The sequence below is a fragment of the Tachyglossus aculeatus genome, chromosome 3, assembly GCF_015852505.1.
Source record: "Tachyglossus aculeatus isolate mTacAcu1 chromosome 3, mTacAcu1.pri, whole genome shotgun sequence".
In the NCBI taxonomy this organism is placed as follows: domain Eukaryota; kingdom Metazoa; phylum Chordata; class Mammalia; order Monotremata; family Tachyglossidae; genus Tachyglossus; species Tachyglossus aculeatus.
The window spans coordinates 104,657,493-104,729,581 of record NC_052068.1 but is presented as its reverse complement, the minus strand read 5'-3'; the positions used below and the strand labels follow the sequence as shown (position 1 = coordinate 104,729,581).

The window sequence follows — 72,089 nt, the reverse complement described above, 5'->3', positions numbered from 1 at the left end:
ACTTCAGGGATGTCAGCCGATTGTGAGCCGGCTGTTTTCCTGATTGCTCCACATTTTAGCTTCGGCCATTAGAGAATGATAAATCACATAATCTTAGAGGTGGAGGGAACTTCGAACCTGCACCAGAAAATAATTTGCTAACTAATCAGCTGATTCATCCCATACAAGTTGGATGAACTTTTTGGAGAGTACAGGAGGATTTGGGGTGCTACGTACTGTTCCCAGGCAGCTTCTGAGTGTCTTGGTACCAATTTGATTTCAGAATCTGTAAAACTTGGATAAGGAATACTCCCCCATTTGCATTTAAACAGATGCTGGCCATGTCTGAAAATCCAATTATGAGTTTGATTTTTGAAGCAAAACCGTAAGCGAAGTGACATCTAGTAATTATCTGTATCCAACGGAGCTCATGGAAGGTATTCTTCTAATTCCAAAATAAAAATAATAAGTCATTGAATACTAACATCTAGAGATCTACCATTTATTCAGTTCCTTTAATCAGACTTTTTTTTTAATGGTACTAAGCACCGGGGTTGATATGAGCTAATCAGGTTTTGCATAGTCCCTGTCCTACACACAGTCTTAATCCCAATTTTACAGCTGAGACAAGCTGAGGCACAGAGAAGTGAAGTGGATAGTCCAAGGTCACACATTAGAGAAGTGGTGGAGCTGAGATTAGAACCCAGGTCCTTCTAACTCCCAGGTCCATGGTTCTTCCACTAGGTCACACTGCTTCTCAATTCAGTTTAGTTAGACCAGGTTGTGCATATCCTGTTTTGGGTGGGGTTATCGTTTGCTAGACTGAAATAGAATTGAAGGTAAATTTGACCCTTTAGAAGGTGCTTCAGGAACAAGAGAAAGAAATTCAAGAGGGAATCAAGGAAGGTAACACACTTAAAGAAAGAGCTTGGACCAATAATCAAGTCTCACATGGGGCTCACAGTCAGAGGAGAGAGAACAGGTGTTGCAGATGCACAGAGAAGATCACAATAACTAAATGTGCAGTACTGAGATTAGAACCCAGGTTCCTTGTATCCAAGACCCATGCCCTTTGCACTTCGATATGCTGCGACCTATAATGAATATTCTTCTTTGGCTTGGGGGCTTGGCTTAGGAATCCACTTGTTGATGTATTAGTTTAAGAGTTGTGGTCCCCTCCTGTTTTTTTTGGGCTGAGTATCAGCGGGTTAAATGTACGAGTAGAGAAGGAGAGCAGCTTGTCCACATCACCTGAGTGGCTTGACGTGGCCAGAGAATACATGAGAATAGTAGATCCAAAGATCAAGGTGATGACAATGAGGTAGGAGGAGCAGGTGGGCCAGGCTTTGTGCTTTCCCATGGCCTGAAAGAAGGAGAGATGATTTTGACATAGTACCGGAGTATCAACAGGAAAGGAACCTTTGCAATCAGCATAGTCACATCTTATGGCAGATGCTTATTGGGGAAGGTGTCCACATAGGTCAGCTTCAGTACTGGTGCAAGTCACAGAAAAAAAATGGTCACTTTTATTCAAATCACAAAGGGCTGTGTGGAAACTCAATGTATTTACTCTATCTGGACTGGGAGGGCCCTTTCATGTAGCAGCCACCAGCTGGACACACACTTTGTAGTTCATGATAGGTGGGTAACTCAGGGTTTTACATATGGCCACATAACAAGAACATTCTCATAGCCTAGTGGAGGGAGTGTGGGCCTGGGAGTTTGAAGGACTTGGGTTCTAATCCCAGCTCTGCAACTCGTCTGCTTGTGTGATCTTGGGCTGGGTATTTCACTTCTAGAGATCTGAGTTCTTATGTCTGAAGCCCGTTGTTGGGTAGGGATTGTCTCTATTTTTTGCTGAATTGTACTTTCCAAGTGCTTAGTACAGTGCTCTGCACACAGTAAGCACTCAATAAATATGACTGAATGAAGTAATTAATGATTGAATGAAAAAGATGGTGATGAAAGCTCAATGTGGGACATTAATTGTGTCTGACCTGATTAGTTTGTATCTACTACTATGCTTAGTACAGTGCCTGGAACATAGTAAATGCTTACTATGACACAGAAATTTAATATACCATCACTGCCAGGAGAACACAGTCTGTAGCACCTAGAAAAATCAAAGTATACAGCAAAGAAGCACAAACAGGGAAAGCAACAGTTCTGTCCTTTGTCCAGAGGTCCAGCAGCATTCTGGGTAGAGTAACTGGGTAACAGATTTCTAATTGTTAACCTCCTGCTGTACTGTCACTCGCCCTGCTGACCTCACCACGCACTTTCAATGCCCTTGCTCCCAACTGCCATTCCCATTCCTCACCTTCCCCTTCCCCTCTCCCACCCAGCTTTTTCCCTCCCTCTCCCCCACCAAGAACACTCTCCCTCACCCCTTACCAAGGAACCCTCTGTACCAGCGCCAGTCCTCCACTCCTACCTCCCAGCCCCCTCCCTCCACTTCTCCCCGACCCCACCCCATCCCAGTTCTCCTTTCCCATCGCCACCCCTCTTCCCACTCTCCCCGCCTAGGCCCCCGCCAACTCAACCCAATCCAAACCCTCCCCACCCAGCGCAACCTTCCCCCTCCCTCCCTTCCCTCGACAGCTGCTGCCAAGTGTGGCCTCTGGAACCCCCGCTCCGTTTTAAGTAAGATCCCTTTCATCCTGGACCTATTCCTTTCCAGCTCTCTACTTCTCCTCGCCCTAACTGAAACATGGTTGTCTCCGGACGACCCGGTCTCTTCTGCTGCTATCTCCAGTGGAGGCCTCTTCTTCTCCCACTCCCCTAGACTCACCGGAGAAGGAGGAGGTGTCAGTTTCCTTCTCGCCCCCCAATGTTGCTTTCGCACTATCCCTCCTCCCCCTTACCTTACCTTCCCTTCCTTTGAAGCCCACATTATTCGCCTCTACCACTCCTTCCAGATTATTGTAGCCGTCATCTACCGCCCCCCCCCCGGCCCCACCTCCAACTTCTTTAACGGATTTTGACCCCTTCCTCACCTTCCTTCTCTCCTTTTCCATGCTCACTCTGATTCTCGGAGACTTCAACATCCACATGGATATCCCTGATGACTCCTCTACCGCCCGCCTTCTATCTCTCCTTGACTCTACCAACCTCTTTCTCCACCTCACCTCACCCACTCACCAACTTGGTCATATTCGTGACCTCATCATCTCCTATCGCTGCACTGTGTCCACCCTCACCAACTCTGAATTCCCTCTCTCTGATCATAATCTTCTCACCTGCCTACTCACTCACACTCCTTTCCCCTGTAAATCCATATTACTCCCTCACAGAGATCTCCGCTCTCTTGACCCAATCCATCTTTCTGAGTGTCTCACAACCCACCTCGCCTCCCTCTCCTCTCTACCCAGTCTTGATGATCAGACTACTGCTCTCAACTCGACCCTTTCTACTCAGCTAGACTCACTCGCTCCCCTTTCCCTTCGCCACTCTCATACCACTAACCCACAGCCCTGGATCACTGCCACTGTCTGCCTCCTTCGCTCTTATGTTCGAGCTGCCGAATGATGATGGCAAAAGTCTAAACATCATGCCAACCTCGTTCACTTCAAGTTTATCATTTCCTGCCTAAAATCAGCCCTCTCCTCTGCCAGACAAAACTATTTCTCCTCCCTTATTGACACTCATGTCCATCATCCCCGCCAGCTCTTCCGTACATTTAACTCCCTTCTCAGGTTCCCGGTTCCTCCCCCTCCTCCTTCCCTCACCCCCAACGATCTGGCCTGCTACTTCATTAACAAAATGAAATCCATCAGGTCCGGCCTCCCCAAAGTCACCCCCACCTTCTCCAACCCCCCGGCTCTCAACACTCTCTGCTACTCTCCCATCCTTACCAGCAGTATCCTCAGAGGAGCTCTCCTCCCTCCTCTCAAGTGCTACTCCGGCCACCTGTGCTTCTGACCCCATTCCCTCTCATCTCATGAAATCTCTTGCTCCATCCCTTCTCCCCTCCTTAACTTCCATCTTTAACCGATCACTCTCCACTGGTTCCTTCCCCTCTGTCTTCAAACATGCCCATGTCTCTCCCATCCAAAAAAAACCCTCTCTTGACCCCACCTCACCTTCTAGTTATTGCCACGTATCCCTCCTACCATTCCTTTCCAAACTCCTTGAATGAGTTGTCTACACACGCTGCCTCGATTCCTCAACACCTACTCTCTCCTAGACCCCCTCCAGTCTGGCTTCTGCCCCCTACATTCCATGGAAACTGCCCTCTCAAAGGTCACCAATGACCTCCTGCTTGCCAAATCCAACGGCTCATACTCTATCCTAATCCTCCTCGACCTCTCAGCTGCCTTCGACACTGTGGACCACCCCCTTCTCCTCAACACGCTATCTGACCTTGGCTTCACAGACTCTGTCCTCTCCTGGTTCTCCTCTTATCTCCCCGGTCGTTCATTCTCAGTCTCTTTTGCAGGCTCCTCCTCCCCCTCCCATCCTCTTACTGTGGGGGTTCCCCAAGGTTCAATGCTTGGTCCCCTTCTGTTCTCGATCTACACTCACTCCCTTGGTGACCTCATTCGCTCCCACGGCTTCAACTATCATCTCTATGCTGATGACACCCAGATCTACATCTCTGCCCCTGCTCTCTCCCCCTCTCTCCAGGCTCTCATCTCCTCCTGCCTTCAGGACATCTCCATCTGGATGTCTTCCCACCACCTTACACTTAACATGTCCAAGACTGAACTCCTTGTCTTCCCTCCCAATCCCTGCCCTCTCCCTGACTTTCCCATCACTGTTGACGGCACTACCATCCTTCCCATCTCACAAGCCCGCAAACTTGGTGTCATCCTCGACTCCACTCTCTCATTCACCCCTCACATCCAAGTCGTCACCAAAACCTGCCAGTCTCAGCTCCGCAACATTGCCAAGATCCACCCTTTCCTCTCCATCCAAACCTCTACCCTGCTCATTCAAGCTCTCATCCTATCACGTCTGGACTACTGTACCAGCCTTCTCTCTGATCTCCCATCCTCGTGTCTCTCCCCACTTCAATCCGTACTTCATGCTGCTGCCCGGATTGTCTTTGTCCAGAAACGCTCTGGGCATATTACTCCCCTCCTCAAAAATCTCCAGTGGCTACCAATCAATCTGAGCATCAGGCAGAAACTCCTCACCCTCAGCTTCAAGGCTGTCCATCACCTCGCCCCCTCCTTCCTCACCTCCCTTCTCTCCTTCTACAGCCCACCCCACACCCTCCACTCCTCTGCCACTAATCTCCTCACCGTGCCTCATTCTCACCTGTCCCGCCATCGACCCCCGGCCCACGTCATTCCCCGGGCCTGGAATGCCCTCCCTCTGCCCATCCGCCAAGCTAGCTCTCTTCCTCTCTTCATGGCCCTACTGAGAGCTCACCTCCTCCAAGAGGCCTTCCCAGACTGAACCCCTTCCTTCCTCTCCCCCTCGTTCCCCTCTCCATCCCCCTCATCTTACCTCCTTCCCTTCCCCACAGCACCTGTATATATGTATATATGTTTGTACATATTTATTACCCTATTTATTGATTGATTGATTTTACTTGTACATATCTATTCTATCTATTTTATTTTGTTAGTATGTTTGGTTTTGTTCTCTGTCTCACCCTTTTAGACTGTGATCCCACTGTTGGGTAGGGACAGTCTCTATATGTTGCCAACTTGTACTTCCCAAGTGCCTTTGTACAGTGCTCTGCACACAGTAAGCGCTCAATAAATACGATTGATTGATTGATTGATTGATTGATAAGGAAAGGTATATGGGGATGTGGTGTTTGATTGGCCTTGGTTGTATTTCTGTCATAATAGTCATGTAAGTGACCAAGAATAACCGAAAAAGATGGCCCTGCAATTTGGGGACACTGGGAAAATCCTCATGAGAACAAATTCCATAACTTTGGTATGATTTCCCATCAACATAATAATAATAAAATTATGGTATTTGTTATGTGTTCACTATGTGCCAATCACTATTCTATGTGCTGAGGTAGTTACAAAATAATTGGGTTGGACACAGTCCCTTGTTCCACAAATTGCTCACAGGCTCAATCTCCATTTTACTGATGAGAGAACTAAGGCACAGCGAAATGAAGTGACTTGCCCAAGGTCACACAGCAGAGAAGTTGTATAGTCATGACCTCTGACTCCCAAGCCCATTCTCTATCTGTATTTTGTCTGCAAAATGGAATAGTCCAAGGTTGGTACTTTGGAAAAGAATGCTTGAATTGAGAATCAATGAGAACATAGATTTTCTTAATTCTATACTATTAGCCCTTAATGCATTTCTTATACTTTTTACCCCCAATTCAAGGTTTCTGTCATTAAATTTATTAATAAATGTCATGTAACGTACATATTCTTCAAGTCATCTTGGTTCATTGGAACGGTTTTACATGCCCCTGTAACAGTCATCCACTCCATCTTTTCCAAGATTTATGCAAATCCCCTTAGAATATTTAAGTTATTTCCACACAAATTCTATGTCAGTATTTATCCACACGTTCCCCAGAACATGGGTAAAAGTTTGTAAGCTCATTATGGGCAGGGAACTATTCTGCTAAGTCTGTTGTATTGTACTCTTCCCAGCACTTATCACAGTGCTCTGCACATAGTAAGGGCTCTATAAATACAAAGATTGATGTTACCTTAGTAACTTAGTAGGTGTTGAGTTTCATGTTCGACAAGAATTAGTGCCTGATTTTTATTAACACCTGTCTCCCCCTCTATTCTGCATGTTCGTTGTGGGCAGAGAATATGTTCACCAATTCTCCCATATGGTTAGCACCGTGGTCTGCACACAGTCAGTGCTCAATAAATAACACTGGTGGTGATGAGTTGGTCTACTTCAGTGCCTCCTTAATCTTAGTTTATGCTTTGACATACACCAATTGAATGCCATAATCAGTATCCATAGAGGTTGTCTGAAATAACTCCATGAAAACTTCCCCAGTGAAGCAATACTTAAAGCAGTGCAGTTGATGAGTGTTGATAATGAGGATCTTAGATGCCATATTCATATTGGCCAAATCATATACACTTTAAGCTCCTTATAATAACAATAATAATAAAAAATAATGATGATGATGCTATTTGCTAAGCACTTACTATGTGCAAAGCATAGTTTTAAGCACTGGGGGAATATAAGGTGATCAGGTTGTCCCACGAGGGGCTCACAATCTTAATCCCCATTGTACAGATGAGGTAACTGAGGCACAGAGAAGTGAAGTGACTTGCCCAAAGTCACACTGCTGACAAGTGGCAGAGCCGGTATTACAACCCACGACCTCTGACTTCCTAGTCCGGGCTCTTTCCACCAAGCCACACTGCTTCTATAGTTAGGGAATGTTCCTACCACCTCTGTTAAATTGTACTCTCCCAAGTGCTTAGTACTCTGCTTCGCAGAAATTAAGCACTCCATAAATATGATTGAGATTAATAATAAGAATTATAGTGAAAGCTCTCTTCTAGACCGTTGCTCCCCGGGGTTTCGGGGGCAACTCTAGGGTTCTTACCCTCTCCGGGTCTTCGGATGACTCCGGACACGGCCCGCACATTCATACCAGGAAGAGTCAGCCAGAGGTTCAAAGCTTGGTTGCCGTTTATTTGCTATCAGCGGTTACATGGTTGAAAGAGAGAGAGAGAGAGAGAGAGAGAGAAAGAGAGAGAGAGAGAGAGGCGAGATAGAGAGAGGAAGAGAGCACGCGCCCTCCCTTGTCTTGTTCGTCTCTTATACCCTCCGTTGCCCGGGGGCAGGGTTTTCTCAGGGGATGGCGTATCGAGGCTTTGCCATGTAGCACACACCGCCCTCCAGCCACTAGCCTAACAGCAGCTCTGTCCAGTCACGAAGCGTTTGCTCTGGCTCGCCCCCAGCCACCCGTTGCCAACCATCGCTGGCTGCGGATATGGCCTTGAGGTTGCCTCCGAGCCTTGCAGGTGCAAGCTTGTTTTTCTTGCCCTGGTCTCTTTATCTCCTGTTGTTGAGTCTGTTTGGCCTTGAGCCGTTGGGTACGGTTTGTGTGCACATACTGCCTGTCTCATCGCCTTCCCCCGCTCCCTACACTAGACTGTGAGCCCGTTGTTAGGTAGGGACCGTCTCTATATGTTGCCAACTTGTACTTCCCAAGAGCTTAGTACAGCGCTCAATAAATACGATTGAATGAATGAATGAATGAAAGTGGTATTTAACCACTTATTATGTGCCAGGCACTGTACTTAGTGGGGCAGATAGAAGATAATCATGTCAGACACAGTCCCTGTTGCACATGGGGCTCTCAGTCTGTCAGAGGGAGGATTATTGAACCCCCATTTTACAGATTCATTCACTCATTCATTCAATCATATTTATTGAGTGCTTACTGTGTGCAGAACACTGTACTAAGCACTTGGGAAGTACAAGTTGGCAACATATAGAGACAGCCCCTACCCAACAACGGGCTCACAGTCTAGAAGGGGGAGACAGACAACAAAACAAAACATGTGGACAGGTATCAAATCATCAGAATAAATAGAAATAAAGTTATATGCACATCATTAAAAAATAAATAGAATAGTAAATATGTTACAAGATAAATGAATATAATAATAAATCTGTACAATCATATATACAGGTGCTGTGGGAAGGGGAAGGAGTTAGGGCAGGGGGGATGGGGAGGAGGAGACAAAAAGGGGGCTCAGTCTGGGAAGGCCTCCTGGAGGAGGTGAGCTCTCAGTAGGGCTTTGAAGGAAGGAAGAGAGCTAGCTTCGCAGATGTGTGGAGGGAGGGCATTCCAGGCCAGGGGGAGGACGTGGGCCGGGTGTCGATGGCGGGACAGGCAAGAACGAGGCACAGTGAGGAGGTTAGTGGCAGAGGAGCAGAGGGTGCAGGCTGGGCTGTAGAAGGAGAGAATGGAGGTGAGGTAGGAGGGGGCGAGGTGATGGAGAGCCTTGAAGCCGAAAGTGAGGAGTTTTTGCTTGATGCTTAGGTTGACTGGCAGCCACTGGAGATTTTTGAGGAGATGAGGTAACTTACGCACTGAGACGTTGTGACTCGTCCAAGGCAACACTGAAGACGAGTGGCTGCATGAGGATTAGAACCCAGATCCTCTGACTACCAGCCTTGGGCTCTTTCCGTTAGACCATGCAACTTCCTGTGGCCCTTGGCTTCTGCTGTTGCTCCTGAAACACTTTTTGTCACATCTTGCGGTTCAGACTGCTTTCATTGTTTTCGGTCTTCCTTGGGTTCAGCACAGTTCACACCCCTGCTTCTTCAAAAGGGCAAAGGCCTCCGGTTTGTACTCTGCATTCTACATGTGGGGACCAGAGCAGCTTGACTCTTGACTTTTCTCTCTGTGGTCAGTATGCATTCAACATCTTTTCACATCATGTAGCGCTTAATATAAGCTCTCAGTACACTACTCTGCACATAGTAAGCACTTAATAAATGTGATTGAATGGTTGAATGAGTGAATCACACCTCATCCTGATAATCTCACCTCTCAGTCCAGTAAAATGAGGAATATCCAAGCACATCAACTGCCTTCTCAAAGTAACCTAAAAAACTTCATGAATGCTCAGAATATCAATTGATTAGAGGATGGGTGCTGTAACAGTGATCATGTATTTCCTCCTAAGATAATTGCTCGGCCCTCCAATTTGTCGTTATTATAACTCTTTATTTAGAAGAATCATTAATCATCATTAATATTCATTGTGCTGGTAATCAGTTGTATTTATTGAGCATTTACTGTGTGCGGAGCACTGTACTAAGTGCTTGGGAGAGTCCAATATAACAATGTGAAAGAGTTGGTAGCTACATTCCCAGCCCACAGTGAGTTTACAGTCTAGTGGGGAGAGAGACATTAATATAAATAAATGAATAAATCACAGATATGTACATAATGGCTGTGGGGCTGAGGGTCAGGGAGGGATTTATAGTGCTTTCTTAGGTGACTATGATTTACATAGGGGGATCTTCAAATTGCAATTCTACCTATTTAGACAGTACCTCAGAGAGGGGAGAAACAGGCTAAACTTCATGGTGACATAAAACTACACGAGGTAAATCTAAAGAAGAGAAGCTAATCAAATGGACCCATGGAGATGTATAAAAGAGGATTAGGACTAGCCATTATTCAGTTTTTACATTTTTCCTTTCCCATGCATGCAATCTTCAAAACTCTCAAACACAAGTAACAGCTGTTAGAACGTAGAACTGTTTGATACCTCGATTCTCCCAGAGTTCAAGGTGGCTCATTGGAATGAGGTGGGATGCAACACCTGAAATAGTTTACAACTTTAGAGAAGTAGTATAGCCTAGTGAAAAGAGCAGAGGCCTCAGAATCAGAGGACTGGTGTCCTAATCCCGGCTCTGCTATATGCCTGCCATGTGACCCTGGGTAAATCAGCATGGCAAGAAGCAGCATGGTGTAGTCGATAGAGCACAGGCCTGGGAGTCAGAAGGTCATGGGTTCTAATCCTAACTCAGCCACTTGTCAGCCATATGACCTAGGGAAAGTAACTTCACTGTGCCTCAGTTATCTCTTTTTAAAAATGGGGATTGATACTGTGAACCCCACATGGGACAGAGACTGTATCCAACATGATTTTCTTGTATCCACACAGCTGATAAGTGCTGGAGTCAGGATTAGAACCGACGGCCTCTGTCTCCCAAGCCCGTGCTCTTTCTGCTAAGCTGTGCTGCTTCTCTACTAACACCTACATTGGTCAGTTAGCAAATTATAAACATGTAGGCCTGAAGGGGAGGGCATCATAGAGAGACTATAGACCAAAAATTCAGAGAGATCATGAATGTAAGAATGAAAACACAAGCTAGTTGCTCAAGAGATTGAACCTTGCTTGTGACCATGTAGCAGGTTGATTGGAAAATGAGTGACACTGATAGGCAATCAAGTTTGCCTGTGTCCAACCTATCTTGTATTTTCCCTATCACTTAGTACGGTTCCTGGCACATAAGTAATGCATAACATATACTATAAAAAAAATATCAGAAAATCTCTTTATAATCAAATCACATTAATAAGGGTCCAAGTGTCTAGTCATTGTTAAATTGTTAAAGGTGGATTGAGTAGTAGGCTTTCAAATTATCATCAGTGGCAACATTCACATTCTTGTCAACATTAACCCCATGTTGCAACCTCAGAAATCTGAAGCAGTAACTCCCCATATTTCATTACAGGATTGCCTCCTCTCAGTTTAGTGTTGCCAGTTATTTTGAATTATCTGCGCAGCTGCTTGACACCACATGCATGGATGGTATAGAATTGACTAATTTTCTTTTTTAGATCAAACCTGAAGTTATGGGGGGAAAGCACCAAACAATCAAATTTAATTAGCATTTTCTGTGTGCAGAGCACTGTACTAAACACTTCAGGGGGGAACAATATAACAGTATAACAGACAAATTGCCCAACATGAGCTCCACGTTTGAGTAACTGGTGCCCAACCAGTTTTGGTTGGCAACACAGACTAACGTTGGCATCAGGGATTATGACTAGCCAATGGAATCATGATTGCTGTATTCCATGTTTAGATGTATTAACATCTTCAGGTTACAGAATTAAATCCACTGGGAGGAATTTAAAAGCAGAATAAACTAGGAATACGTTTCACTGGCCTAGAGGGGAGATTGGTTCTGGTGAAAAAGAAACACGGATTTCAGGGTTTAACTTTTGCACAGTGAGAGGTATAATTTCTTATGCCTTGGGAAGCAACACTGCTCATTAGAAGCCCACACTGAAACCTTTGAAAGGCTAAATGTGATGTTAATTAGGGGGAGTAGCATGGCATAATGGATAGAGCATGGACCTGGGAGTAAGAAGGTCATGGGTTCTATTCCCAGCTCTGCCACTTGTCTCCTGTTTCACTTTAGGCAAGTCACTTCACTTCTCTGTGCCTCAGTTGCCTCATCTGTAAAATGGGGAATAAGACTATGAGCCCTATAATAATAATAATGTAATAATTATAATTGTCTACCTATGGATTCCAGTCCTGCAGCCATTTTAATCCGAGTATTACTGGTGATTTCCATATCTGTTTTGCCTGTAAAAATTAAAATCCCCAAATCAATCAGTGGTTTTTATTGAGCACATACTCTGTGCAGAGCCCTGTACTGAGCACTCAGGGGAAAGAACAAATCAATAAAATTGGTAGAAATGATTCCTGCCCACAAGGAGCTTGCAATCTATAGGAAAGTCAAAGTCCTCCCTTAATCAACTAAAGGAAAGTTCAGTAGTGAATGAACAGCTAGTATAAAATGTAATATTCAGAAATCTACAATGCTTAACAAACTCTGAGCAATTTTTATTTCACCCAGTCACCAAACATTTAAACACAGATGTGAAAATAGCATCAGAAACAATTCTATCAAGGATTTAGCTTTATAATTTACAGGGTTCATCTAACATGAATACAATGAGGAATCCCAACAGTTATTTACCTGTCTTAAATTCAGGCAACAATTCAGATTATGTTTTTCTTTTAGGTGAGCAGACTTTGAAGGCAAGACTTTTGAAAAATCCAAATCCCTAAAAGTTCAGGCAAACACTGTTTATGCTTAACTCCCAATGTGCACAATTAAAAATTCAATGATTTTACAACATCTTTCAAGTGTAAAAAAATCAAGCATCTCAAGGTCATGATTTATCCTAATGAAGCCTTCCATATTTCTATAAAGAAAGGTAAACAAAAGAATAATGATCTATCCCATTGCTCCCTTTGTTGTAAGCAATGTCCTGGGGACCACATCTCAGGGGTCACCCCAAAATTTCAAAGAGGTCTTATCATCCAGAACATCAGCCTTTCAAATCAACCGAGGGAGAACAATCTACTTCAAGAGGCAGGTAATTTTCTCAATAAAGCGTTCACCATGTGTTAGTAAATAGTGGAGAAAGGACACCTGTCTAGAAAATGGTAGATCTGACTTCTAATCCTAGACCTCTCACTTCCCATTTTTCATCTTTCCTAGTTTTTGAAGTCTTGCATCTCTCAAGAAGGTTGGGAAGGTGGATGAGACAATACTTTTAAGTTCCTCTAGACTGTAAGCACCTTATGGGCAGGAGACATGCCTTCCAAGTCTGTTATATTTTACTCTCCCAAGTGCTTAGTGCTTAGTATAGCTCTCTGCATACAGTAAGTGCTCAATAAATATGATTGATTAGCAGCAGTGTTTGATGAGTTCCAACTCAGAGCAATGCCCTCTTCTAGGCACTGTATGTTGAATAACAAAGGAGGGATAAAATGTGGTTCTTTCCTTACAGGAGTTTGCAATCTAATAGAGGAGATAGATCCACTAGACAAGGATTAACGTCTTATAACACTAGATAGGTGAACTAGGTGTTTAAAATTACATATACAACTAACAGAAATACACATGTTGAGTGGACAGTGAGGGGAGGGGTATTATGTGAAGGGCTCATGAGGGGTTGGAATTTGTAGGGCTTGAATAAGTGGTGGAAATCTGGTTTCGGGAAAAAAATAAAGTGGGAAGGATTGGAACAGTGTACAGGCTTCCTTGGGTTGGGTAGAGAGAATGACCTAGGAAGAAGACAGTTGCCAGAGAGCTGTGAAGTCCAAAAGGAAAGGATTTTTCTTGAAAATCATTGACGTGTTCCTGCTGACTTACAGCGATTCATTCATTCATTGAATCATATTTATTGAGCGTTCACTCTGTTTAGAGCACTGTACTAAGCGATTGCAAAGTACAATTCGGCAACAGAGACAATCCCTACCCAACAACAGACTCACAGTCTAGAAGCAATGGAGTGCCACCATCCAATGTGTTGAAGGGAAGAGATTTTCTTTACTGTATAATATGTGATTGGACTGGGGACAGAGGGACAATAGGGGACGATTAATAAAGTTATTAAAATGATCTAGAGAAGCAGCGTGGCTCAGTGGCAAGAGCCCGGGTTTAGGAGCCAGAGGTCCTGTGTTCTAATCTCAGCTCTGCCACTTATTGGCTGCGTGACTTTGGAAAAGTCACATCACTTCTCTGTGCTTCAGTTCCCTCATCTGTAAAATGGGGATTAAGATTGTGAGCCCCATGTGGGACAAGCTGATCACCAGAGCTTAGAACAGTGCTTTGCACATAGTAAGTGCTTAACTAATGTCATCATTATTATTGTCTAGTAATTACATCATAAGGGCTCTTTCTAGGGCAAAGTGATGGCGAGAAGGAGGCAGTTATATGGAAATATTCTTTCTGAACCTATTTTATGCCCAATAAAATAAACTATTCTTCATGGCATGTGAACAGAAAGTATCCTAATAATTTTGCGAACTCCTTCATTTTGGAGGGACAGATAAAACTACCCACGGCTTTTAGTTTAGCTAGACTACCGCACAGTTGACCACGTGATTAGTGGTCTCATATTTCAGACCCATATAAACAGCTAAACTGATTCTAGAAAACAGAACTGATCCTTACACACTATACGGTTGCCATGAGAAGGAGTCTCAAGATACATTTCGGCTTTTGTTTTATTCTTCTCTTTCACTTCACTAAAGTTATTCAAAAATGAAATCCTACATTAAAAAAATCAAGACAACAATAAACCTTAGTTATGGAAAGAATAAGGCTCTGGGCAGTTTAAATAATTTTCTTGGTTCCCTGATTTTGAACTATTCCTCCTCTCCCCAAAATCCTGTTGATAACACCTGTCTCTTACAAAAGTGAAGAAAAGAGTTGTACAGAAGTATTTCCAGGTACCTGAGAAGGCAAAGACAAATATCTTTGTCTTTTGGGACCATGTAGTTCCAAACCATCTTCTAGTTGTCTGCTGTGTGATCTTGGGCAAATCACTTCACTTCTGTGTATCTCACTGACTTCATTCATAAAATGGGGATAAAGAAAGTGAACCCCGTTTGGGATATGGACTGTATCCAACCTCATTAGTTTGTAGCTACCCCAGAGATCAGAACAGTGACTGGCACAAAATGTTTAAATACCATAAAAAAAATCCTCAAATTGCTAAAATTATAGCACTACTTCCCTAAAGATGGGACTTGAGAGAGAAAAGGTGGTACGGATGAGTGGGTAGATTTTTGGTTGTTTTTTCTGTGTGAAAAATTTTCACCCAGTCACTGTTGGGCACATGAGCACCCTGCATGTATGCATGTCTGCATGTATGTAAAAAAATTGTGTTTGTGTACAGATGGTTTTGAGTGGGAGGGTGTAGGTCGGTGTGTGGAGGTGTGTTTGTGTGACCAGAAGTTGAGGAAATTTCTAGTTGGGCATCATGGATCGGGGTGCTTTGTTCCCTGCAGAGAATCCGTGATTATTCAATTCCCCCAGCAGACTTAGCTGCTATAAAGGAAACAACATGGTGTGGTGGGAAAAATGTTGGTTCAACAATGATAAACATCAATGGCAAGTGATAATAAAATGGAACTCTTTATTTATTCCTTTGCAGAATTTGTATTATTGGCTAACTTCACTTCTTCCCCAGTCTCCTGAACTTGCTTCCGTACACTGAGAACCTCGAGACTATATATTTCATGCTGTGATCACCTTCTTGATCCTTGACCAAATAAGCTACCCAAGTTCATTCTGAGAAATGTTCATACAGAAGACCTGGACTCTGAAAAAATTGCTACCTATTTTTTTCCTGAACGGAGAAGACACTGGGCCCAGATATTTCTGTACTTCCATTGCCAAAAAAAGCAAAAACCATTTGAATGAGAGAAGCCAATCAGTCGCTTGTAACTGACTTCATTCTTTTGGGTTTCTCCAATCTCCATGAATTTCAGATCATCCTGTTTATGCTTTTCCTTGTAGTATACCTAATAACCTTGATAGGAAGCTCCCTCTTAGTGTTGGTCTCCACTGTGGACCCTGCCCTTCAAACCCCCACGTACTTTTTCCTCAGGAACCTGTCCCTTATGGATATAGGTTACACCACTGTCATCACCCCCAAAATGCTCACCAATTTCCTGTCCAAGGATAAAAGTATTTCCTTTGGTGGCTGTGCAGCCGAGATGTATTTTGTCTTCTTTTTCGGGCCCTCAGAGTGTTGGATCCTGACAACTATGGCTTATGACAGAGAGGCTGCCATCTGTGACCCACTCTGCTATTCGCTCATAATGAACCAGAGGTTCTGTTTGCAGCTGGCCCTGGCTTCCTGGCTAACAGGGATTCCAGTGGCAACAACACAGACTACCATGATGTTTACATTGCCCTTCTGTGGGCCTAATGTGATTAATCATTTCGTCTATGATAGCCCTCCTCTCTTAGACCTGGTGTGCACGGACACTTTTGCACTTGAGGTATACAGTGTAACTGGGAGTGTGATCATCCTGATACTCCCATTTGGAGTGATCATTTCATCTTACGTCCGCATCCTTGTCACCATCCTGAAGATGTCCTCCGCCGAGGGCCATCGCAAAGCCTTCTCCACCTGCTTGTCCCATCTCATTGTGGTCTCACTGTTCTTTGGGGCTGTGGGTTCGACTTATTTCCAGGTGAAAGCCTCCTACTCTCCTGAGATCAAGAAGGTGCTTTCTCTCTCCTATTCAGTCTTCACTCCCATGCTAAATCCCCTGATCTACAGTCTGAGAAATCAAGAGGTGAAAAGTGCTCTGAAGAGGATTCTGCGTAGAAGAATATCTTCCCAAGATCTGAGAGGCTCTGACTTGTCAAGGTGACTTTTATATTGAGGTATTAAGTCAATGACTTTGCTCAGGCACTATTACTTGGCACATTCCTTTCTTTATCATTCGCTGAGGGCTCACTGTGTGCATGGGATATTCTGGGCTCTTGTAAAGACCATGGAGAAGTGTCAGAGGCCCGTTCCTTGTTCTCAGAACTTAAATAGACAACACCAGTAAGAACACAGGCTAGGATGAAATGAAATATCAAGACATCAACACGTAAAATTGGACAATTGCTCCATCAATTAATGGTATTGATTGAGGGCTTATTATGTGCAGAGCATGAGGACAATCTTTTATAGCATTACAGAATTACTGATATGTACTAATGTTTTATTGTTTTATTTTAAAAGTTTGAAGAGAAGATCAGAAAAGAATATTTAGGAGTTCCTGGAGGTTGAAGGTTAAGTTGATTTTTCATCTCATAGACAGGTTCCTCTGCTCCTGATCCACTCCTATTTACAGGATTACTACCCTGTTCTTCCAGGAAATACTCCCCCATTTGTATTTAAACAGATGCTAGCCATGTCTGAAAATAGAATTATGGATTTGAATTTTGAAGCAAAACTGTAAGTGAAGTGACATCTAGTAACTGTCTGCATCGAACAGAGCTCAGGGACAGTATTCTTCTAATTCCAAAAGAATAAAAATAAGCTCCTTGAATGTAACATCTAGAGAGCTACCATTTATTCAGTTCCTTTAATCATACTTTATTAACGGTACTAAGTGCTTACTATGAGCTAGGCACTGTATGAAGCACCGGGGTTGATATGAGCTAATCAGGTTTAGCATAGTCCATGTCCCACATGGGGCTAACTGTCTTAATCCCCATTTTACAGATGAGACAATCTGAGGTCACAGAGAAATGAAGTGGCTTGTCCAAGGTCACACAGTAGACAAGTGGTGGAGCTGGGATTAGAACCCAGGTCCTTCTGACTCCCAGGCCCATGGTTTATCCATTGGTCACACTGCTTCTCAATTCAGTTTATTTAGACAAGGTTGTGCATATCCTGTTTTGGGTGGGGTTATAGCATTGAAGGTAAATTTGACCCTTTAGAAGATGTTTCATGAAAAAGAGAAAGAAATTCAAGAGGGATTCGAGGAAAGTAACACACTTCAAGAAAGCCTGGACAGATAATCAAGTCTCACATGAGGCTCACAATCAGAGGAGGGGGAACAGGTGTTGAATCCCCATTTTGCAGATGCACAGAGAAGGTCACCATAACTAAGTGTGCAGAACTGAGATTAGATCCCAGGTTCTTTGACTTCCAGACCCATGCCCTTTGAACTTTGATATGCTGCTATTTATAAATGAAAATTCTTCTTTGGCTTGGGGTTTGGCTTAGGCATCCACTTGTTGATGCATTTAGTTCAAGAGTGTTGTCCCCTCCTGTATTATCAGACTGAGTATCAGTGGGTTAAACATACGAGTAGAGAAGAAGTAGAGCAGTTTGTCCACGTTCAGTCATTCATTCAATCATATTTATTGAGCACTTACTGTGTGCAGAGCAGTGTACTAAGCACTTGGGAGGTACAAGTCGGCAAGATATAGAGACGGTCCCTACTCAACAACAGGCTCACAGTCTGAGTGGCTTGACTTGACCAGAGAATACATGATGATAGGAGATCCAAAGATCAAGGTGATGACAATGAGGTCGGAGGAGCAGATGGGGCAGGCCTTGTGACCTAAAAGAAGGAGAGATGACTTTAACATAGTACAGGAGTATCAAAAGGAAAGGAACAATTACAATCAGCATAGTCACATGTTATGTCGGAAGCTTATTGGGGAAGGTTTCCCCATAGGTCAGCTTCAGCACTGATGTAAGTCACAGAAAAAAATGGTTAATTTTATCCACTTCACAAAGGGCTGTGTGGAGACTCAATATATTTGCTCTATGTGGACTGGAAGGGCCCTTTCACATAACAGCCACTAGCTGGATATGCACGTTGTAGCTCATGATAAGTGGGTAATGCAAGGGGCTACATATGGCCACATAACGAGCATTCTCATAGCCTAGTAGAGGCAGTGTGAGCCTGGGAGTCTGAAGGACCTGGAGTCTAGTCACAGCTCTGCAACTCATCAGCTTGTGTGACCTTGGGCTGGGTATTTCACTTCTCTATGTCTCAGTTCTTGCTTCTGAAACCCATCGTTGGGTAGGGATTGCCTCCATTTATTACTGAATTGTGCTTTCCAAGTGCCTAGTACTGTGCTCTGTACATAGTAAGTGCTCAATAAATACAATTGAATGATTCAGACAAAAAAACAAACAAGTAGATAGGTGTCAATGCCATCAGAGTAAATAGAATTATAGCTGTATACACATCATTAATAAAGTAAATATGCAAATATGCACAAATGAAATAGAGTAATAAATATGTACAAATATGTACAAGTTCTATGTGGAGGGGAAGGGGATCGGGACGGGGAGTGATGGGGAAGGGAGGAGGTGGAGGAGAGGAAAAAGGGGGGGCTCAGTCACGAAGGTCTCTTGGAGGAGCTGAGGTCTCAGTAGGGCTTTGAAGGGAGGAAGAGAGCTAGTTTGGTGTATATGTGGAGGGAGGGCATTCCAGGCCAGAGGAAGGACGTGGGTCAGGGTTTACGATGGGTCGGGCAAAAGTGAGGCATAGTGAGGAGGTTAGCGGTAGATGAGCAGAGTGTGTGGGATGGGCTGTAAAAGGAGAGAAGGGAGATGAGTTAGGAGGGGGTGAGGTGATGAAGAGATTTGAAGCCAAGAGTGAGGGGTTTTTGCTTGATTCGAAGGTTGACAGGCAACCACTGGAGATTCTTTAGGAGGGGAGTGACATGCCTAGAGAGTTTCTGTACACAGATAATCCGGGCACCAGAGTGAAGTATAGAGTGAAGCGGGGAGAAACAGGAGGTTGGGAGATTAGAAAGGAGGCTAATGTAGTAATCCAGTCGGGAAAGGATGAAGGATTGAACAGCAAGGTAGCAGTTGGGATAGAGAGGAAAGGGCAGATCTTGACAATGTTGTGGAGGTGAGACCGGCAGGTTTTGGTGACAGATTGGATGTGTGAAGTGCATGAGAGAGCAGAGTCATGGATGAATGAATGAAAAAGATGGTGATGGAAGCTATTAGCTCAATATGGGACATTGTGTCTGACCTGATTAGTTTGTATCTGCAACTATGCTTAGTACCGTGCCTGGAACATAGTAAATGCTTAACAAATACCATAAAAAAAATCATATACCATCACCGCCAGGAGTACACAGTCTGTAGCTCCTAGAAAAATCAAAGTATACAGCAAAGAAGCACAAACAGGGAAAGCAATACTTCTGTCCTGTGTCCAGAGGTCCACCACCATTCTGTGAAGAGTAACTGTGGGTAATAGATTTCTATGGGAAAATTATATGAGATGTGGAGTGTTTGATTTTGCCTCGGTTTTATCCCTGTAGTAATAGTCATGCAAATGACCAAGGATAACCTAAAAAGATGCACCTGCAGTTTGGGAACACTGGAAAAATCCCATTAGAATAAATTCCATAACTTTGGTATGATTTCTCATCAACACAATAGCAATAAAATTATAAGTGGAATCACTGTTCTAAGTGCTGAGGTAGATACAACATAATTGGGTTAGACACAGTCCCTTGTTTCACATAGAGCTCACAGGCTTAATCTCTATTTTGCTGATGAGGGAACGAAGGCACAGAGAAATGAAATAACTTGCCTGAGGTCACATAGCAGAGAAGTTGTAGAGTCCTGACCTCTGACTCCCAGGCCCATGCTCTATCAGTATTTTATCTGCAAACTAGAACAGTCCAAGGTTGGTACTTAGGAAAAGAATGCTTCAATTGAGAGTCAATGAGAACAGAAATATTTTTAATTCTATACTATTAGCCCTTAATGCAGTTCATATACTTTTTACATGCAATTCAAGGTTTCTATCATTAAATTAATTAATAAATGTCATGTAACTTACATATTATTCAAGTCACCTTGGTTCATTGGAACGGTTTGACACAACCCTGGACCAGTCATCCACTCCATCTTTCCCAAGACTTATGCAAAGCACTCGAGATATTTCTACACAAATTCCATGTCAGTATTTATCCACACATTCCCAAGAACATAAGTGAAAGTTGTAAGCTCATTGTGGGCACGCAACTTTTCTGCTAAATCTGTTGTATTGTACTCTTCCAAGCACTTATCACGGTGCTCTGCACATGGTAAGGGCTCAATAAATACAAAGACTGATGTTAACTCAGTAGCATAGTAGGTGTTGAGTCTCATGTTCGACAAGGATTACTGTCTGATTTTTATTAACACCTGTCGCCCCCTCTACTCTGTATGTTCGTAGTGGGCAGAGAATGTGTGTACCAACTCTCCCATGTGATTATCACAGTGGTCTGCACAAAGTAAATGCTCAATAAATAACATTGGTGGTGATGATTTGCTGTACTTCAGTGCCTCCTTAGTTTTAGCTTATGCTTTGACATACACCAAATGAATACCATAATTAATATCCTTAGAGGTTGTTTGAAATAACTTCATGAAAACTTCCCCACTGAAGCAATACTTAAAGCAGTGCAGTTGATGAGTGTTGATGATGAGGATCTTAGATGCCAAATTCATACTGGCCAAATCACTTAGACTATAAGCTCCGAATAGGCAATTTATCTACGAACTCCATTATACCGTACTATCCCAAGTGCTTAGTACTGTGCTTTGCACACATTAAGCAATCCATAAATATGATTTATTGAGATTAATAAGAATTATGGTGAAAGTGGTATTTAACCACTTATTATGTGCCAGGCACTGTGCTTAACAGTGGGGTGGATAGAATATAATCAGGTCAGACACAGACCCTGTTGCACATGGGGCTCTCGGTCTACCAGAGGGAGGATTATGAGGTAACTGAGGCACAGAGAAGTTAAATGACTTGCACAAGGTCACACAGCCGATGAGTGGCTGTGCATGATTAGAACCCAGATAATCTGACTACCACATTTGGGCTCTTTCCATTAGACCATGTAGCTTCCTGTGTACTTTGTCTTCTGTTGTTGCTCCTGAATCTCTTGTCACTTGTTGTGGTTCAGAATGTTTTCACTCTTTTTAGTCTTCCTTGGACTCAGCACAGCCCACAGCCCCGCTTCTCCAAAAGGGCAAAGCCCTCCGGTATGCACTCGGCATTCTATGGATCAGAGCAGCTTGACTCTTGACTCTTCTTGCCTATGGTCAATATGCATTGAACATCATTTCACATCAGTATTATTTCACATCAGTTAGCACTTAATACAAGCTCTTAGTACACTGCTCTGCACACAGTAAGCTAGTCATTGAGTTCTTCATAGAACTCACTATTTTTTATCAGTGAGCTCTTTATAGATATTCATATAAAGAACTATAAAAAATCACTCCAGCACTTAGTACAGTGGATGACTCATTTTAAGCACTTTACAAATACCGTTATTATTATTATTGTTAAGTCACTTCTCTGCATCTCAGTTAACTCATCTGTAATATAGGGATAAAGACTATAAGGCCCACATTCCCTGCCCTGTCACATCTCCTCCTGACAATCTCACTTCTCAGTGCAGTAAGGTGAAAAATATCCAAGCACATCAACTGCATTCTGAAAGTAATCTAAAAAACTTAACTTTGTGATTGCTCATGATTGGTTGATGGGTGCTGTAATAGTGATCATGTATTTCCTCCTAAGACAATTGCTTGGCCCTCCAATCTGTCGTTATTACTAGTCTTTATATAGAACAAATTTATTCATCATTAATATTTATTGTGCTGGTAATCAGTTGTATTTATTGAGCATTTACTGTGTACAGAGCACTGTACTAAGTGCTTGGGAGAGTCCAATATAACAATTTGAAAGAGTTGGTAGCTACATTTCCAGCCCACAGTGAGTTTACAGTCTAGCGCAGAGAGAGACATTAATATAAATAAATGAATAAATCACAGATATGTACATAATGACTGTGGGGCTGTAGATCAGGGAAGAATTTATACTAGGTATATTGCTTTCTTAAGTGTATATGAATTGCATAGGTGGATCTTCAAATTACAATTCTTCCTATTCAGAGAGAACCTCAGAGAGGGGAGAAGCAGGCTAAACTTCCTGGTGACATAAAAGTATAGAAGGCAAATCTAAATAAGAGAAGTCAATAAAATGGGCCCAGGGAGACACCTAAAAGAGAATAAGGATTAGCCATTATTCAGTTTTTACATTTCTCCTTTCCCATGAATACAATCTTCAAAACTCTCAAACACAAGCAACAGTTTTGAGAACTTAGAACTGTTTGATTGCTCGATTCTCCCAGAGTTTAAGTTGGAATGAGGTGGGATGCAACACCTGAAATAGTTTACAACTTTAGAGAAGTAGCATAGCCTAGTGAAAAGAGCAGAGGTCTCCGAGTCAGAGGACTGGTTTCCTAATCACAGCTCTGCCACGTATCTATTGTGTGACCTTGGGCATGTCACCAGGGCGTACTAGATAGAGCACAGGCCTGGGAGTCAGAAGATCATGGGTTCTAATCCTGGCTCACCCACTTGGCTGCCATGTGACCTTGGGAAAGTCTCTTCAATGTGCCTCAGTTATCTCACTTTAAAAATGGGGATTGATACTGTGAGCCCAACATGTGACAAAGACTGTGTCCAACATGCTTTCCTTGTATCCATCCTAGTGCTTAGTAAAGTGGCTGGCTCATTTTAAGCACTTAACAAATACCATTATTATCATTAATATTATGATTATTAAGTCACTTCTCCATATCTCAGTTACCTAATCTGTAATATAGGGACAAAGACTATAAGCCCCAAGTAGGATATGGATTGTGTCCATATCTACCCCTATGCTTAGTATGTTGCCTGGCAAATAATAAGCACTTAACAAATGCTATAAAGAAAGCGAATAAAATCAAAAGGTTCTGCCCTGGGCCATGTGACTGAGCTGGAAGTCATTGCTATTCAAAGTGAAGGAGGATCTAGCTCAATGTATTGGAATCTAAGAGAGTCTCACAAAAAATTGGCAGGCACAAAAAACAGTCCTATTTATATAATGAAATGGTTTAGAGACATGACTAGAAATTGGTTTAGATAATGAACTGTGTCCCCTCTCAGAATTTCACCTGGAGAGTTTCTAGTACTCTACTAGTCTTGGCTATGGGAAGGAGAATGAAGCAGAAGTATACACATTCCATCCTATCTTGAGCGGTGGCTAACGAGTGGAAGGCAATCTGCTGTAAATCAAAACTCACCTGTGCTGGGCAGCAGCTGCATGGGAGAGAGTGGAGGGTGGAGATTCAAAGAACTAGACAATGGTAAACCACTTCCATATTTTTACCCAAACTCTATGGATATACTACCAGGATGATTGCAGATGGAAGTGGGGCATTCTGGGAGAGATGTGTCCATGGACTCGTTATAGGTCAGAGATGACATTCATTCATTCAATCATATTTTTTGAGTGTTACTGTGTGCAGAGCACTGTACTAAGCACTTAAGAAGTACATGTCGGCAACATATAGAGATGGTCACTAGACAACATGTGGCTCACAGTCTAGAAGGGGGAGACAGACAACAAAATAAAACATGTAGACAGGTGTCAAAATTGTCAGAACAAATAGAATTAAAGCTATATGTACATCATTAACACAGTAAATAGAATAGTAAATATGTGCAAGTAAAATAGAGTAATATATATGTACAAATATATGCAAGTGCTGTGGGGAGGAGAAGGAGGGAGGGCAGGGGGGACGAGGAGGAAGAGAGGAAAAGGAGGGCTCAGTCTGAGAAGGCCTCCTGGAGGAGGTGAGCTCTCAGTAGGGCTTTGAAGGGAGGAAGAGAGCTAGCTTGGCAGATGTGTGGAGGGAGGTTATTCCAGGCCAGGGAAAGGACTTGGGCCAGGGGGCGACAGCATAACAGGCGAGAATGAGGTACAGTGAGGAGGTTAGTGGCAGACAAGACAATAAACTGTCTGCTAAACCTTCAAAGCATTTAGCATATCTGATGCTACAAAGAATGATGTTTTTATCACCATTTTGGGGAGATATAAGAATGCTTCTATAAGACAATAGATGTGTTTTCGGTAGTAACATTAAGGGCGTGCTCCATATAGCATTTTCCAATGTTAACAATAATAATAATGATAATAATTATGATGGATTCTATTAAGCAATTACTATGTGTCAAGCACAGTTCTAAGCACTGTTGTAGATACAAGCTAATCAGGTTGGACACAGTCTCTGTCCCACATAGGGCTCAAAGCCTTAATCCTTATTTTTACAGATGGTGTAACTGAGGCCCTGGAAAATTAAGTGACTAGCTCAGGTTCATACAGCAGACAAGTGGCAGAGTCAAGATTAGAACCCAGGTCCTTCTGACTTCCATGCCTGTGCTGTGTCCACTAAGCTAAATGAATTGAACATCACATTAAAATGGCTGTTACTCAAAAATGTAGTACTGTAATTTATTCCCAGTGGATTTGCTAATTAAATCAAATATCTGTAATTCTAATTCTGATATGGAGGTGTATAACAAGCCATCAAAAGTACAGAAAATAAAATTAGGTTGTAAAAAAATTAGATGATAAAAAATTCAACGCAAAAATTTCAGTTGTCAGCGAAACCAATCCCATTAATACTTTCTCTCTGACTCAGAAACTCAGATTTTCTTTCCTACCTTTTTCTCCCCCTCCCCCTAATTTTGGATTATTGGCCTGGGAATATGGGACTGTACCTGTTCAGAAAGATCTAAACTATTGGTTTAAGATCAAGAAAATTTCCTTCTGTCTACGAAGTTCAACGCCTGCAGCCAAGGTTCAACTCCTGCAGCCAGCCCCTTGGTGCTTGAAATATTTGTGAGGATTCAGATCCCAAACATATTTTTCTTCTGAAAAAAATCCTTTAAGATATTATATCAGCCCTAAACAGACTTGGCAATCAAATAATCATATTTGGTTTGTGGGATTAAATCGAGTGCAAATATGTACATATTATTTCTCGCCTGTCCTGCCGTCGACCCCCAGCCAACGTCTTCCCCCTGGCCTGGAATGCCCTCCCTCCACATACCCGTCAAGGCAGCGCTCTTCCTTTCATTCATTTGTTCAATCGTATTTATTGAGAGCTTACTGTGTGCAAAGCACTGCACTAAGCGCTTGGGAAGTACAACTTCATAACATATAGAGACGGTTCCTACCCAACAGCAAGCTCACAGTCTAGAAGGGGGAGACAGACAACAAAACAAAACATATTAACAAAATAAAATAAATAGAATAGTAAATATGAACGAGTGAAATAGAATAATAAATATGTATAAACGTGTATATATATATATATATATATATATATATATATATATACTGCAGTGGGGAGGTGAAGGAGGTAAGGCAGGGGGGTGGGGAGGGGGAGGAGGGGTAGAGGAAAGAGGGGGTTCAGTCAGGGAAGGCCTCCTGTAGGAGGTGAGCTCTCAGTAGGGCTTTGAAAGGGAGGAAGAGAGCTAGCTTGGCTGATGTGTGGAGGGAGGGCATGCCAGGCCAGGGGGAGGATGTGGGCTGGGGGTCGAAGGCGGGACAGGCGAGGATGAGGCACAGTGAGGAGGTTAGCAGCAGAGGAGCGCAGGGTGTGGGCTGGGCTGTAGAAGGAAAGAAGGGAGGTGAGATAGGAGTGGGCGAGGTGATGGACAGCCTTGAAGCCGAGAGTGAGGAGTTTTTGCCTGATGCATGTGTTGATTGGTAGCCACTGGAGATTTTTGAGGAGGGGAGTAACATGCCCAGAGCGTTTCTGCACAAAGACGATCCGGGCAGCAGCGTGAAAAATGGATTGAAGTGGGGAGAGACAGGAGGATGGGAGATCAGAGAGGAGGCTGATGCATTAATCCAGTCGGGATAGGATGAGAGATTGAACCAGCAGGGTAGCAGTTTGGATGGAGAGGAAAGGGCGGATCTTGGCGATGTTGCGGAGGTGAGACTGGCAGGTTTTGGTGACAGATTGGTTGTGAGGGGTGAACGAGTGAGCAGAGTCAAGGATGACACCAAGTTTGTGGGCTAGTGAGACGGGAAGGATGGTAGTGCCATCAGCAGTGATGGGAAACTCAGGGAGAGGGCAGGGTTTGGGAGGGAAAACAAGGAGTTCAGTCTTGGACATGTTGAGTTTTAGATGGCGCACATACACCCAAATGGAGATGTCCTGAAGGCAGGAGGAGATACGACCCTGGAGGGAGGGGGAGAAAGCAGGGGCAGAGATGTAGATTTGGGTGTCATCAGCGTAGAAATGATAATTGAAGCCGTGGGAGCGAATGAGTTCACCAAGGGAGTGAGTGTAGATAGAGAACAGAAGGGGACCAAGAACTGACCCTTGGGGAACCCCTACAGTAAGGAGATGGGAGGAGGAGGTGGAGGAGCCCGTAAAAGAGACTGAGAATGAGCGGCCAGAGAGATAAGAGGAGAACCAGGAGAGGACAGACTCTGTGAGGATAACGTGTTGAGGAGAAGGGGGTGGTCGACAGTGTCGAAGGCAGCTGAGAGTCGAGGAGGATTAGGTTAGAGTAGGAGCCGTTGAATTTGGCAAGCAGGAGGTCATTGGTGACCTTGGAGAGGGCAGTTTCAGTGGAATGTAGGGGACAGAAGCCAGATTGGAGGAGGTCAAGGAGAGAGTTGGCGTTGAGTAATTCGAGGCAGCGGGTGCAGATGACTCGTTCAGGAGTTTGGAAAGGAATGGTAGGAGGGAGATAGGGCGATAACTAGAAGGGGAGGTGGGGTCCAGAGAGGGGTTTTTTAGGAAGGGAGAGACATGGGCATGTTTGAAGGCAGAGGGGAAGGAACCAGTGGAGAGTGAGCAGTTGAAGATGGAAGTTAATGAGGTGAGGAGGGACGGAGCGAGAGAATTCATAAGGTGAGAGGGAATGGGGTCAGAAGCACAGGTGGCTGAAGTAGCACTTGAGAAGAGGGAGGAGATCTCATCAGACGATACTGCTGGGAAGGATGGGAGAGTAGGGGAGAGGTTTGAGAACCAGGGGGTTGGAGAAGGGGAGAGTGACTTTGGGGAGCTCAGACCTCCCTTCAAACCCCTACTGAGAGCTCACCTCCTCCAGGAGGCCTTCCCAGACTGAACCCCCTTTTTCTTTTCCTCCTCCTCATCCCCCTGCCCTACCTCCTTCCCCTCCCCACAGCATGTGTATATATTTGTACAGATTTATTACTCCATTTATTTTCCTTGTACCTATTTACTATTCTATTTATTTTATTAATTATTTGCATATTGCTATAATTATATCTGTTCTGACGATTTTGACACCGGTCTAGATGTTTTGTTTTGTTGTCTGTCTACCTCTTCTATACTGTGAGCCCGTTGTTGGGTAGGGACCGTCTCTATATTTGCCGACTTGTACTTCCCAAGTGCTTAGTAAAGTGCTCTGCTCTGCATTAATTATATTTGTACATATTTACTATTCTATTTATTTTGTTAATTATGCACATCTAGCTTTATTTCTTTTAATAGTCCCTCATTAATTTTATTGTGTCATACTCACATAGTGTATGTACATGTGTAAGCATTCATATTCAAATTAGAACAATTTCATAATGAAAACGTCCCTAAATTGAGCTAGTTAAGGGTAAAAGTTGCACATTTATTTTCTGAGTTCATAAACTCTGTTTAAAGGAATTGGAAAGATGAAGCAGAAAATGGGTTGGAGAATATACCCAAATTAAGTAACACATGTAATGGCAATAATACTGAAGCAGAGTTATTTTTTCCAGTGTGTTTAAATTTTGTTTTTATTGAGTGCTTATTGCATGTCAAGCACTGTACTAAGTGTTGAGAGTGTACAACATAACAGAATTGGCAGAAACATTCACTAGCCCAGAATATTGTACAGTGTCAAGGGGAAGACAGCTATTGATATAAGTAAGTAATGACTATGTACTCCCTCTGCGGTGACTTTTCGTAGATCCATATTAGCAAAGAAATATATTTAGATATAAATTTACAAAGATCTGCTAGAAATTGCTCTGTCTCCTCCCAGATCTAACCAAAAGCCTGAAAAAATTAACTGTTTTTTAAGATGCAAACAGGAATTGAGGAAAAAATCTGACACATGGCTAAGATTATCAATATTATGAAGATCACAATATGTAGCTTATACAATAAACTTAAAAATAATAATCTTGTAAATTTACGGGTAGGAAATTTCACTGTTTATTGTTACATTGTACTTACCCAAGTGATCGGTACAGTGCTCTGCACACAGTAAGTGCTCAATAAATATGATTGAATGAATTAATTAATGAATTAACTATATGCTCCATTAAATAGCTAGCTGTGCTTTAATCCCGTCCATCTGCCAACAATTTTCTCAAAAAGAAATTTGTGTGACATGATTTGATTTTCACTAACATTTGATCCAAAAAAAGAATATAAAAGCTTTAATAAAGCTAAAAATTAGAACAACTTTTTGCTACTACAGCCCCAGGAAGGAGGTAAACAAAAGTTTCTAACATGTTGAACAGTCAATACTGCATAATTTTTTTTATCGTATCCACTCACCTCAATGAAGGGGAAAGAGGGATTCCTCTCTGCATTTAGAGGTTTACTCTGCCGATCAATTAAGCCAAGAACTTTAATTGGACTGTGGTGAGTGGTTCCTTAGCTGTAGAGATAGTGTGCCCCCATAAGCATAAGATCTGTACTTCATTCCAAGCATGGCTAGCATATGTATAACGTACTTAAAAAACTTGGACTTCCATTTTAGGCGGAGCTGATGCTTGGTAAGGCTGCAGACTGATTTTACTTGTCAAAGTAGTGATGATGTTTAGCACTGGAGCTTCAATTTTGAAAAAAATAATGTGACCTTTAATAACTGCTAAAGATTTGCATTCAGTTGCAGCACTCCATATATTTTTGAAACTTCTTACCTATAGAGTGCCACTTCCCCTGAAAAACTGAACCAAGGCAATATATGAACTAAGTTATTTGGTAACTTTTTCTATTAGAATCACACTGCCTTTAACTGACTGCTCCATAAAAGTCACTTAAAAGAAATCTAGGCATAGCATTCAACCTTCTTTCTTGTAGTTCTTAATTAGCATAGTGTCTTCAGTTTCAGTTGAATATATAGAGCTATATCATTCAAAGACTACAGTGTTAACGATAATATTAAATTCGTGAGTGCATGTCACACTGGGAATGAATTGTACTCTCTGCACCTGAAAATACAATAATTTCCAGGGAGAAATAGAGGTCGATTTCAAGTCTGGGAATGTTTAAATATGAGCGGTCAGATCAAAACTATTCTCTCTGTTTCTTAGGGATGCCTCCACCTCTCTGGCATTCCTTGAACGTTTTAATGAAGCAATGTTTTTCCTGGTTTTGCAGGGCCATTTGCTGCCATCTGTTTTTCCCTAGAAAATCTTCCAAACTTCAAAATACACAATCCTCATTCTAGAGCAATAAATCAAGAAACCAGGGTGGGTACTGTTTGATTGAATCTGGGCCTAATAATACAGTTCCTCCAGTTGTGTTTTGTCTACTTCCTCTAGAGGAGACAATCTTTTTGTTCAAAACTAATTAGTTTGTAAGCTCCTAGATGGCAGAGATTATCTCAATTTACTCTAGTCTATGCTCCCAAGTGCTTTGTACAGTGCCCAATTAATACCACTGATGGCTTGATTCCCAGTAAGGCTTTAAGTACTTCAAGGAAAGATTAACTCCAACTTCAGTGAGAGATGAAGCAGTGATTGTCAAAATTAAGCTTAGCAGCCAGGACAGAAATGCCCAGTCATCTGAATGTCTGATGGATGAATAAATAACAAATTAATAATGATGGCATTTGTTGAGTGCTTACTATGTGCCAAGGACCTAAGCGCTGGGGGAGATACAGTTAATCAGGTTGTCCCACATTGGGGCTCACAGTCTTCATCCCCATTTTACTGCCGAGGTAACTGAGACCCAGAGAACTGAAGTGACTCACCCAAAGTCACACAGCTGACAAGCGGCAGAGCAGGGATTAGAACCCATGACTTCTGACTCTCAAGCCCGTGCTCTTTACACTGAGCCACGCTGCTTCTCATAAAGAGTTTCACCCTAGGATAACCACATTTTTCTTATGTAAGAAATGATTGTATTAGTTTTTACCAGAAAGTACATAGATAGGAAACAGATTGTTGTCTAATTTCAATTCCCAAACTGAAACTTTTTCAGACACTTGTAAGATAATATAATTTATTTTATAAAGTTTTAATACAGAGTTTGCTGAATTCAGATAGTGCCAGTGGTCTCTGCTTGTAATACGACAATGATAATTGTAGTATTTGTTCAGTGCTTACTATTGGCCAAGGCCTCTACTAAGAGTTGGGCAGAACAGTTATTTAATCCCCTATTTTATAAATGAGGAAACTGAGACAAGGAGAAGTTAGGTTACTTGCCTGGTGTCTCAAACGAGCAAGTGGCAGCGTTGGGATTAGAACCATGATATCCTAGCTCTCCCAAGAAGTTGCTTTCACCAATACAGCATGTTACTTCTGCAGACTAATAACTCTTTAAATGAACCCTCCAGGGTACCGTTTCCTGACCAATCAATACTCCAAATCCTCATAACCGTTTAACCACCTCTTGCACGTATGTGCCAAATTATTATTTAGTTATTTACTTAGGACAACTCTCATGTCTTGCAGCGTATTTGGAAAAACCCCTTGCCCTTGCTATTGCAAATTATTGTTTAAAACGTCTAATATTTTCTTGGAGACTGAAAGTTTTCTATGGTTTCACTGAAGGGAACTTTCTTTTTGACTAGTATTTAATTACACTGGGTTCTTCTGGAATGAGATTTTGGTAGCTATGGAGCAAGTAAAATTACTAAATGAAGGAATACATCTATTACCGGGTATTTAGTAAATGCTTTGATGAAGCTGGAAGTTAAATTGGTAAAAAGTTGAGCTGGACTCAACTTACCGAAATGACTTCATAGAGGAGGTGGGAATTTAAAGATGCTTAAGAAAGAAGAGAGGGAACAAAATCCATGGCACTGATCTCAGACCAACCTGTCGGGCTCCCAAATGACATCCAGTGTTCACAGATAGAGGCAGTCAAGGAGGGTAATTTGCGGAAGCATTGTGACTTAGAAGCAACAGCATGGGCCTGGGAGCTGGAGACCCTGGTTTATAATCCTGGCCTGCATGCTGGGTGACCTTGCCGAAGCCACTGAACCTCTCTGTGCCTCACTTTACTCTTTAAAATAGGAGTTCAATTCCTCATATCCCTCCTACTCTCAACTACCCCCTTCTCCTGGAAACATTATCCTACCTCAGCTTCACTGACACTGTCCTCTCCTGGTTCTCCTGGGAGGGACAGGAACTGTATTCAACCTGATTTTCTTGTATGTTCCCAAACGTTTAGTACAGTACTTGTCACATAGTATATCACAATTATTATTACTATCAGTAGTAGTAGCATTCCCATGAATCTGCTTGTGTACTGGTAGCCATTGCACATTTTCCCTGCTCAGGTTGGCAGCCCCCAAATAGGAAGAGGTTGGGCAAGAGCCAGAGGCCACATGAAGCATTAATTCTTCTTGGCTACTGACAGGTGAAATCAAGCAAGAGTCTTTCTGTCATCCTTTGAAATTGCTTCAGTCTTGACAATTTTCTCATGTCTGTACACTGTTGACATATGTTATCTACAAAGGATAAAACAGTTTGAGGGTATAGACATGGATATTCACCTTGCCTTTTTTCTGTATCATAAATTCAAACTGAATATTGCTGATACTATTGGGAAAAAATACTTTGCACCTCAATAATAAGACTTCTTTTCAGCTGGAACCATTTAGAGAACATCTCAAATTTCCTGTTCAATGTGGTTCTAAGTAGAGTTGGTGAGTTTCAGTTTCTAAGCAGGAAGTTTATGAGGTGCAGTAGAAGGGAACAGGATGGATGAATGCTTTGAAGCCAATGGTGAGGAGTTTTTGTTTGATGGGATGGGCAACCACCAGAGGTTCCTGAGGAGTGGTGAAACATGGCCTGAGCGTTTCTGTAGAAAAATAATCCGGGCAGGAGAGTGAAGTATGAACTGGAATGGAGAAAGACTGGAGGCAGGGAAGTCAGCAAGGAGGCTGATATAGTAATCAAAGTGGGAAAAGGTAAGTATTTGGCATAATATGCTAGCAGTTTGAATGGAGAAGATAGGACAGATTTTAGCAGTGCTGTGAAGTTTGAACTCACAGGTTTAAGTGACAGGCTGAATATGTGGGTTGAATGAGAGAGAGGAGTCTAGGATAACACCAAAGTGACGTCTTGTGAAGGAGGAAGGATGGTGGTGCTTCCTACAGCTATGTGACTTTGGGGAAGCCATTTAACTTCTTGGTGACTCTGTCACCTCATCTGTAAAATGAGAATTGAGACTGTGAGCCACATGTGGGACAGCCTGATTACCTTGTACCTACCCCAGTGCTTAGAACAATGCTTGGTGCATAGTAAGTGCTTAACAAATATTATTATCATTATTATTATTATTATTATTATTATTATTATTATTATTATTATTACTATTATTACAGTGATGTGAAAGTCAGGGGTAGGACAGGGTTTGGGTGGGAAGATAAATAGTTCTCTTTTGGATGTGCTACGTTTGAGGTGATGGCAGGACATCCAAGTAGAGATGTCTTGAAGGCAGTAGGAAATGTGAGACTGTAGAGAGGGAGAGGGACCAGGGCTAAGGATGTAGATTTGGGAATCATCCACATAGAGGTGGTAGTTGAAACCATGGGAATGAATGAGTCCTCCAAGGGAGTGGGTGTAGATTGAGATTAGAAAGGGAATGAGAACTGAACCTTGGGGGACCCATACAGTTAGGGGATAGGAGGCAGAGGAAGCATCCACAAAGCAGACTGAGAATGAGTGACCTAAGAGGTAGAAGGAGAATCAAGGGAGGAAAGTGTCAGTGAAGTGGAATTTGAGACAGTGAAAGTATTCAACTCACTCAAGGAGTTTGGAGAGGAATGTTAGGAGGGAGATGGGGTGATAACTGGAGGGAGAAGATAACTGAAGGTGTTAAGGGAGGGGTTTTTTAGGATAGCGGAGACATGAATAACCATGTGGAAAGGAGTGGGGAAGAAGCCAGTAGAGAATGAACAGTTGAAGATAGCAGTCAGGAAGGGAAGAAAGGATGGGGCAAGTGCTTTGTTAAGGTACGGAGGGATAAGATCAGGAATTCAGGTGGAGGGGGTAGATTTTGAAAGAAATCAGGAGATCTCCTCTTGAAATACCACTGGGAAAGATGTGAAAGTTGAAGATCAGCTGGGGAGATTTCATTCATTCATTCATTCAATCGTATTTATTGAGCACCTACTAGGTGCAGAACACTGAACTAAATGCTTTGGAAGTACAACTCAGCAACAAATAGAGACAATTCCTGCACACAATGGGCTCACAGATTTAAGAGAGTTCACAATTTACTCAACAAAGTAGGTGGCCAGGTCATTAGAGTCAAGGGGTGGGGAGGCAGGGGGAGGAGGTAGTTCAACATCTGGAATAACTGGTGAGGGCAATGGGCAAGTGTGTCAATAAGGGAGGTGAAACTATTTTGCCAGGCGGAGATAAAGCACACAAGGATGATCTTGAGGTGGACAAGGTCAGCCTGATATCTACATTTCCTCCAGTAGTGCTCTGTGACTCTGTGACTCTATGCTCTGTGGCTCATGCACAGCAGTGAAGGAAGTGGACTGTGGTGATTCAGGGCTGTGGATCAGTGGTATGAGATTGATGAAAGGATAGGGGAGTGAGGGAGTTAGGTTCAGTAGAGAAGGTGGTGTTGAGGGTATCAATATGGTTATCAAGGGAAGGCAGTTTGGGTATGAATGCTAAATGGGGCATGATGACTTGAGAAAAATTGACAGAGTCAAAAGATTGGAGGACTCTGTTGGGGAAAAGATCTGTGGGAAAGAAGTGTATAGGAGAGAAGGACGTTGAGGAGGTTATGGTCAGATTGAGGGATTCCAAAGTTGATGAGTGTAGAGACTGAACAGTGACTAGAGATGATAAGATCAATTGTGTGTCCAAGTTGGAGAGTGGGTAAGCTGGGGTGAAGCAGGAGGTCAGTGGAATAGAAGGGAGCTAGAAAGCAGGCAGTAGAAGGGTCATCAGGAACATCTATGTGGATATTGAATTCCCCAAGGATCAGTGTAGAGATGGAGAAAGAGAAAAGGAATGTGAGAAAGGGATTGCAATGTTTCTGAAAGTTGGAGGTAGGGCAGGTCCTTGTCCCAGGTGATGTTCGATTATTCCTGCCAGTTTATGGTCTTTCGGCGGAGAAATCTCAGTGTCCTCAGGCAGGTCTATGTACTGGCTGAGGGCCGATGGTCCACACCAGTGTGTGGCCACTCAGCAAAGAGATCTCAGTGTCCTCAAGCTGGTCCCTGACCTGGGAGATGGTTGATGGTTCACACTGGTTTGTGGTCCCCTGGTGGAGAGATCTCAGTGTCCTTGAGCAGGTCTTTGTCCCGAGGTGTTCTGTGTCAGTTTTAGATTTCTTGGAGGAGGAGTTACTAAGGATTTACTAAGAAAATCCATGAGTTACAAGGTAGACTACAAGCCTGGTATTACTGTCTGAAAAGATTGTAATTGATATTTACTATCCACTCTAATGAAAACTAATTACTAAAAAAGTGAAAAAACTGAAAGCAATTTGTGTATCATGGAACCTAACACTGATGATTGATCAGGCCTAAAGAAGAGGGCACCAAAGGAAGGCAAGAGACCAAAGATTCAAAGAGACCATGAATGTAAGAAAAAAGCCACAGACTAGTTGTTCAGAAGACTGAAAACAGAATGCTGGAGACCATGTAACAGGATGATTGGAAAATGAGGGACACTGACAGGGTATCAAGCTTGGAATATGTCTTACATGACTATTTTGTATATTCCCCAGCAATTAGTACAGTGCCTGGCACATAGGTAGTGCTTAACCGATATCATGAAATAAACTTTAGAAAGGATATTATCATCAAATAATCTTAATTGGGGACAAAATATCTAGTGGATGCTCAATTATTCAAAGTGGACTGGGTGAAACAGGTTTTCAAATTGTCATGAACTGCAACATGCTCATTCCCACCAACTTTAACCCCATGTTTCAACCTGACAAATCTGAAGCAGTAACTCCCCATTCTCCATTGCAGAGCTGCCTCCCCTCAGTTTTGCCTTGCTAATTATTTTGACCTCTTTTCCACTGCTCAATCTAGAGCAGATTAATTCTCACTTCTTAGATGAAACCTAAAGGTTTCATAGGAAAAGCACCGTCCAGGTCTGAGTCTGTTCAATTTTGGTTGAAACTAATGATTGATGGTATTAAGGACTATGATTTGTTGATGTAATAACAATTGCGGTATTACATGTTTAGATACACAAAGTCTTCATCTCAGAACTCAGTCGGATGGGAGGAATTTGTGAGACTAAAACAGAATAAGCTAGCAATTACTATCACTTGCTCAGAAAGGTGAGTTTTAATTCAGGTGAATAATAGACATGGATTTCAGGGCTGGAAGTGGGGCAATGTTGAACTTTTGCCTCTTGAGAGCTATAATTTCTTATGCATTGGGCCCTGCATAACTCTGTTTATTAAGAGAGCACTGTGTATTAAGTTCAACTCTGTTGAACTCTGTTTATTAAAAGAGCACACTGAAATCTTTGTGATCATAAATGTTTACCTACAGAGCTCACTCCTGCAGCCATTGTAATCTGAGAACTACTGTTGATTTCTATGTCTATTTTGCTTGTAAAATACTAAAATCAATTAGTGGTTTTTGTTGATCAAGTACTGTGGGCAGGGCACTGTACTAAAGAGTTGGGAAAGTACAGTTCAATAAAATTGTAAAACATGATCGAAGAGTTTACAATCTATAGAAAATCAGTCTGTCCTTAATCAACTAAAGAAACATTCAGTAGAGTGAAGAGCTAATATTAAATCTAGTCTTCAGAAATAAATCTTCTACCATGCCCACTAAATTCCTAGCATTTTTGTTTCACCCAATCACCAACCATTTGAAGACAGAGATGAAAATAATAACATCATAAAAAAATCCCACCGAAGTTTCAGTTTTATAATCTAAATGATATGTCTAACATGAATACAATGAAGAATTCCAAGAGTTATCTACTTGGCTTAAATTCAGGAAATAATTTATGTGACATTTTCCTTTTCCATGAGTAGATTGGGTGCAAGTCTTCTGAAAAATTGAAATCCCTAGAAGTTCAGGTTACATTTTACACTCAATTCCTAAAGTGTACAACTAAGAATTCAATGATGTCACAACATCTTTTAAGCGTAAAAAAAATCCCAACATCTCATGGGCATGATTTATACTAATGAAGCTTTCCATATTCAACTATAAAAAAGACAAACAAAAGAACAATAACGATTTTGACCCCTTCCTCACCTTCCTTCTCTCCGTTTCCACCTCCTCCCCAAGGCCTTCCCAGACTGAGCCTCTTCCTTCCTTCCTCTCCCCTTCATCCCCCTCTCCATCCCTCCCATCTTACCTCCTTCCCTTACCCACAGCATCTGTATATATGTTTGTACATATTTATTACTCTGTTTATTTATTTATTTATTTTACTTGTACATATCTATTCTATTTATTTTATTTTGTTAATATGTTTGGTTTTGTTCTCTGTCTCCCCCTTCTAGACTGTGAGCCCACTGTTGGGTAGGGACTGTCTCTATATGTTGCCAACATGTACTTCCCAAGCGCTTAGTACAGTGCTCTGCACACAATAAGCGCTCAATAAATATGATTGATTGATTATAATAATAATGATGGCATTTATTGAGCGCTTACTATGTGCAAAGCACTCTTCTAAGCGCTGGAGGTATACAAGGTGATGAGACTGTCCCACAGGGGGCTCACAGTCTTAATCACCATTTTACAGATGAGGTAACTGAGGCACAGAGAAGTTAAGTGACTTTCCCAAAGTCACACAGCTGACAATCCCCAGAGCTGGGATTTGAACACATGACCTCTGACTCCAAAGTCCGTGATCTTTTCACTGAGCCACGCTGCTTCTTCCATTGCTTCCTTTGTTGTAAGCATTTATCTGGGGATCAATCAATCAATCAATCGTATTTATTGAGCGCTTACTATGTGCAGAGCACTGTACTAAGCACTGGGGATCACCTCTCAGGGGTCGCTCCAAAATTTCAAAAAGGCCATCGCATCCAGAACCTGAGTGTTTCAAATCAACCAAGGAAGAACAATCTTCCTTCAAGAGGCAGGTAAATTTCTCTCTAAAGCTTTCACCATGTATTATTAAATAGTGTAGAAAGGCCACCCATTTAGTAAATGGTAGATTTGACTCCTAATCCTGGATTTCTCATTTCCCTTCTTTCATTCAATCGTATTTACTGAGCACTTACTTTGTGCAGAGCACTGTACTAAATGCTTGGGAAGTACAAGTTGGCAACATATAGAGACGGTCCCTTAAGGGAACATGCTACTTCTTGAACTCTTTAGAATCTCAGTGATGTTGGGAGGATGGATGAGATGGTACTAGTAAACTCTGCTAGGCTTAAGACACCTTGTGGGCAGACAACATGCCTCCCACATCTGTTATATTGTACTCTCCAAAGCTTTTAGTATAGTTCTCAGCCTCAGGAAGCACTCAATAAATATGATTGATTGAATAGCAGCAGTATTAACAGCAGAAGTAGTGTGGCTTAGTGGAAAGGGCATGGGCTTGGAAGTTAGAGGACTTGGGTTCTAATCACGACTCTGCCACTTGTCTGCTGTATGACCTTGGACAAGCCACTTAACTTCTCTGTGCCTCAGTTACCTCATATGTAAAATGGGGATTAAGACTGTGAGCCCCAAATGGGACAAACTGATTACTTTGTATCTACCCTGGTGCTTAGAACAGTGCTTGGTACATAGTAAGTTGCTTAACAAATACCATTATTATTATTATTTGATGAATTCCACCTTTGAGCAATACACTGTTGTAGGCACTATATGTGGAATTATGAGGGAAGGATAAAATGTGGTTCTTGCTTTTCAGGAGCTTTCAAACTAGTGAGGGTGATGGGTCCAGTAGAAATGCCAGGGAGGGTTAGGACAATTAATAGGTTGAGTAAAGAGAATGACTTAGGAGGAAGGCAGCTGGCAGTGAGCTGAGAAAAGATTTCATTTGATATTATTGGCAATAAATGTCCTGTAGAGTTTCAAGGATTGGAGTGCTACCATCCAATGTATTGAAGAGAAGTGTCTTGCTGTTCTGCGTAATACATCATTGGACTAAGTACAGAGAGACAACAGGAAACCAAGAATAAAGTTATTAAAATCATACAGTCACTGGATGATCCTCCATGTTGCTAAGAAGCACATGTTTTGTTATGGTTTTTTTGTGAAACCTAAACCATGTCATTTTTAGGCACATGAGTTTGTGTATAGGTATGTTTTTATGTGTGGTGCAGGCATGTGTGTGTATAATGAGGAGTTGAGGAGATTTCTATGTGTGAGTCATGCACTGGGGAATTTTGTTCCCTGACAACAAGCTGTGATAGTAAGTGCTTAACAAATACCATTATTATTATTATCCAGTGTGATGAAGGTGATTAAATGTGGTGGGAAAAATGTGGGTTCACTAATGCTAAACATTAGTAGCAAGTGATCAAAAATGAAAACACTTTCCTATCATTCCTTTGCAGAATTTTCATTATTAACTAATGACATCACTTCCCCAGTTTCCTGAAATTGCTTCTAGCCATAAAGAAGCTAGATGCCATATATTTCACATTGTGATCACTTCCTTCGTCCTTGACTAAACAAGCTACCCAAGTACATTTACATACAGACAAATGTTTGTAGGGAAAACCTGGACTCTGAAAACGTCACTATGGCTTTTTTTCCCGAAGTGAAATGACACATTTTGGGCCCAGATATTTCTGTACTTACATCGCCCCCCCCGTAAAAAAGAATTGGAAATGAAGGAACGCCATAAGTCACATGTGACTGAATTCATTCTTTGGGGTTTCCCAAATATCCGTGAATTTCAGGTCATCATGTTTATGATTTTCCTTGGGATATACCTAATAGCCTTGATAGGAAACTCCCACTTAGGTTGGTCTTCTCAGCGGACCCTGTCATTCAAACCCCCATGTACTTTTTCCTCAGGAGTCTGTACATTATTGACATCAGCTACACTACTGTCATCATTCTCAGAAGGCTCACCAGTTTCCTGTCCAAGAATCAAAGTATTTCCTTTGGTAGCAGTGCAGCCCAAATGTATTTTGCCTTCTTTTTAGGGCACTCAGTATGTTTGATCCTGACAATGATGGCTTATGACAGACATGCAGCCATCTGTGATCTGCTCCACTATTCTCCCAGAGAGAAGCTGCTTTCCCTCTCCTATTCAGTCTTCACTCCCATGCTAAATCCCCTGACCTACAGTCTGAGGAATCAAGAGGTGAAAAGTACCCTGAATGCCCTCCCTCTGCCCATCCGCCAAGCTAGCTCTCTTCCTCCCTTCAAGGCCCTGCTGAGAGCTCACCTCCTCCAGGAGGCCTTCCCAGACTGAGCCCCTTCTTTCCTCTCCCCCTCGTCCCCCTCTCCATCCCCGTCTTACCTCCTTCCCTTCCCCACAGCACCTGTATATATGTATATATGGTTGTACATATTTATTACTCTGTTTATTTATTTATTTATTTATTTTACTTGTACATTTCTATCCTACTGATTTTATTTTGTTGGTATGTTTGGTTCTGTTCTCTGTCTCCCCCTTTTAGACTGTGAGCCCACTATCGGGTAGGGACTGTCTCTATGTGATGCCAATTTGTACTTCCCAAGCGCTTAGTACAGTGCTCTGCACATAGTAAGCACTCAATAAATACGATTGATTGATTGATTGGTGACACTTTTCATTGAGGTATCAAGAAGTCAATGACTTTCCTTAGGCACTGTTACCTGGCACATTCCTCATCTTTATTATTTGCTGAGGGCTCACTACAGGGAATATTCTGGGCTCTTCGTAAAACCTTGGAAGAGTAAACTTGTTCTCAGAATTAAAGTGATCAACACCAGTACCCATTCAGAAAGAAGAAGGCTAGCTAGATATGAGACACTGAGACCTGAACACCAATAAAATTGGACATTTTCTCAATCAATGATATTTATTCAGGGTTTCAGGTGTGCAGGACATGAGGCCAAAGTTTTGTACCATTAAAGAATTAAGGCTATATATTAATGTTCTATTGTTTTATTTAAAAAGCATGGATAGTGGATCAGAAAAGTATGCTTTAGGAGTTCCTGGGAGCTGAAGGTTAGGTTGTTTATTCATCCATCAAATTCCTCTGTGCCTGTTAGGCTTCTCTTACCAGGAGCACTATGCAATTATTTTAGGGAAAACTCCCTCTTTTAATAATAATGATGGCATTTCTTAGCACTTTCTATGTGTCAAGCACTGTTCTAAGTGCTGGAATAGTAATGGTATTTGTTAAGTGCCTACAATCTGTCAGGTACTGTACTAAGTGCTGGGGTGGATATAAGCAAATCGGTTTGGACACAATCCCTGTCCCACATGAAGCCCACAGTCTCAATCCCCATTTTACAGATGAGGTATCTGAGGCACAGAGAAGTAAAGTAACTTGCCCAATGTCACACAGCAGACAAGTGATGGATCTGGAATTTGAACCCATGACCTTCTGACTCCAAGGCCTGTGCTGTACCCACTATGCATTTAAACAGAAGCTCTATGTCTTAAAATCCAATTACCGGGCCTTATTATTGAAGCAAAGCCATAAGTGAAGTAACATCTAATAATTTTCAGCACTCAACAAAGCTCAGAACAAGTATACATCATGTTCCAAGAGGAAAAAAAAACAATCCTTTTGAATAGTAACACCCAGAAATCAACTGTTTATTCAGTTCCTTTTATCAGACATTTCTTTAATGGTATTTGATAAGTCTTTACTGAGAGCTAGGCACTGTACTAACTACTGGGGTACATAAAAGCTAATCAAAGGGGATACAGTCCATGTTTGTCATGGGACTGTCTTAATACCCATTTCACAGATAAAGCAACTGAGGCACAGAGAAGTGAAATGCCTTGCCCAAGTTCACACTGAAGACAACTGGGAGAGCAGGGACTAGAACCCAAATCTTTCTGACTCCCAGGCCCTGGGCTATCCACTAGGTCACATTACTTCTCAGTTGAGTTTTTTAGACTAGGTTGTGTCTATCATGTTTTGGGTGGGGTTATCAAATGATAGATTGAAATGTGTCTGCTCAGCAGAGAGATCTCAGTGTTCTCAGGCAGGGAGATAGTTGATTATCTGCCCCAGTTTGTGGTCACTTGGCAGAGAGACCTGAGTGTCCTCAGGCAGATCCGTGTCCTGACCAATGGTCGATGGTCTGTACCAGTTTGTGGTCTTCCAGCAGAGAGATCTCAGTGTCCTCAGGCAGGTCTCAGTCCCAGAGAACGTTCAATGGTCCGCACAGGTTTGTTGCACCTCGGTGGAGAGATCCCATCATCACTGGACTGGTCTCTGTCCTGGGAAATATGAGGTCATCTCAGGTGGTTTGAGGTTTCTAGGAGAAGAGGTTACTAAGGATTTACTAGGAAAATTCATGAGTTAAAAGGTAGCCCTGAAGCCTGGTATTCCAGGATGAGTACTGCAATTGATTTCTATATCTGTCTTGCCTGTAAAATAGCAAAATCAGTGTGTGTGTTGTGTTTTCGAGCAAGTACTGTGTGAAGAGCACTGTACTAAGTACTTAAGAAAGTACAATTCAATGCAACTGGGAGAGATGATCCCTGCCCAGAGGGATCTTGCAATCTATGGAAAACTCTGTCTAATCAACTAAAGAAAAGGTTACTATTGAATGAACAGTTAATATTAAATATAATAATCAGAAGTAAATCTTACACCATGCCTAAGAAATTCTGAGGAGTTTTTTTAATCACTCAGCCACCAAACACTTGAAGACAGAGACGAAAGTAATAACATAATAAAAAATCCCACCAAGGATTCAGTTTTATAGTCTATATGGTATTTCTAATGTGAATATTTCTAATGTGAATACAATGAGGAATTCCAACAGTTTATTTACCTGGCTTAAATTCAGGCAAAAATTTAGATTATTTCCTTTTAGATAAACAGACTCATTCATTCATTCATTCATTCAATCGTATTTATTGAGTGCTGTGTGCAAAGCACTGTACTGTTTGGGAAGTACAAGCTGGCAACATATAGAGACGGTCCCTACCCAACAGTGGGCTCACAGTCTAGAAGGTGGGCTCACAGTCTAAAAGAGGGCAGAGGGAAACTGGGGGTCGGAGGTTGCCAGAGGGAAATGGGGTTGGATGAAGGTAGAGGGAAACTGGAGGTCAGAGTTGGGCAGAGGGAAACTGGGGATTGGAGGTGGGCGGAAGAAAGGTACTGGTGGGGAGAGAAAAGCTGAAGGTCGGGGGTGGGGAGAGGAAAGGTAAAGGCCGGGGTGTGGGCAGAGGAAAGGTTAAGGGACAGAAGTGGGGGAGTGTCCACATGGAGGGCAGAGCAGAGACGAGCAGGGGTCACAGGAGGCAGGGAATCCCGAAAATCCGAGGGGGCTCCTCGGGGCTCAGAGGCAGAGGAAATCAATCAATCGATGGTATTTATTGAGTGCTTACTGTGTGCAGAGCACTGTACTAAGCGCTTGGGAAGTACAAGTTGGCAACATGTAGAGACAGTCCCTACCCAACAGTGGGCTCACAGTCTAGAAGGGGGAGACAGAGAACAAAACAAAACATTAACAAAATAAAATAGAATAGATATGTACAAGTAAAATAAATAAATAAATAGAATAATAAATACGTACAAACGTATATACATATATACAGGTGCTGTGGAGAAGGGAAGGAGGTAAGATGTGGGGATGGAGAGGGTGACGAGGGGGAGAGGAAGAAAGGGGCTCAGTCTGGGAAGGCCTCCTGGAGGAGGTGAGCTCTCAGTAGGGCTTTGAAGGAAGGAAGAGAGCTAGCTTGGCGGATGTGGGGAGGGAGGGCATTCCAGGCCAGGGGGATGACGTGGGCTGGGGGTCGACGGCGGGACAGGGGAGAACGAGGCACGGTGAGGAAAGGGCCGGGACCCCTGGCTCACCTGCTGGCAAAGAGGTGCAGCAGCGTGTTCTCCTTCTGCTGAGCGGCCGTCTCCATGGCCTCCCGTGCCGACTGCCGGCTCGGCTCTGCGGGCTCGGGGGGGTCCGGGGGCTGGCGCTGGGGCTCTCCCTGGGGCCGGCCAAGTCGCGCTGCGGCTCAGGCCGTGATCATGCCCGTGGCCGGGGCGGCAGCGTTGACTACTGCCGTTGTGGGCTCCATGGGAGCGGGGAGCGGGGGACGGGGGCCGGGGGACCGTCCGCTCCGCCGCCTCAACGTCGACGGCAGCGCGAGCCCGCGGCCACCCCACCGCCCGTCACGTGGCCGTGGGAAGCCCATTCATTCATTGAATCTGGAGGCAAGGCTTTCGACACATCAAAATCCATAAAAGTTCAGGAAAACACATTTTACACTTTATCCCCAGTCTGCAAAATTAAAAATTCAATGATTTCGCAATATCTTTTATGGGTAAAAAATATAAGCATCTCATGGGCATGATTTATTCTAATGGAGCTTTCCATATAATAATAATGATGATGACGATGGCATTTATTAAGTGCTTACTATGTGAAAAGCACTGTTGTAAGCGCTGGGGAGGTTACAAGATGATCAGGTTGTCCCACGGGAGCTCCCCGTCTTAATCACCATTTTACAGATGAGGTCACTGAGGCACAGAGAAGTTCAGTGACTTGCCCAAAGTCACACAGCTGACAATTGGCATAGGCGGAATTTGAACCTATGACCTCTGACTCCAGAGCCTGTGCTCTTTCTATTGAGCCACGCTGCTTCTCTATTATCTATATTATTAACTCTATTATCCCATTGCTTCCTTTGTTGTAAACAATGGCCTGTGGACCACCTCTCAAGGGTCACCCCAAAACTTCTAAGAGGCCTTAACATTCAGAACCCGAGCCTATCAAATCAACCAGGGCAGAGCAATCCTCCTTCAAGACTGTCACCCATCACCCAGGGACGAGTTCGTTCGGGAATTGGGAGAGAGAGAGAGAGAGAGAGAGAGAGAGAGAGAGAGAGAGAGAGAGAGAGAGAGAGAGAGAGAGAGAGAGAGAGAGAGAGAGAGAGAGAGAGAGAGAGAGAGAGAGAGAGAGAGAGAGAGAGAGACCGGGGACAGAAAGCCTGAATTTTACACAAAATTTATTCTGCGAGGTGAATTGAAATATTTGATTATTTTAGACATGGAGAACTGAATCTCCCTTTCAGGAAAAATATGATTATTTAATGATGTTAGAGCTTCCCTAATGGGAGGAATATATTGTATGTTACTTGCACATGGCAAAACCCCCCAGGTCCCACCCAGGAGGTATTAATTTATCACTTGTTCACAAGTGGTGAGGTGGCTAGCTACCACCCTCGTGTCCTTCCTGGTCGGAAGGAATCCCCTTATGTGTTACACACCAGTGGTGAAGCAGCTAGCTCCCACCCACGAGCACTTCCCACTTGAGAGGAATCCACTTATGCATTACACACCTGTGGCAAAGTGTCTGGCTTCTAGTCCCACGAGTGTTCAGAGGGAAAGGACACTCACCCATCCCATGGCTCCTCTCTTGGTACAGGCAGAGCGGGAATCTCACGCTCTGGGCAGAGACAACCTGCAGCTAGCTGCTGCAAGTCTTGATCCACTGCACAGAAGGTCAGAGGCCACAGGGATTTACCACCTTTGCTCCTAGGCCATTACAGCTTCTGGTCTCAGTTTACCCAATCTCCGCCCCCATACCTAAATTGATTGGCACAGGGGTGAAGGACACCTTCTGTATTCTTGGCTTGGGCTATCAATCTAGCAGTTTTGGTTCTAGGGGCTATATCCCACCCGCACATCTGAGTTCAGCCTGCTGGCCCCGGGCGGTCACAAGATAGCATTTGACCTTGAGATGGTGGATACCCCGGGGTCACCTTGGGAAGAAACGCAGGGAAATCTTTTAATAAAGTGTTCACCATGCATTGTTAAATAGTTTAGAAAGGACATCCGGCTAGGAAATGGCAGATCTGGCTTCTAATCCTGGATCTCTCACTTCCCCTTTTCCCCCTTTCCCATTGTTAAAAGGAACAAGCTACTTCTTTAGCTCTTGAATCTCACAGTGATGTTGGGAGTAAGCTTGAGACAATGCTAGTAAGCTCCTCTAGATACTAAGTACTTTGTGAGCAGGGGACATGCCTACCAAATTTCTTATACTGTACACTCCCAAGTGCTTAGTACAGTTCTCTGCACACAGAAAGCACTCAATAAATACAACTGATTGATTAGCAGCAGTGTTTGGTTAATGACGTCTTTGTGAAATGTCCTGCTCTAAGCAGTGTTTGTGCAATTATAAAGGAAGGATAACATGTGCTTCTTGCTTTCTAGGAGCTTTCAAATTAGTGAGGCAGATAGGTCCAGTAGAAAAGCATGAGCATTTTACAAAACTAGATGAGATGAGCAAGGTGTTTAAAATAACCAACCATCAGAAATGCAAGAAAGTGAACCAAATCTGAAGGTAGTTGAGTGAAGAGTGTGGAAGAGGTGGATAGAGCATGGGCCTGGGAGTCAAAAGGTTATGGGTTCCAATCTCAGCTCTGTCACATCTCGGCTGTGTGACCTTAGGCAAGTCACTTCACTTCTCTGGGACTCATTTACCTCATCTGTAAAATGGGGATTGAAACTGTGAGCCCCACGTGGGACAAGGGACTGTGTCTAACCTGATTTGCTTGTACTCATCCCAGTATAGTACCTGGCACATAGTAGCACCTAATAAATACCATAATAATCATTATTATTATAACTGAGGGAAGAGCTCGTGCAAGAGTTGGAATTTGAAAGGTTTTAAAGAAGTGGTAGATTCTGGTTTGTGAATAACAATTTGCTTGATGGGCAAATAAAGTGAGAAACGTTGGGACAGTGATCAGGTTTTCCTGAGTTAAAAGAATAATAGGAGGAAAGCTGTTGGCAGAGAGCTGTGAAGTGGCTTAGGAAATCCTAAGGTTTTCTAATAACATCCACACATTCGAGGGAAGAAGCATGGTATAGTGGATAGAGCCCGGGCCTGGAAGTCAGAAGGTCATGGGTTCTAATCCTAGCTCCCCCACCTATCTGCTGTGTGTCCTAAGGCAAGTCACTTCACTTCTCAGTGCCTCAGTTACCTTGGCTGTGAAGTGGGGATTGAGACTGTGAGCTCCACATAAGATAGGGACTGTGTCCAACCTTATTTACTGTATCCACCCCAGGACTTAGTTCAGTGCCTGGCACATAGTAAGCAAGTAACAAATAACATTATTATTATTATTATTATTACTCTAAAGACTTCATTTGATAGTAATGTCAGCAAATGTCCCTGCAGACTTCTAAGGAATGGAGTACCATCATTCAGTATGTTGAAGAGAGGTTTCTTGCTGTTTTGTGTAACGTGATTGGATTGGATGGGAATGGATAGAGAACTAAGAATAAAGTTGTTAAAATGATCCAATTACAGGCTAACAAGGGCTCTTTCTGGGGCAAAGGAATGACGAGAAAGGGGTAGATGTGAGGAAATATTCTTCCCAAAACATTTTTTTATGCTCAGTAAAATGAACTATTCCTCACCTTAAGTGAACAGAAATTTTTCTGGTACTTTTGGGAACTCTTCCACTTTGGGGGTTCAAATAAAACTACCCAGATCTTTTAGTTTAGCTAGATGCCACTCACTGACAATAGGGACTTGTGGAAATTGGTCTATTATTTCAAATACCTAAAAACTGGTAAACTGCTCCTAGAAAACAGAACTGGTTGTCACATACTACAGAGTTATCACGGAATGGATTCTCAAGGTAGATTTGGGCTTTCATTTTCTTCCCTTTCGTTTTTCTAAAGCTATTCCAAAATGAAATCCTACAATGAAAAAATGAAATGAAACATCAGAGACAACACTAAACCTTTGTTAAGGAAAGAGTGAGACTCTAGGGAGTTTAGATGCTTTCTTGGTTTCTTGATTCTCAAACTATTCCTCTTCTCCCACCCCCGTGATCATTTCAACAGCATCTGTCCTTCTTGTCACTTCCGCAAGAAGAAGGAAGTGTATAGAAGGGTTTCCAAGTTTTTGAGAAGGGGAAGACTAATAGTTTTTTCCATTTGGAACCCGTTTCAAAGAGCTAAAATCATAGCACTACTTTCCTAAGGATGAAACATGAGAGAGAAAAGGTGATAATTCAATTCAATTCATTTCAATTCAATTAAGTCCAATCACATTTACTGAGTGCTTACTGTATGGAAAGAACAGAGAAGCAGCGTGGCTCAGTGAAAAGAGCACGGGATTTGGAGTCAGAGGTCATGGGTTCAAATTCTGACTCTGCAAATTGTCAGCCATGTGACTTTGGGCATCACAACTTCTTTGGGCCTCAATTACCTCATCTGTAAAATGGGGATTAAGACTGTGAGCCCCCCGTGGGACAACCTGATCACCTTGTAACCTCCCCAGTGCTTAGAACAGTGCTTTGCATATAGTAAGTGCTTAATAAATGCCATTATTATTATTATTATTGTTATTATTATTATTATTACTAAGCACCTGAGAGAGTACAATTCAACAACAAACAGATGCATTCCCTGCCCACAAAGAGCTCACAGTCTAGAGGGGAAGATAGACATTAATATACATAACGAAATAAATAAATAAATGGCAGATATATATAATATGGGTAGATGCGAGGGTGGATGAATGAAGCGGTGAAGCAGAAAGGAATGGGAGAAGAGGATTGGAGGGCTTAGTCAGGGGAAAGCTTCTTGGAGGAGATGTGCCTTCAATAAGGGATAAGGAAGAGGGGCTGGATTTGTAACAGTGTGGTGTCAGGAAGGCTGGGGAAGAAGGGGGCTATGAAAAAGGGAATGAATATAGGGATTTTCCATGTTGCTAGGAAGCACATTTCTTTGGTGGCGGGGGTGAAACACCTTAACTCTGTCATTGGTAGGGACATGAGCACCCAGCCTATATGTGTGTGTGTATGTGTTTGAATATAGGTGGGTTTATGTGTGTAATGTAGATGGGTGTGTGTGTGTGTGTGTGTGTGTGTGTGTGTGTGTGGTGAGGTAGGGAGTTGAGGAGATTTCTATGTGGGAGTTATGCACGTGGTTATGTGTGCTTTGTTTCCTACAAACTAGTAGTGATTAATTAAATTAAAGTTAATGATTTCTTTAATGAAAGTGATAGGATGCAGTGCTTGGATCAGTGGAAAAAGCCGGGCTTGGGAGTCAGAGGTTCTAATTCCAGCTCCACCACTTGTCAGCTGGGTGACTTTGGGCAAGTCACTTCACTTCTCTAGGCCTCAGTTACCTCATCTATAAAAGGGAGATTAAGACTGTGAGCCACACGTGGGATAACCTGATCACCTTGGGCCCTCCCCAGCGCTTAGAACTGTGCTTTATACATTGTAAACGCTTAACAAATGCCATCATTATTTTGTTAGTGTGGTGGGGAAAATGTGGATTCAATAATGATTAACATTAGTCGTTGCTCCCCGGGGTTTCGGGGGCAACTCTCGGGTTCTTACCCTCTCCGGGTCTTCGGACGTCTCCGGACGTGGGCCGCGTGTTCACACCAGGAAGAGTCAGCCAGAGGTCCAAAGCTTGGTTGCCGTTTATTTGCTATCAGCGATTACATAGTTAATAAAGAGAGAGAGAACGAGAGAGAGAGAGAGAAAGGGAGGGAGAGAGAGCACCTGTGTACCCCCCCCCCCCCCGTCTTGTTCGTCTCTTATACCCCCCGTTGCCCGGGGGCAGGGTTTTCTCAGGCCATGTAGCACACTCACTCGCCACCCTCCAGCCACTGGCCTAGCAACAGCTCTGTCCATCACGAAGCGTTTGCCCTGGCTGGCCCCCAGCCACCCGTTGCCAACCACCGCTGGCTGCGGATATGGCCTTGAGGTTGCCTCCGAGCCTTGCAGGTGCAAGCTTGTTTTTCTTGCCCTGGTCCCTTTATCTCCTATTGTTGAGTCTGTTTGGCTTTGAGCCGTTGGGTACGGTTTGTGTGCACATACTCCCTGTCTCAGCGCCTTCCCACGCTCCCCACGATTAGTAGCAAGTATTGATAAAATGAAACACTTTCTGATCATTCGTTTGCAGAGTTTTTATTATTGGCTAACTTCACCACTTCCCTAGTTTCCTGAACTTGCTTCTAGCCAAAGAGAACCTAGACACCATATATTCCAAAATTGCCACCTTGATCAAGGACCAAATTACTCACGTTCATGCTGAGAATTGTATGGAAGGAAGACTAGGACTCTGAAAGAATTGCTACTGATTTTTTTTCCTGAACAGAGAAAGCACGTTTTGGGCCCAGATATTTCTGTACTTACATGGATTGCCATAAAAAAAAAAACATGTGGATGAGGGAAGGAAATCAGTCACTTGTAACTGAATTCATTCTTTTGGATTTCTCCAATTTCCCTGAATCTCAGGTCATTCTGTTTATGATTTTCCTTGTGATATACCTAATAGCCTTGATAGGAAACTCCCTCTTAATGCTGGTCTCCATGGTGGACCCTGCCATTCAAACCCCCATGTACTTTTTCCTCAGGAGTCTGTCCCTTATGGATATTGGTTACACCACTGTCATCATCCCTAAAATGCTCACCATTCATTCATTCATATTTATTGAACGCTTACTGAGTGCAAAGCACTGTACTAAGCGCTTGGGAAGTACAAGTCAGCAACGTATAGAGACGGTCCCTCCCCAATAATGGGCTCACAGTCTAGAAGGGGGACATCACCCCTTGCCTGCTGTTGTGACCTTGGGAAAATCAGTTGGTTGGACCACCTGTCTACCTGTTTTGTTTTGTTGTCTGTCTCTCCCTTCTATGAATGAATGAATGTGGAATTAGAACCTATGTCTCCTGACTGCCAGTTTGTTGGCTTTTTTCTTTTTTAACTCTTTAGAGGAAGCAGCATGGCCTAGAGGGTAGAGCACAGGAATGGGAGTCAGAAGGACCTGGGTTTCAATCCCAGTCCCTCCATCTGTCTGCTGTGTGACCCTGGGCAAGTCACTTCATTTCTCTGGGCCTCTGTTACTCTATCTGTAAAATGGGGATTAAGGCTGTATGCCATCATCATCATCATCATCAATCATATTTATTGAGCGCTTACTGTGTGCAGAGCACTGTACTAAGCGCTTGGGAAGTACAAATTTGCAACATATAGAGACAGTCCCTACCCAACAGTGGGCTCACAGTCTAAAAGGGGGAGACAAAACCAAACATACTAACAAAATAAAATGAACAGAATAGATATGCACAAGTAAAATAAATAAATAAATAAATAGAGTAATAAATATGTACAAACATATATACATATATACAGGTATATATGCCAACAAGGGACAGGGACAGTGTCCATCCCAATTTCCTTGTATGCATCCCAGCATGTAGCACAGTGCTTAGCACATAGTAAACGTCCAACAAATACCACTGTGATTATTATTATTACCATAATGCTTCCCACTCTGGTGCCCCCAGTAGCTCTGTGCTTTCAAACAGGTACGTTTGAATCGCAGCTGTTCCAGATCACACTTTTGAACTTGCCATGCTTCACTAGTCACCACAGTTATTTCCTAAGGGTGTGGTTTCTGCTACTTTCACGATACTCCAATAAGCACCTTGCCCCTACTGACCACCATATAATAATAATAATAATAATAATAATAATAATAATAATGGTATTTGTTAAGCACTTACTATGTACCAAACACTGTTCTAAGCACTGGGGTAGATACAAGGTAATCAGGTTGTCCCACAAGGGGCTCAGAGTCCTAAGCCCCATTTTACAGGTGAGGGAATTGAAACACAAAGAAGTTAAGTGTCCTGCCCAAGGTCACACAGCAGACAAATGGTGAAGCAGGGACTAGAACCCACATCCTCTAACTTCCAAGCCCATGCTCTTTCCACCAGGCCACTTTGCTTTTCGAGGGGTTAAACGCCTCTTTGGCATATTCTCAGCAGTAGGGGAACCAGCAAACTGTAAACTAGATTCTTTCCTTCCAGAAAGAAAGAATTCCTTCTACAATTAGTTGCCCTCACACATGCACAAACATGGAACCCAGTCTTATAAACGAGATGATGATTGTGGAATTTTAAGTGCTTACCATGTGTCAAGCACTGAACGAAGCCCTGGGAACTAGAGCTAGATGAGCACCTGTCTCGCAGCAGGGCTCAGTTGCTTGAATCCCTTTTATTTCCAGAATCAGAAATCTTCCTCCTGGAAGGACAAAGCATGGTAAACATTTAGGGGATCTTCTCGGGGTCACTTTCAAACCTTAATTTGGCAAGACACTGGGGTTGCAAGCTTTGTATTTCCTCATGTGAGAAATGACTTGTCCAATGTAACAAAGCTGATACACGGTGGAACCGGGATTAGAATCCAGGTCCTTCTGACTCCCAGGCCCGGCTTCTGTCCACTAGGCCACCCCACTTCTACCCCTCCCTCTGCTGCCCAGAATGCCAGGTGCTGGATACATGGATAGCCAAATGCCACCATATGTGACTTGCCATCCTCTGGTGGCATGGCCACCCCTGTTGGGATCAGTCATTAATCAATGGCATTTAGTGAGTGCTTACTGTGCACAGAGCCCTCTAGTAAGTGCTTGGGAGAGGATAATAGAACAATAGAGCACAGGCCTGGGAGTCAGAAAGACCTGGGTTTAAATTCTGACTTTGCCACTTACCTACTTCCTGATCCTGAGCAAGTCACTTTACTTCTCTGGGCCTCAGTTCCCTCATCCATAAAATGGGGATTCAATGCATGTACTGGGTCCAAGCTGATGACCTTGCATCTGTCCAAGCACTTATAACGGTGCCTGATACAGTGCTTATAAATGCCATTTAAAAACCAATATCATAAAAAAGAGAGAGACTAATGATGATGATGGTATTAAATGCTGACTATGTGCCAGGCACAGTATTAACCACTGGGATGGCTACAAGCAAACAAAGTTGGACACAATTCCTGTGAGATAGCTGAGGCACAGAGAAGTGAAGTGATCTGTCCAGGGTCACACAGCAGACAAGTGGTAGAGCTGGGATAAGAACCCATGGCCTTCTGACCCCTAGGCCCATGCTCTATCCACTATGTAATGTTGTTTCCCCAGCATGCTGGTGCTCTAATCCCAGTCACTGGCCTGCTCTCTGTAACCTTAGACAAGTGTTGTCTTTGCCTTGGTTTTTCACCTGTAAAATGGGAATTAAATACCTTTTCTTCTTCCCTATTAATGAATGAATGTGGTTTTCATTATGGTACTCATTAAGCACTTACTAGGTGCCAAGCACTGTTCTAAGCACTAGGGTAGATATAAGGTCATCAGGTGGCCCACAATCCCAACAGGGACTCACAGTCTAAGTGAAAGGGAGTAGAATCGAATCCCCATTTTACAGATGGGATAACTGAGACACTGAGAAGTGTTAGGCTGCATATCCCTTGGGGGACAGGGATTGTATCTGATTAAATCTACCACAGCAGTTGGCACAAGGCTTGGCACTTAGCTGTTTGGAGAAGGAATGTGGGGCAGTGTTCTTTTCCAAGGATAAAACTATTTCCTTTGGTGTCTGCGGAGCCCAAATGTACTTTGCCTTTTTTGGGGGGCCCTCAGAGAGTTGGATTCTAACAACGATGGCTTATGACAGACAGGCCACCATCTGGGACTGCTCCACTATTCCCTCATTATGAACCAAGAGACTGTGTCTGCAGCTAGCTCTGGCATTCTGGCTATCAGAGATTCCCAAGGCAACAGTACATATTACAATGATGTTTACTATGCCCTTCTGTAGGCCTAATGTAATTAACCATTTCTTCTGTGATGACCCTCCTCTCTAAGAGTTGGTGTGCACAGACACATTCACAATTGAGGTGTACAGTGCAACTGCGACTGATTGTCCTGATGCTCCCCTTTGGAGTGATTAGTGCATCTTACATCCACATCCTCTTCACCATCCTGAAGTTGTCCTTCCCTGAGGGCCACCACAATGCCTTTTCCACCTGCTCATTCCGCCTCATTGTGATCTCATTTTTCCTTGGAGCTGAGGGGTTGACCTATTTCCGAGTCAAATCCTCCTTCTCTTCTGAGAGCAAGAACCTGCTTTCTCATTTCTATTCAGTCTTCACTCCCGTGCTATATCCCCTGATCTAGAGTATAAGGAATCAAGGGGTGAAAGGTGCCCTGAAGATAATTCTAGGTTAAAAAATAGTTTCCCAGGATCTGGTAGGCTCTGACTCGGGAAGGTTACTTTTCGTTGAGGTGATGGCTTTGTTTAGGCAGCATTACTAGGTACAATCCCATCTTTATTATTTGCTGAGGGCTCACTGTGTACAAGGAATATTAGGGGTTCTCAGAAAGACTTGTTCTCAGAATTAAAATGGCCAACACCAGTTCAAACTTAGAAGGTGAAAGGCTAGTAAGAGATGAGTCACTGAGACTTGGAAACCCATAAAATTGGGCATTTTCTCAGTCAAGTAATAGTATTTATTAAGGGTTTCAGGTGTGCAGAGCACTGGGCCAAAGTTTTTACCATTAAAGAATTAGTGCTATGTATTAATAATGTAGGATTTATTTAAAAAGTATGGCTAAAGAATCAGAAAAGTATGCTGCAAGAGTTCCTGTGAGTTGAAGTTAAGGTTGATTATTCATCCATCAGATAAGTTCTTATGCTCTTGATCTGCTTCTCTTACCCATGCCACTTCACACTTTTTGGGGGAATAGTCCCTCATTTGCATTTAAACAGATGCTGACATGTCTTAAATTCCAGTTGTTGGGCCTGATTTCTAAAGCAAAACCATAAGTGAAGTACCATCTAATAATTTTCAGTTCTCAAAATAACCTAAAGCATGTACTTGTCTCTTTCCAAAAGAAAAAAAAATCCATCCTTTGAATAGTACCACCTAGAAATCAAGTGTTCATTCAGTTCCTGTTACCATAATTTTAAAAATAGCATTTGTTTAGTGTTCACTATGAGCTGGGCACTGTACCTGGTACTGAAGTATATACAGGCTGATCAAGTTGCACACAGTCCATGAGGCACAGAGAAGTGAAGTTGCTTGTACAGGGTCACACAGCAGACAATTGGCAGAGTTGGGAATAGAACACAGATCCGTCTGACTCCCAGGCTCATGGGCTATCCACTAGGTCACATTGTTTCTCAATTCAGTTTATCAGACCAGGTTGTTCCTATCATGTTTTGAGTGGGGTTATCAAATGGCAAATTGAAATGTGGCTGCTCGGCAGAGAGATCTCAGTGTCCTCAGACAGGTCTCTTTCCTGGGCTATGGCCACTGGACAAAGGGATCTAAGTATCCTCGGCCAGTTCTCTGTCCCAAACAATGGTCAATGGTCCACACTGGTTTGTTGTCTCCTGGCAGAAAAATCTCAGTGTCCTCAGGCAATTATCAGTCCCAGGTGATGTTCAATGGTCCACACTGGTTTGTTGCCTGGCAGTGGACAGATCACATCATCATTGGGCTGGTCTCTGTCCTGGGAGATGTTAGGTGATCAATGATGTTTTGAGATTTCTCTAAGGAGGAGTTACTAAGGATTTACTAAGAGAATCCATGAGTTACAAGGCAGCTCTGAAACCTGGTACTCCAGGCCAAAAAAATTTTTAATTGATATTTAACATACACTTAAATTAAAACTAGTAACTAAAAAAGTGAAACATCCAAAAGCAACTTATGTATAATGGAACCTAACAATGACAATGGGTCATTTAGCAAAATATTGAAAAGTAGGCCTAAAGGGAAGGGTACCAAAGTGAGACTAGAGACCAAATATTGAAAGAGATTATAAATTTAAGAACGAAGCAACAAGCTACTCTTTCTGGAGAGTGAAAACAGATTTGCTGGTAACCAGGTAAAAAATTGTTTGGAAAATGAGTGACATTGATAGCAAATCAATCTTGGACTGTGTTGAACCTGACAGACTGAGCCCCCTTTTTTCCTTTCCTTCTCCCTATACCCCACCATGCCCTACATCATTCCCCTCCCCAAAGCACCTGTATATATGTTTGTACAGATTTATTACTCTATTTTACTTGTACATATTTATTATTCTATTTATTTTGTTAATGATGTGCAATTAGCTTTAATTCTATTTATTCTGACGACTTGACACCTGTCCACATGTTTTGTTTTGTTGTCTGTCTCCCCCTTCTAGACTGTGAGCCCATTGTTGGGTAGGGACCGTCTCTATATGTTGCCAACTTGTACTTCCCAAGTGCTTAGTACAGTGCTCTTCACACAGTAAGTGCTCAATAAATACAGTTGAATGAAAGAATGAATCATATTTTCTCCAGCACTTAGTACTTTGCATACAGGAAGTGCTTAACTGATACCATGAAAATAATCAGAAAGTACCTTTATAATCAAATAATTTTAGTAGGGGACAAAATATTTAGTGAATGTTCAATTATTCAAGGTATATTGAGTGTAGCAGGTTTTCAAATCAACAGCAACATGTATGTTCTTTTCAACTTTAATCCCATGTTGCAACCTCAGAAATTTGAAGCAGTAACTCCCCATTCTCCATTGTTGGGTTGCCTCTCCTCAGTTTCGTATTGTCAATTATTTTGAACTACCTGTGCCACTACTCAATCTAAAGTAGACCAATCTTTAATTCTTTAATAAAACCTGAAAGTATTGTGGGAGAAGCTGATCCGTCTTTGTTCAATTTTGATAGACACCATTGCATGACATTAGCATTAAGGATTATAACAAGTCAATGTAATCATTATCACAGTATTCCATATTTAGATATACTAACATCTTCATCTCTCAGAATTCAATCTGATGGGAGGGATTTGTGAGACCCCAAAACAGAATAAGTTACAAATTACTGTCATTGGCCTAGAAGGGAGAGCTTTGTTTAGTTCAGGTGAAACCCCCCACCAATTTCAGAGCTGATTTGGGGCATTGTTTATCTTTTGTTTCTTGATAGAAATAATTTTTCATGCCTATAGAACCAACATTATCCGTTAGGAGGACACACTGAAACTTTTGTGATGATAAATGTTTAACTACAGAGCTCACTCTGCAGCCATTGTAATCTGAGTATTACAGTTGATTTCTTTGTATGTTTTTTCTGTAAAAATTTGAATACCAAAAAACAACCACTGGTTTTTGTTAAGCAAGTATTGTGTGCAGAGCACTGTACTAAACATTTAGGAAAGTACAATTCAGTGGAATTGGGAGACACAATCCCTTCCCACAAGGTTCTTAAAATCTACAGGAAAGTCAGTCTGTCCTTAATCAACTATAGTAAAATTCAGTACTGAGCAAACAGCTTATTTTAAATATAATAATCAGAAATAAATCTTCCTCCATCCCAAACAAATTCTCAGCAAGCTTTTTTAACCCAGTTACCAAATATTTGAAGATAGAAATGAATATAACGTTTTTAAAAATGCCATCAAGGATTCAGATTTATAATCTATATGGTATTTCTAATATGAATGCAGTAGAGAATTCCAACAGTTATCTACCTGGCTTAAATTCAGGCAAAAATTTAGAGGAAGTTTTCTTGTTTATATAAGCCAACATCAGAGGCAAGGCTTTTGAAAAATCAAAATCCCAAAAAGTTCAGGCAAGCACATTTTACACTTTATCCCCAATGTGCAAAATTAAGAATTCAATGATTTCACAATACCTTTTAAGTGTAAAAAATACAAGCACTACATGGGCATGTCTTATCCTAAAGGAGATGTTCGCATTATGCCATTGCTTCCTATGTTGTAAACAATGGCCTGGGGACCATCTCTCAGGGGTCACCCTAATACTTCAAAGAGGCCTTATCATCCAGAACATGAGCCCATCTAATCAACCAGGGAAGAACAATTCTCCTTCAAGATGCAGGTAAATTTCTCAATAAAGCCTTCACCATGTGTTAGTACAGAGTGCAGAAGGGCCAACCATCAAGGAAAATGGCATATTTGGCTTCTAATCCTAGATCTCACACTTCCCCTTTTCCCTCTCTCCCATTTAAAAGAAGAACATGCTTCTACTTAAGCTGTTTTGAATCTCACCGTGTTGTTGGGAGGATGGATGGGACAATACTAGTAAGCTCCTCTATACTGTAAGCACCTGGTGAGCAGCTGGTATGCCTATCAAATCTGTTATATTGTACTCTTCCAAGTGCTTAGTGCAATATGATTGATTGATTAGTAGCAGTGCTTAGAGAATACCATCTTCGCGCAATGCCCTGTGGTAGGCACTATAAGAGAAGGATAAAATGTGGCTCTTGAATTCCAGGCACTTTCAAACTAGTGAAAAAGATAGGTACAGAACAAAAGTATGAACATCTTATAACGCTAGATAAGGTGAGCCAAGTGTTGAAAATAGCATATTAAACTAACAATTGCACAAGAAGAATACAACCAAATATGAAGGTAGTTGAGTGAACAGTATGGGAAGGGGTATTGTGAGAAGAGCTTTTAGAGGGGTTGGAATCTGTAGAGCTCGAAGAATTGACAGAACTCTGGTTGAGGAACAATGTTGCTCATGGACAAATAAAGTGGAAAGCACTGGGACAATGAACTGGGACAACTCAACTTGAGTTGAGTGGAGGGAATGACTTAGAAGGATGGCAGTTGGCAGAGAGCTGTGAAGTCCACACGTAAAAGATTTCATTTGATATTAATGGTAATAAGTGTCTCTGCAGATGTCCAAGAAATAGAGTGCCACCATTCCATGTGTTGAAGACAAATGTCTTGCTGCTCTTTGTAATGTATCATTGGATTAAGGACAGAGAAACAATAGGGAACCAAGAATAAAGTTATTGAAATAATGTAGTCACTGGGTGATAAGAGCTCGTTCTGGGGCAAAGGAATGAAGAGAAATGGGTAGATATGTGGAAATATTACTCTCAAACCTATTTTATGGTCCGTAAATCTATTTTATAGTCTATTGTGTGGTCAAAGGAAGACTGGGGGAAAAGGAGAGTCCAGGGAACAGGGAACCAATTTGGGGATCTTCTATGTTGCTAAGAAGCACAATGTTTTGTTTTGTTTGTTTTTTTTGTGAAACTTTCACCCTGTCAATTGTTAGGTACATGAGCACCCAGCCTGTGTGCATGTGTTTAAGTGGGGTTGTGTATAGGTGAATTTGTGTGTGCTGTTGTGTGATGGGGATTTGAAACGACTTCTATGTGTGATTCATGTAATGGGGTGCTTTGTTCCCTGAAGGCAAGCTGTGATTATTCAATCCCATAGAAGGCTTTGTCCTGTACTAAAAAGTTAATAGGACATAGTGTAGTGGGAAAAGTGAGGGTTCAGTAATGATAAACATTATTCACAACTGATGATAAAATGAAACACTTTCTTATCATTCCTTTGCAGAATTTGTATTATTGGCTAACTTCACCACTTCCCCACTCTCCTGAACTTGCTTCTACCCAAAGAGAACTGAGACACCATAAATTCCACAGTCACCTCTTTGATCCAGGACTATACAAGCTACCCAACCTCATGCAGACAAATGCTTGTAGGCAATACCTGGACTCTGAAAACAATGCTACTGATTTTTTTCCTGAAAGAGAAGACTCATTTCGGGCCCAGATATTTCTTTACTTACACTGTTAAAAAATCAAACAAAACACGAATGAAGGAAGGCAATCAATCACAAGTGACTGAATTCATTCTTTTGGGTTTCTCAAATCTCCATGAATTTCAGGTCTACCTGTTTATTTTCCTTGTGATATACTTAATAGTCTTGATTAGGGAACCCTCTCTTAGTGCTGGTCTCCTCGGTTGGTTCTGCCCTTCAAATCCCCGTGTAGTTTTTCCTCAGGAGTCTGTCCCTAATGAATATAGGTGGCACTACTATCATCCCCAAAATACTCACCAATTTCCTCTCCAAGAATCAAAGTATTTCCTTTGGTGGCAGTGCAGCCCAGATGTATTTCTCCTTCTTTTTCAGGGCCCGGAATGTTGAATCCTGACAATGATGGCTTATGACAAACAAGCAGCCACCTGTGACTCACTCTGCTATTCTCTCATCATGAACTGGAGGCTCTGCTTGCAGCAGGCTCTGGCTTCCTGGCCGTCAGGGATTCCTATGGCAACAGTATAGACTACAATGATGCTTGCACTGTCCTTCCGTGGGCTAAATCTAATTGACTATTTCTTCTGTGATGTCCTTCCTCTCCTAGAGCTGGTGTGCACAGACACCTTCACGTTTGAAGTGTATGATGTAACTTGGACTGTTATCGTCCTGATGCTCCCCTTTGGATTGATAATTATATTTTATATCCACATCTTCATCACCATCCTGAAGATGTCCTCTGCCAAGGACTGCCACACGCCTTCTCCACCTGCTTGTCCCACCTCATTGTGGTCTTGCTGTTCTTTAGGGCTGCAAGTTTGACCTATTTCTGAGTCAAATACTCCTACACTCCAGAGACCAAGAAGCTGCTTTCTCTCTCCTATTCGGTCTTCACTCCCATGCTACAGTCCTGATCTACAGTCTGAAGAATCAAGAGGTGAAAGGGACCCTGAAGGGAATTTTGGGTAAAAAAGATACTTTCCCTGGGAAGCTCTGATTTTGGAAGGTGACTTTTTATGTTAAGATATCAAGAAGTTAGTAGCTTTGCTTTTTCACTGTGACCTAGCTTATTACCATCTTTATTATTTACTGAGGATTTGAAAGATCATGGAAGAGTAAATCAGTTCTGAGGGTTAAGATGGCAACACCTGTAAAAAATTAGAAGGTAGAAGGCTAGCAAGAGATGAAATGATGGAACCATGACACCCGTAAAATTGGGCATTTTATCAATCAATTAATGGCATTTATTGAGGGCTTAAGGTTTACAGAACATGAGGCCAAACTTTTGTAGCATTTAAAAATTAATGAAGTGCCTCAATGTTCTATTGATTTATTTTAAAAATATGGCAAAAGGATCAGAAAATTATCCTTTAAGAGATCCTGGGATCAGAGGATTGGGTTGATTATTCATATAAGTTGCAAACCTGTACTTCCCAAGCGCTTAGTACAGTGCTCTGCACACAGAAAGTGCTCAGTAGCTATGATTGAATGAATGAATGAATGAAATCTATCAGACAAGTTCCTCAGCACCCTACTAACACCCCTACCCTCATTTGCACTTGAACAGATTCTGGCATGTCTTAAAATCCAATTACCAGGTCTGAATTTTGAAGCAAAGGATAAGTGAAGTGACATCTAATAATTTTCGGCACTCAACAAAGCTCAAAACAGGTACTCGTCTCGTTCCAAAAGAAAAAAAAATCAATCCCTTTGAATAGAAACACCTAGATATCAGCTGTTCCTTTTATCGGTCATTTTTTAAATGGCATTTGTTAAGTGTTTATTATGAGCTAGGTACCATACCTTATAAGCTCTGAGGCACATATAAGCGATGTGAATCCATGCTCCACATGAGGATAAGAGACTTAAACTCTATTTCACAGATGTGGAAACCGAAGCACAGAGAATCAGAAGTGACTTGCCCAAGGACACACTGCATAAAATTCACAGGACTCGTTTTAGAAACCAGATCCTTTTGACTCCCAGGCCTCGGGGCTATCCACTAGGTTGCATTGCTTTTCAAATCAGTTTATTAGACCCGGTTGTGCCAATCATATTTTGGGTGAAGTTATCAAATAGTAGATTGAAATGAGGCTGCTCAGCAGAAAGATTCAGCGTCCTCAAGCTGGTCTCTGTACTGGGTGATGGTTAATGGACTGCACCAGTCTGTGGCCTCTCATTGGAGAAAACTCATCATCATTGGATGTTCTTTGTCTTGGGAGATATTTGGTGATCGTGCTGGTTTGAGGCTTCTCAGAGGTGGAGTTACTAAGGATTTATTTAAAAAAATCGACAAGTTACAAGGTAACCCTGAAGCCTGGTATTCCTGGCTGAAAAGATTTTAATTGATGTTTACCATCCTCTCAAATTAAAACTAATTACTAAAAATGTGAAACATCCAAAAGAAACTTATGCATAGTGGAACGTAACACTGACAATTGGTCAATTAGCAAAATATTAAAAAGTAGGCCTAAAGGGAAGGACACCAAAGTAAAACTAGAGACCAAAGATTCAGAGAGTTTGAATGTAAGAAAGAAGCTACAAGCTAGTTGTTCAGGAGACTGAAAACAGACTATGCTCATGACCAAGTAAATAATTGTTTTGACAAAAAGTGACCTTGACCAGAAATGAAACTTAGATTTTGTCCAACCTGACTGTCTTGTATTTTCCCCAGCACTTAGTACAGTACCTGGTAACAAGAAGTGCTAAACAGATATGATTAAAACATCAGAAAGTAACTTTATAACCAAACAATATTAATAAAGGACACAGTAACTAGTGAATGTTCAATTATTCAAGATGGATTGGATATCACAGGTTTTTAAATTATCAACTACGACATGTATATTCTCTTCATTTGTGCAACCTCACAAATCAGAAGCAGTAACTCCCCATTCTATATTTCTGGGCAGCATCCCCTCCGTTTTGTATTGTCAGTTATTTTGAATTACCTATACCAATACTCTATTTAGAGTAGACTATTTTTCACTTCTTTGATTAAACCTGAAAGTATGATAAAAGTATTATAAAAACACTAAAGCAATGCAGCAAAAACCTAAACCAAGTAGAAATGCAAAAAAAAGTCAAGACAAACAGAAAAAAATAAAGGCAGTCAAATGCTATGGCTGTAGGTATCGCCCCTTCATGGCTCAAAGTTGTGAATGCACAGTAATCATTAGAGCTTCAGCAGCCAGTACAGGCTTCCCATGCTCAAGATTTGATAGAGCCTTCATGTTATGTTACAAAACAGTATGGGATTTCAGGCCTGGGATAGTATCAAGGGGCTGGGCCCAGAGATGATATTCATTCATTCATTCGTTTTTATTGAGCACTTACTGTGTGCAGAGCACTGTACTAAGCGATTGGGAAGTACAAGTCGGCAACGTATAGAGACGGCCCCTACCCAACAACAGTCTCACAGTCTAGAAGGGGGAGACAAACAACAAAACAAAACATGTAGACAGGTGTCAAAACTGTGAGAATAAATGGAATTACAGTTATATGTACATAATTAACAAAGTAAATAAAGTAGTAAATATGTACAAGTACAAATAAATAGAGTAATAAATCTGTACAAGTATATACAAGTGCCATGGGAAAGGGAAGGGGGTAGGGCGGGGGTGATGGGGAGGAGGAGAGGAAAAAGGGGGCTCAGTCTGGGAAGGCCTTCTGGCAGAGGTGAGCTCCCAGTAGGGCTTTGAAGGGAGGAAGAGAGCTAGTTTGTTGGATGTGTGGAGGGAGGGCATTCCAGTCCAGGGGTAGGACGTGGGCCAGGGGTAGATGGCAGGACAGGCAAGAACGAGGCACAGTGAGAAGGTTAGCAGCAGAGGAGCAGAGGGTGTGGGCTGGGCTCTAGAAGGGGAGAAGGGAGGTGAGTTAGGAGGGGGCGAGGTGATGGAGAGCCTTGAGGCTGAGAGTGAGGAGTTTTTGCTTGATTCGTAGGTTGACAGGCAACCACTGGAGATTTTTGAGGAGGGGAGTGACTTACCCACAGGATTGCTGTACAAAAATAATCCGGGCAGCTGAGCGAAATATAGACTGAAGCGGGGAGAGAGAGGAGGAAAGGAGATCAGAGAGGAGGCTGATGCAGTATTCCAGTCGGGATAGGATGAGAGATTGAACCAGCAAGGTAGCGGTTTGGTTGGAGAGGAAAGGGCGGATCTTGGCCATGTTGTGGAGATGAGACCGGCAGCTTTTGGGGGTGGATTGGATGTGTGGGGTGAATGAGAAAGCGGAGTCGTGGATAACACCAAGGTTGCTGACTTCTGAGACGGGAAGCATTGTAGTACCGTCTACAGTGACGGGAAAGTCAGGGAGAGGGCACGGTTTGGGAGGGAAGATAAGGAGTTCAGTCTTAGACATATTGAGTTTTAGATGGCGGGCACATATCCAGATGGGGATGTCCTGAAAGCAGGAGGTGATATGAGCCTGGAGGCAGGGAGAGACAGCGCAGGGGCGGAGATGTAGATTTGGGTGTCATCAGCCTACAGATGATAGTGAATGAGTTCACCGAGGGAGTGAGTGTAGATAGAGAACAGAAGAGGACCAAGAACTGACCCTGGAAGAATCCTCAAGTTAATGGGAGAGGGAGGAGGAGCCTGAAAAGGAGACTGAGAATGAACGGCCGGAGAGATAAGAGGAAAACCAGGAGAGGACAGTCTGTGAAACCAAGGTTGGATAGCATATTGAGGAGAAGGGAGTCGTCCACATTGTCGAAGGCAGCAGAGAGGTCGAGGAGGATTAGAATAGAGTAGGAGCTATTGGATTTGACAAAAAGGAAGACACCGGTGACCTTTGAGAGGGCAGTTGCGATGGAGTGTAGGGGACAGAAGCCAGATTGGAAGGGGTCAAGGAGAGAGTTGGAGTTGAGGAGTTCGAGGCAGCGAGTGTAGACGACTCGTTCTAGGAGTTTGGAAAGGAAGGGTAGGAGAGAGATGGGACGTCAACTAGAAGGGACGATTGGGTCAAGAGAGGGGTTTTTTAAGGATGGAGGAGACATGGGCCCACTAGACTCTGAGCCCACTGTTGGGTAGGGACCGTCTCTATATGTTGCCAACTTGTACTTCCCAAGCACTTAGTGCAGTGCTCTGCACACAGTAAGCGCTCAATAAATATGATTGAATGAATGAATGGGCATGCTTGAAGCCAGAGGAGAAGGAAGCAGTGGAGAGTGAGCGGTTGAAGATGGAAGTTGAGGAGGAGAGGAGGGAAGGGACGAGAGTTTTCATAAGATGAGAGGGAATGGGGTCCGAAGCACAGGTGGATGGCGTAGCATTTGAGGGAGGGAAGAGATATCATCTGAAGATACTGCTGGGAAGGATCAGAGACTAGAGAAGAGAGTTGAGAGCAGGGGGATGACTTCGGGTAGCTCAGTCCTGATGGAGTTAATTTTACTAATGAAGTAGGAGGCCAGATCGTTGGGGGTGAGGGATGGAGGAGAGGGAGGAACAGGAGACCTGAGGAGGAAGTTAAATGTACGGAACAGCTGTTGCAGATGATGGGCATGGGTGTCAATAAGGGAGGAAAAATAGTTTTGCCTGGCAGAGGAGAAGGAAGTGTTAAGGCAGGAAAGGATAAATTTAAAGTGAACAAGATTGGCTTCGTGTTTAGACTTTCTCCAGAAGCGTTCAGCAGCTCGAGCATAAGAGTGAAGGAAGCAGACAGTGGCAGTGATCCAAGGCTGTGGGTTAATGGTATGAGAGCGGGGAGGGAAAGGGGAGTGAGCGAATGCAGTTGAGTAGAAAGGGTGGAGTTGAGAGCAGAAATCTGGTAGTCAAGAGTGGGTAGAGAGGAGGGAGGCAAGGTGGAGTGTGATGTGCTGAGATGGATGGGGTCAAGAGAGTGGAGGTCTCTGTAGGGGAGTAATATAGATTTATAGGGGAGAGGAGTGTGAGTGAGGAGGCAGGTGAGAAGGTTATGATCAGAGGGAAGGATTTCAGAGTTGGTGATGGTGGAGAAAATGCAGCGGACGGATGATGAGGTCGAGGGTGTGACGAAGTTGGTGAGTGGATGAGGTAGGGTAGAGCAGGAGGTTGGCAGTGTCAAAGGGAGATAGAACGCAAGCAGCAGAGAAGTCACCAGGGACATCCATGTGGATGTTGAAGTCTCCGAGGATCAGGGTGGACATGGAAAAGAAGAGAAGAAAGGGGAGAAAGGGGCCAAAATCATTAAAAGAGTTGGAGGTGGGGTGAAGGGAGAGGTAGATGATGACTACAAGAATCTGGAGGGGGTGGTAGAGGCAAATAATGTGGTCTTCAAAAGAGGGAAACCCTTCCTCCTGTGTCTCCGTTATTAAGGCGGTTGAGCTTTCTTTTCTTGTTACCCTATTCCAGAATTGTATTCCCATGAACACTCAATTAGTCCTATAATGCATTGCAGTGTGATGTGCCTTACAGTCTTGGCTTGCTGCGTTCTAATTCTTGCTTACCTGTAGTCCTCCAGGATTTGGCTGAGGAAGGTCTCATTTTTGGGGAAGGAAGAGAAAGTTAGGTTTCAGGGTGCAGACAGGTGTACTACAGGGAGCCCCTGTTTTCCTGACAGGCATTGATGAGGGATGAGTCTTTTTCCACGCGACAGTTATAGGGCCAGCTTCAGGCTAGTTAAAAAACGAAATAGGATTTGAGGGGACTAGGCCTCCAATTTCTCAGTTGATCTGTTTATTCAGGAAATATTTGCTGCCATTGATAACTATAAATATTGTAGAAAATTTTCAGAAGGACTCGCAGTACTTTTCCTTTCTGTTGTCTGTACAAATATTTAGCTCCATTAGTAGCTAGAACTGGTCCCTTAATCAAATCTTTTCCATCACATTGTTTCCTGTTCACTATATAATTATTATTGTTGTTATTACTAACGGTTTCAGGGGTGTCTTTTTTTTAAAAATCATTTTCATCCTAAATCTGTAATTCTAGGAAAGTATATGTATTACATCTCCATGGCAAAAAAAAAAAATAATTTCTAATGCTTCTGGGTCTAGAGATTAATGTAGGACATAATCCTATACTGAGTTGTTTATGCAGTTAAAAAAACTGTAGGTATGTGCGTTTGTATGTTTTTTATTTCCTCCTACCAAAAATGTCCAAAATGGTATATTTGCATATTTGAGCCTGATTCTGAGACCAGGGCTGAGAGAAGTCCAGATCAAACTAGTCTAGTTGTTTGCACTACCTGTAATTGCCTGTTGATTATCATTTACAACCCCAAAATGTGTTGTTCACTGCCTCCATTAACACAATGACAGCTCCCTGTGTATTACTTGTAGACACAGAGGTCTGATTGTAGGTGATTGGATCACTTCCTGACTCATTTCTGGATTATATTAAGGAAATTGCTTCCGGTACATGAAATTGTTAATAAAGAAAATAGTTCCTTATTTTCAGAAATAGGAATCTAGGACATTGTGAGCTGTGTCCTTAAATTAAGGGTACTTGTTGCCCTGCCAAAATATTCAAAACGCGCTTCAACTACTACTGCATAAAATATTGTTGTTAACGAGGGTCATCGCTGTAGGTAGAAAATGAAGAATGGTGTTTTTCTGCAAGTCAAGATTTCCTCCTCTTGATCTAATGATTGGCCCTATTATGTAGGTGTTCAGGTATGCCAAAGAAGTGTTTTAAATAGGTAATCAGTATTATGTTTAGACAGGATTGATGGGATATGTTGGTTTTGGAAGGATATGTAAAGGTTTTCTGCTTTGAAATTTTTCCTGCAGAAGCGGTGTTGTCTCCTGTTAAAAACCATATATGCTTGTCACATGCACATAGTCTTGCCTCATAAAAGGAAACAGATTAATGCTTGAGGAACCACAAGTTTACTCCAGCAGTTTGGGTCATGCTGCAGATTTGATACCACAGCAGGTCTCCATTTGGCTTAAAAATATATGTGGTGTTGTAGTAGATTGTTATATCCATAAAGTGTCTGAGACCTATATGCTCATCCATTGTATTATGGATATTTTAATATTGCTTGCCATGCTGGTGTTAGCAGATCATCAGTCATATTTATTAAGTATTTGCTATTTGCAAAGTGCTGTATTAAGCTCTTGGGAGAGTACAAATGCAGCATAATTAGGAGACTCGTTCCTTGCCCATAATGAGATAGAAACAAGTACTGAGAACTCAGGTTTTCCACGTCTGGAATTATGCTGAAATTCAGGACCTCAGTACGGACTCAGCAGAAAACTTGGAAACTTGGAAAAACTGAGTTGTTGTGTTCCTGACAATGCATATTAACGTTGTCATTTTTACTACTAATATTTGAAAAGTCAAACAACGTGGTCATTCTGTTTTTGACTTCTGAATCTGTTTTCCTAAAATAACCCTCCCTTGATTCGCATGGCTTCCTCCAGTTATTTCCCCATCTTCCTCCTACTATTCCTCTCCAAAATCCTTGAACAAGGTCATCTACATCCGTTGTTTCTAGTTTCTCTTCCCCAATTCTCTCCTTGGCCCCCTCCAATCTGGCTTCTGCCCTCTTTACTCCACAGAAACTGCCCTTTCAAAAGTCACCAATGATCTTCTTCCTGCCAGATTCAACGGCCTCTACTCCATCCTAATCCTCCTCGACCTCTCAGCTGCCTTCAACCAACCCCTTCTCCTGGAAACATTATCCAACCTCGGCTTCACTGACACTGTTCTCTCCTGGTACTCCTTCTATCTCTCTGGCCACTCATTCTCAATCTCTTTCGTGGGCTCCTCCTCTACCTCGGACCCCCTAACTGTGGATGTCCCTCAAGGTTCAGTTCTGGGCCCCTTTCTGGGCCCTACCCATTTACACCCATAACGTCGGAGAACTCATTCAGTCCCATGGCTTCAACTACCACCTCCGTGCAGATGATACCCAAATTTGCATCTCCACTCTGACCTCGCTCCCTCTCTGCAGTCTCCCAAATCCTCCTGCCTTTAGGACCTCTCTACTTGGATGTCCTGCTGTCATCTCAAACTTAACATGTCAAAAACAGAACTCCCCATCTTCCCACCCAAATCCTATCCTCCCACCCAAATCCTAATCTCCCCCAACTCTCCTATCACTGTAGACATCACCACCATCCTTCCTGTGTCTAGACCCAAAATATCAAGTCCTATCAAAAATAAATACTTTAGAGTGTAAAGTGCAATGTCAGTGGAAATTTGTCAGCTGGGATTTGAATATTTAAGAACCGTTTCTCATTCATTCATTCAATCATATTTATTGAGCACTTACTGTGTGCAGAACACTTTACTAGGTGCTCTGTATTGTGCACTGTACTGTTCTCACTAGAGTTAATTTGTGAAATGAACCTGAGATGGAAAGAATTTCAGGCTTTTAGACATTTAAAATTATTTTGACCTCTAAATGAAGTAAATGATTTTCCACACTTATAAAGTGAAGTTGTAAAGTCCTACAGGAGTCATGATACCCTATTGTCAGGAATTGCTGTTTACCTAGATGTTACATATGGGGAATGGGCTGGATGGATTAGTCCCTAAAGGCAGTGGTTAGGCTCTGAGGAGCCTCTTTAGATGGTGTTGCAAACCCACTCACAACCAATTGCTAGAACTCCTCTGTCTCCTGCCCCCTTAGCATTGATGGCTTTTTGGTGAAGCTCCTAGACTCAATTGAACCTAGGCCAGAATTAGAAAAGCAGTATGGTATATAGATAGATAGAACACAGGCCTGAGAGTCAGAGGTCATGGGATCTAATTCTGACTCTACCATCTGTCTTCTGTGTGACCTTAGGTAAGTTACCTGGATTAGTGGCAAGAGCATGGGCTTGGGAGTCAGAGGACCTAGATTCTAATTCTGACTCTTTCACCTGTCTGTTGTGTGACCTTGGGCAGGTCATTTAACTTCTTTGTGCCTTGGTTACCTCATCTGTAAAACGCTGATTTAAAGTGTGAGCCCCACGTGGGACAACCAACTTGATTCCCTGTATCTACTTCAGTGCATGGAACAGTGCTTGTCATGTATAATGTAATTAACAAATACCATAACTATTATTATTTTTCCCTGGGCCTCAGTTACCACACCTGCAAAATGAGGATTTATGTCTGTGAGCCCCACATGGGACAGGGACTGCATCCAACTAGCTTGTATCCACCCCAGTGCCTAACACATAGTAAGCCTTTAACAAATACCATCATTATTATTCTTGTTTCCAAGCTGTCATCTCATGGACTTTGGTGTGCTGATCAAAGTTTCTCCCAGAGTACAATAACAGACATAATAATAATTGCGGAATTTAAGCGCTTACTATGTTCCAAGCACTGAACTAGGCACTGAGGCAGGTAGAAGATAATCAGGTTGGACACAGTCCCTTTCCCATGTAGGGCATGTGAGGTACCTGAGACAAAGAGAAGTTAAGAGATTTGCCCAGGGTCAAGTAGCAGACGAGTGGTGCAGCTGGAGTTAGAACCCATGTTCTCTATCCACAAGGCCCCACTGCTTCTAACGTCCCCAGCAAATTCAAAAAGTACCCCCCTGCCTATGGTGGGGTACAGCAGCTGTCAAAACCATGCCCAGCTAACTGCCAGTTAAACCCATGACCCCAATTCATATAAAATCCACCAGCAACCCTCAGATTGTTTGTAAAACAAACGAGGAGACCTAATTCATCAAATCCTCTTCTCCCAAAGTCCACAATGGGGCCTAATTTAAGTGATTTCAGATGTCCTGCCTCCTTCTCTCTCCACCCCTGACTTCTCTCCCTCTTTCCCTCCCTCTCCCTCCAGTCTGGTCTCTTAAGGGAAAGGAGTCCCAACCAGAGGAAGGCTTAGGCAGTGGATTGGAGCACATATGTATGTACCTGCAATTTATTTAACTGTTTATCTATTTATAATAATGTCTGTCTCCCCCTTTAGACTGTGAGCTCATTGTGGGCAGTAATGTGTCTGTTTGTTGTTATATTGTACTCTCCCAAGTGTTTTGAGTTACTTTGCACACAGTGCTTTGCACACACTAGACTGTGAGCCCACAGTTGGGTAGGGATCATCTCTATATTTTGCCAACTTGTACTTCCCAAGCGCTTAGTATAGTGCTCTGCACATAGTAAGTGCTCAATAAATATGATTGAATGAATGAATTAACACTAAGTGCTCAATAAATGCTGTCGAATGAATGAATGGATAAGCCTGTAACCTTGGCGTTACCTTTGATTCCTTGCTCTCATTCTGCCCACATAATCAGTCCATCACTAAATTCTAACAGTTTGTCCTCCACAACATTGTTAAAATCCACCCTTTCCCCTCCATCCAAACTGATCCCACGTTAATCTGATCACTTATCCTATCCTGCCTTGATTATTGTATCACCATCCTTGTTGACCTCTTATCCTCTGCATCTGCCCACAGCAGACTATACTTCAGTCTGCTGCCTGGATCATTTTTCTATAAAAACGTTAGTCCATGTTTCCCCACTCCTCAAGAAACTCCAGTGGTTGCCCATCTACCTCCGTATCAAGCAGTAATTCCTTGCCATTGACTTTGCAGCCCTCAAGCACCTTGCCCCCTCCTACCTTAACTCACTGTTCACCTACTACAACGCAGCCTGCACACTTTGCTCCTCTAATGCTAACCTTCTCACTGTATCTTGATCTCAGTTATCTCGCTTCTGACCTCTTGCCCAAGTCCTGCCTCTGTCCTGGAATGCCCTCCCTCCTCATATCTGACAGACAGTTACTCTTTGCCTCTTCAAAACCTTATTGGACATCTCCTCCTAGAGGCCTTCCCTAAGTCCTCCTTTCCTCTCCTCCCACTCTCTTCTCTGTCACCCTGAATTGCTCCCTTTATTCAACCACACACCTAGCCCTACAGAATTTATATACATATCTGCAATTTATATTAATGTATGTCTCTCCCCCAGCACAACAGACTATAAGCTCATTGTGGGCAGGGAATGTGTCTGTTATATTGTACCGCCCCTAGCGCTTAGTGTAGTGCTCTGCACGTAGTAAGCACTCAATAAATATGATCGAATGACTGACTTAAGCTCTTACTAGGTTCCAGGCACCGTAGTAAGAGCTGGGGTAGATACAAGCTAATCAGGCTGGACACAGTTCATGTCCCACATGTTGCTCAGAGTCTTCTTTCCTTTTTACAGATGAGGTAAGTGAGATCCAGAGAATAGTAATAATAATAATAGTAATAATGGTTCTTGTTAAATACTTATTATGTGCCAGTCACTGTACTAATGACTGGGGTAAATCCAAAATAATCGTGTTGGGCACAGTCCGGGTCTCATAGGGAGCTCACAGCCTTAATCCCCATTTTAGTAATTTAGGCCCAGAGAAGTGAGGTGACTTGCCCAAGTTCACACAGCAGACAAGTGGCAGAGCTGGGATTAAAACCCACGTACTTCTGACTTCCAGGGCCATGCCCTATCCATTAGGCAATGCTGCATCTCTGCTAGGGATGATCCCTGCTCTCAAGGATGTAGAACTAGAAAGGGTCAGAAGCAGTGTGGACTAAGTGAGAAGAAAAAGGAGTGCGGAGTCAAAGGACCTGGCTTCTAATCCTTCCACTGCCAGTAGTCTGATGTGTGACCTGGGGCAAATCAGTTAACGTCTCTGACCTTTAATTTCCTCATCTGCAAATGGGGAGTTCTTCCTCTTGCTTTGACTGTGAGCCCCATGTATCACAGGGAACCTGTCCAACCTCATTAACTTATATCTACACCAGAGCTTAGAACAGTGCTTGACATATAGTAAGGGCTTAGCAAATGCTATGTTTTTGAAATACAACCCTCATTATTTTGGTAGCTCTTCCCCAGCATTTGTTCAGTCCTCTATTCATGGTGGATGCTCAATCCACACAGTTGACTGACAGTTCCTCCTACTCGATTAGGCACAGTGTTTCCCGTGCACTGACCTTCAAAGT

At 42.6% G+C, this 72,089-nt stretch overlaps 1 protein-coding gene across 1 annotated transcript; it reads left to right on the top strand.

The window, feature by feature from the left end:
* The first annotated feature begins 15,647 nt into the window (after window positions 1–15,647).
* Window positions 15,648–32,211, top strand: LOC119925330 (olfactory receptor 10A4-like). The gene is made up of 9 exons (XM_038743430.1): window positions 15,648–16,609; window positions 17,048–17,188; window positions 21,682–21,760; window positions 22,646–22,729; window positions 25,395–25,454; window positions 29,007–29,072; window positions 29,345–29,360; window positions 31,385–31,437; window positions 32,176–32,211. Exons 1-9 carry the CDS (start codon window positions 15,648–15,650, stop codon window positions 32,209–32,211), a joined length of 1,497 nt encoding a protein of 498 aa, XP_038599358.1.
* Window positions 32,212–72,089: the final 39,878 nt, after the last annotated feature.

Excerpts from the sequence above, each read along its gene's own strand:
- LOC119925330 (XM_038743430.1), top strand. The coding sequence starts at position 15,648 with ATGAGAGAAGCCAATCAGTCGCTTGTAACTGACTTCATTCTTTTGGGT. Across the intron at positions 16,610-17,047 it reads AGAGGCTCTGACTTGTCAAG|ACAGGTTCCTCTGCTCCTGA; the intron begins GTGACTTTTATA and ends TTCATCTCATAG. Across the intron at positions 22,730-25,394 it reads AACTTCCTGGTGACATAAAA|TTCAACGCCTGCAGCCAAGG; the intron begins GTATAGAAGGCA and ends CTGTCTACGAAG.